This window comes from Corvus moneduloides, chromosome 21, assembly GCF_009650955.1.
Source record: "Corvus moneduloides isolate bCorMon1 chromosome 21, bCorMon1.pri, whole genome shotgun sequence".
NCBI lineage: Eukaryota > Metazoa > Chordata > Aves > Passeriformes > Corvidae > Corvus > Corvus moneduloides.
Genome location: NC_045496.1, coordinates 11,081,746 through 11,152,416, shown reverse-complemented (window position 1 = coordinate 11,152,416; position 70,671 = coordinate 11,081,746). Strand labels below are relative to the sequence as shown.

The 70,671-nt window shown below is 52.2% G+C and overlaps 1 long non-coding RNA gene and 1 pseudogene across 2 annotated transcripts; one reads left to right on the top strand and one right to left on the bottom strand.

Moving 5' to 3' along the window:
* Positions 1–43,155: 43,155 nt before the first annotated feature.
* LOC116454509 lies at positions 43,156–46,657 on the top strand (annotated as a pseudogene).
* Positions 46,658–59,419: 12,762 nt separating this feature from the next.
* LOC116454455 lies at positions 59,420–66,035 on the bottom strand. 2 transcript variants are annotated; one of them, XR_004244103.1, is made up of 4 exons: positions 65,891–66,035; positions 65,013–65,189; positions 62,498–62,632; positions 59,420–62,223 (listed from the first exon to the last, which is right to left on the bottom strand). It is a non-coding gene; the product is annotated as an uncharacterized LOC116454455 (long non-coding RNA). The 2 variants fall into 2 exon arrangements; XR_004244104.1 differs by lacking the exons at positions 59,420–62,223; positions 62,498–62,632 and adding an exon at positions 64,727–64,755 and having other exon boundaries at positions 65,891–66,030.
* Positions 66,036–70,671: the final 4,636 nt, after the last annotated feature.

The window sequence follows — 70,671 nt, the reverse complement described above, 5'->3', positions numbered from 1 at the left end:
TGCTCCATGAGGCCCTACCAAGTCATCATGGAGCCTTGATTCCATGGGGTACCATTGTGTCCCAGTGATCGCCTTGGTTCCATCAGTTTCCTTAGTGGCACAATGCTCTCCATGCTTCCATGATTCCCCACAATGGCACAATGCTCTCCATGCTTCCATGAGGCCCAGCTTTGCCACAATGGTCCCCTTGTTTCCATGAGGCCACGCTGTGACCCAATGGATGGATGGTTCCATGAGGTTCCGTGCTGTCCCCATGGTCTTCTTGAATCCGGTTCCATGATTCCCCACGGTGTCACCATGGAGCCTTGTTTCTAGGAGGTTCTGTACTGTCACAATTGTCTCCTTGATGCCATGAGCCCCTGCAGTGTCACAATGGCTCCTTGCTTCCATGAGGAACACAAAAGCTTTGCATCAACACTGAGCAACAGCTGCTGAACACACCTGGGAGCATCTGCTTGCATCAAAAGAGGGCTTCAAGCTGAGAATGGCAGCAGCAGCTTCCATCTGCAACAGAGAGCCAGGGAAAGGACAGGGACAGAGAATTCCGTGGAAAGACTGCGAGAATTCTGCTCCCAGACATCATTCCTGCTCACAGTATCCCTTGTAGAAAGGGGACATCATTGCAGGCAGCCTGGACTCAGCATGTGGGGTTGGTTGTCTAGGGAACCTGCTCACGCTTTTCCATTCTTTCCTTACAAACAGGAAAACTTCTCTGGGCCTGTGTGCAGCCAGAGCCCTGAGGAGAGCAGCTGGCACATGGTGCTGTGGGCTGGGACAGCCAGCTGCAGAGATCAAGGGAAGAAGCCCCACTGTGTCACAATGGCTCCTTGGCTTCATGTGCATCACCTGTGTCACCATGGTCTCCTTGATTCCATGAGGCCCCACTGGGTCACAATGGCTCCTTGGCTTCATGTGCATCACCTGTGTCACCATGGTCTCCTTGATTCCATGAGGCCCCACTGGGTCACAATGGCTCCTTGGCTTCATGTGCATCACCTGTGTCACCATGGTCTCCTGATTCCATGAGGCCCCACTGGGTCACAATGGCCCCTTGCTTCTATAGGTTTTCGATTGTAACAATGGACTCCTTGGTTCTGTGAGCTACCCTGCTTTTTGCAGACGTGTCTTTGGTTCCAACAAGGCCCTGCTGTGTCTCATCAGGAACACATTTCCATGTGGTTCCATGATTCCCCACGGTGTCACCATGGAGCCTTATTTCTAGGAGGTTCTGTACTGTCACAATTGTCTCCTTGATCCCATGAGCCCCTGCAGTGTCACAATGGCTCCTTGGCTTCATGTGCATCACCTGTGTCACAATGGTCTCCTTGATTCCATGAGGCCCCACTGGGTCACAATGGCTCCTTGGCTTCCATGTGGCCCCACTGTGTCACAATGGCCCCTTGTTCCTATAGGTTTTCGATTGTAACAATGGACTCCTTGGTTCTGTGAGCTACCCTGCTTTTTGCAGAGGTGTCTTTGGTTCCAACAAGGCCCCGCTGTGTCTCAGTGCACCCTGGCTTCCATGTGCATCTGGAGTATCACAAAGGCTCCTTGCTTCCACGAGGCCCTGCTCTGTCACAATGGATCCTGTGCTCCATGAGGCCCTACAAAGTCATCATGGAGCATTGATTTCATGGGGTACCATTGTGTCCCAGTGATCGCCTTGGGTCCATCAGTTTCCTTACTGGCACAATGCTCTCCATGCTTCCATGAATCCCCACAATGGCACAATGCTCTCCATACTTCCATGAGGCCCAGCTTTGCCACAATGGTCCCCTTGTTTCTATGAGGCCACGCTGTGACCCAATGGATGGATGGTTCCATGAGGTTCCGTGCTGTCCCCATGGTCTTCTTGAATCCGCAGTGTAACAATGGACCATTGCTTCCAGGCGGCCTCTCTGTGTCACAAGGGGCTCCTTGATTCCATGATTCCCCACGGTGTCACCATGGAGCCTTGTTTCTAGGAGGTTCTGTACTGTCATAATTGTCTCCTTGATGCCATGAGCCCCTGCAGTGTCACAATGGCTCCTTGCTTCCATGAGGAACACAAAAGCTTTGCATCAACACTGAGCAACAGCTGCTGAACACACCTGGGAGCATTTGCTTGCATCAAAAGAGGGCTTCAAGCTGAGAATGGCACCAGCAGCTTTCCATCTGCAACAGAGAGCCAGGCAAAGGACAGGGACAGAGAATTCCGTGGAAAGACTGCGAGAATTCTGCTCCCAGACATCATTCCTGCTCACAGTATCCCTTGTAGAAAGGGGACATCATTGCAGGCAGCCTGGACTCAGCATGTGGGGTTGGTTGTCTAGGGAACCTGCTCACGCTTTTCCATTCTTTCCTTACAAACAGGAAAACTTCTCTGGGCCTGTGTGCAGGCAGAGCCCTGAGGAGAGCACTTGGCACATGGTGCTGTGGGCTGGGACAGCCAGCTGCAGAGCTCAAGGGAAGAAGCCCCGCTGTGTCACAATGGCTCCTTGGCTTCATGTGCATCACCTGTGTCACCATGGTCTCCTTGATTCCATGAGGCCCCACTGGGTCACAATGGCTCCTTGGCTTCATGAGGTTCCGCAGTGTCACCATGCTCTCCCTTGAACCACATTGTCATAATGGACAATTGGTTCCATGTGGCCCACTGTATCACAATGGCCCCTGGGTTCCATAGGTTTTCTATTGGAACAATGGACTCCTTGCTTCCACGAGGCCCTGCTGTGTCACAATGGATCCTGTGCTCCATAAGGCCCTACAAAGTCAGTGTGGAGCCTTGATTCCATGTGGTTCCATTGTGTCGCAGTGATCGCCTTGGTTCGCTGGCTTCCATGAGCCCCCGCAGTGTCCCAGTGGGCCCATTGCTTTAGGAGTGGGTGGCTGGGAGTTGGTGCCTCACCAGTGGCTGGGGGAGAAGCAGCAGGGACAGCGTGCGGACAGTGCCATGGCCACTTCTGTGGCCACTCGTGTCTCTGTCTCAGGCACAGCCGTGGTGTGGAACACCGGCTCCTTTGGGTGTGCAGGTGGCAGTCAGGGCCTGGAGCATGGCTGCTCCCGGGGGACACCCTGGGGCAGGAGGCTGCTGGAGATTCATCCCCACACGCTGCAGCTCCTTGTCATGAGGTGCTCGGAGTGATTCTAAAGGCTGTTGCCACCAGGCACTTCTCTGGCTTAGAGCTCTTGAGCTGTCAGCAGGAATGCAAAGGCCAAGCTCGGGAGCCTTTTGTCCTGGTGCCTTTCTTGTGTGAGCAGTCCCTGGTGCCGTTGTCTTTGGATCCTGACTCTGGCAGAGGGAAGGCTTAGCATGGTGCCTAGAGCTGAGAAGGAAAGTGCCCAGAGCAGCGTGTGTGCTGCTGGTTTGAGGGCTGCAGTTGAAGTTGGAGGCAGCAAGAGCTTTCTCAGCTGGCCCTTTTGGGAGCTCTGCTTTTGCCAGATGGCTTCAAGTTGGTGGCGGGACTCTGGGAGAGGGAAAAGATTTCTTAGGGCAAAGGAGTTCATCTTGCTCTTGGAGTGTGGGTGCAAAGAAGAGTCTGCACTTGCAAGGGGAAGATTAGGGAAACCTTCTTGTCCTGACACCGTTGATTTGAGAGCAGGGAAGTTTCCAAGTTGCCTCTGCCCTTGGGCTGCTTTCGAGCTGGGCTCCGAGTGATTCCTTCTTCTGCAAGTGGGCAGCGCTATCGTGTGCTTGTTTCGATGAGCGCTGACAGTGCCCAGGAAAAAGCCAAGCGCTTGGCTGGCGCGGCCCCAGTCGTGTGCGAGCAGTCGGTGGAAGAGCTCGGCTGTGCATCCTGCCTCTTGGAGACATAAAGGAATGTGATCCTGCATGTAGCAGGGAAGGAGGAGGAATCGTTTTCGCTGTTAGCTGTGCAGTTTCTAGGCTGCAAAAGAAAAGGCAATCCCAGCACGGCCTCTTTCTTTAGAACCTTTTCTGTGCCATCAGCTGCTCAGCATGGAACTCACACCCTCTGAAATGCATCCAAATCCCTGAAGATACGCTTCTTCTCTCAAGCTCAGTGGACCATCTTACCCTCTCATTTTTGCATATGCCAAACCCCCTTCCAAACATCCAGCAGCTGCTTGTCAAGAAAAAGTCCTAGAACAAAAAGCCAGTGCTGGCTTTCATAGCCCCTTTGCTGTCTAGCAACTAGAGGAAACAAGCTAATGATACGCACTTTCTTCCTCAACTCCATAGAGCGCATCCTTCTCTCCAGGTGGCAGAGTCCTTGGTGGAAGTGAAGCATCTCCAGCTGCAGTTCAGACTGAGACATGTGCCAGGACAGGAGACATTTGCTGACCTTCCCTCTTCCCTGTGCAACATGATTCTCGCAGCCCAGTCACTTTCACACACCTTCGGGATCCCTGAGTCCAAGCACCTAAAGCTCCCACAGACAGACGTGTCAGGAAGGAGCACGTTCCAAGAGCACCCCCTTCTCTTATCAGCATATACGTTGTGCACAACACGCTGCGGCACTGAACCTTCCTTCTCAGATAGACATGCCATCACACTTTTCACTCTTGCAGCTCGGTTGAAAAGGTCCACCAGCTGCTCCCACAATAGCAAAAGGTTCTAGAAGTGAAAGCCACTTCTGGGCTGCACCTTCTCCTTGCCGCATGTAAGCCACACCAAACTCACTGATGCACTCTGTCCTCCCCTTCTCAAACGACTACACGGGGGCCATCAGGACACACCTGTGTCCCAGCAGCTGCGTGCCCAGTTGGGAGCAGGAGCAGGGCTGGGGCTGCTCCCAAAGTTCCCCTGCCCCAGTGACACAGCCGGACATGGGCTGAGGCAGGGCTGGATCAGGCTTGCTTGTCCACCTGCATGCCAGGAGGGAGCACAAAATCTACCTGCATTCTCTGCAGCATGCCATCCTGGAGCAGAGCCATTCCCAAAGGAAGCCGTGAGCCCGTGACAAGCCAGTGCCGCAGTGGGATCCTAGCAGCACCTGTTTTTATAATATAAGTGGTTTGATGTCCCTTTCTTGTTTTAGGAGGGAGAGATCGGGCCAGATTTTTTGGCCAAAATCAAGGTGACCTTTAAATCCCAAGAAGTGCTAGAGTATCTAATTGTGGCTTGCTGCAACATCTCAGGTACAGCTCCTTTCCCCTGCTCCTCTCACCCACAGTGAAGCCATGGTGCAAGCCCGAGCCCGTTGGGCTCCCATGTAACTGCTGGGAAGAGTCTGTGGTTAGCGGGGCAGTGCTGGCACATCCCCACTGTCCCTGCAGCTTCCAGGGAGTCTCCTGTGCAAGGCCAGTGCTCAGAGCACCTGTGTCTGGATTACTGATCCCAGAACAACCCAGGCAGTGCAAGGAGAAGCTTTCATGCCATGGCTTTGCCAGCATTTCCTCAAAGGCCAAAGAGCTACAGAGCAGAAGAGCTTTAGTGAATGAGCACTAAGTCCTTCTGGACCACTGACCTCCAGGATGGGTCCATTTTACATGGATCCATCATCAGGCAGTGGGAGCTGAGTTAGAAATGTGCTCCCTGACCCTGGATCACCTCCCACTGCCCAGACACCACCAGACCAGAGGTGGCTGAGGCCCGCAGAGCCCAGGGTGTTTGTGGAAGGACCACCCTTGGCCAGTACCTGCTTCTCTCCTGTGTGGGAATTGTCACCTTGCAGCTCTCAGTCTGTGGAAATAGAACACAGTGCTGAGTGTCAGAAGTTGAGGGCTTTGGCAACAGAGTCCTGTGCTGCTGGGCCACCTACAAAACCCAATTTGCCAGGTAGCAATTGCCAAACTCCTTATGAGCTTTGTGCCTTCACTGGATGGATTTCAAAGCTCCTCTAAGTGCATGGGAAGGAACCCACAGAATCATGTTAAGTATGTTAAGGATGGAATGGACTTTAAAGATCCCCTAGTCCCAAGCCCCCTGCCAGGGACAGGGCCACCTGCCACTAGACCAGGTAGCTCCAAGCCCCATCCAGCCTGGCTTTGAACACTTTCAGGGCTGGAACCTCCACGAAGTCCCTGGGTAGCCTGTTCTAGTGTCTCACCACCCTCACAGTAAAAAGTTCTTCCTAGTATCTAACCTAAATTTCCTTTCTTTCAGTCTGTACCCATTACTCCTTGTCCTGTCGCTACAGGACATCAGAGATGTTTTAAACTCAGCAAACTGGTGGCTAAATTAGAAACCAGCCCAAGGAATGTGTTAGAAATTGGAAGTCAGCCCTGAGGGATATCTCCTGAGGGAAGAAAAGGGTCCATATCTTCTCTTGGAGCATCAGGAGCTGGTTGCATCCAGCTCAGAGTCAGGGACTACCATTGAGGCAGCCTGGAAAATACAGGATAACAGAGAGAATTATTGTACTGAAATGGACATCCTTCCACAGGCTATGAGACCAGGCTGCCCCTGAAGCTCAGAGGGGAAGGCAAAGGACCCTGGGTTGAAGTCAGCTATCATACACTGAACCTTGGGAACATATATGTCAACACACTCCATGCCTATGAGGTGAGCAGCAGGGTTGGGGTGGATCCTGATGGCTCCTGAGGCAGCAGCGAGCCTGGTGGACCTGTGGAATTCCTGGCAACTTGGGCAGTTGTGAGCAGGGAATATTTGATATACTGCTCAAATCTGGAGGGGTCAGAAAGGCGTGTCTGCTGTTCATGAAACCCCAAGCCCTGCTTTTTGGCAGCCTTCCTTGGCCATCAGCTGGGGCGGCTTCCTGCAAAGCCTTGCCCCATGAAAGCAACACTGGGTCAAAAAGCTGCATGTGCAGAGGCTTTTGTTCCAGTCCCAGGCACAAATCAGCTTTGTGCTCAGGCTGTCCAAAAGCAGCTGGAACAAACTGGCTGCATTTGAGTTCGAGTCCATTGCAAACACTTTTCAGTCCAGTGCCTCCTGCCTATTCCTGGCAGTCGGAGGAAAGCCATCCACCCTCCTGGCTCAGCACTGGTCAAGGGGGCTTGGGAGTTCTTTCCCTTGCTGAGCAGTCCTTCACCACACTTCAGCCTTGGTGCATCTCTGGCTTTAGAAAAAGTGTTCCTGGAAATAAAATAAAGGAATTTTCTACCTATTTGCCTCCACCCCAATACTGTCAAGTTTGCAAAACAAAAAACCAAAAAAACAAAGAGAGCAACTGAAATAGGTAGGAAATGAGGCACTACATCATGCCAGACACTTTCAAAAGCTTGGCTGTGGAAGGGAAAGGTGGTGATGGTCTATACAGTTTCATGCTGGTGCCTCATTGTTTATCAACGAATTGTTTCCGTGATCTGAGAAAAGGCAAATGAGTAGATGGTCCTGTTGGAGCTGTGCTAACCAGGGCAGCAGCAGCAGAAGCTCTGTGGTGATTCACTATGCAGCTGCAATCACCTCACGTTGCTCCCAGGGCCAGGTCTGAATGAGCTTGGTGATGCTGACCAGAGGTGGACTGCTCTGTGTCCATGGGATAACCCCAGGGTGACTCTGGTTATGTGAAGTTACCACTGCTTTGCATGAAAACCCAAAGGCAGAACTTGTCCTGTTGTATTTTTTTGTCTTCTGTCGTTCAGCAGCACAAAGCATCTTCTGCCCTTTCCAGGTGTCAGTTGCTTCATTAGAAAATAACTCCCAAGAAGGGAAGATTCCATATGTATTTCCATTTCGCTTTCTTGCTGCTGCAGGTGGATCTGATTAACAAGGGCCCTATTGATGCTCCCTTCACCTTCATGCCTCCAACTGCACACGTGGCCAACTGCTTCGAGTTTGAGCCCAGGAAGGACATCGTTGTACCAGGCGAGAGACAGACTATTCAGATCTCCTTCAAAGCCACCCTGTTGGGGATGTTTGATGAAGAATTCCAGTTCAGTGTGGCTGGATCTCCTATGCCTGAAGCGCTGAGAATCAAGTAAGGAGTCTGGGAGCTTGGTGGGCACATCTGTAGCTGACTCTGGGACATCCCCCACTTACCTCATTTTGGGGTGGAGCAGAGAAAAAAGGTGTTTCCTGAGGTCATAATCTCTGCTCTGATCCTGACATTGCCTTAGTGTGAGGATGCCTGCTGGCCTGTGTGGGTACCTGGGAGCTGGAGTGACTCCTCCCGGCAGGGATCTCCCTCTGCCTTGAACCATGGCAGGCAGTGGGATGGATCAGCTTTGGGCAGTAGCTGCTCCAGTATGTCCCACCTGAGTAACAGCCAGCAAGGCCTCCAGGGCTTTGGAGATAGGCCAGTGTTGCAGTGGGGATACTGCAACATGCATATATCAAACCAGGAGTCCCATGGAAAGGAAATATATATGGACAGACAGATTCTTGATAGCTGTTTCAGAGAGATGTTTATTTCTCCAGCCGCATGGCCGGAGCTCTGCTGAGGAACTGTTCCAGTCATGGGACCAAGGGTCCTTCTGCCCGCGCAGGGAACACAAACCAACCAATGGGAACGAGGCTGAGCAGGGGCAGGGAAACCCCGTGTCTGTGCCCTCAGGGCCCCTCTCCCAGGGCTACACGGCAGGGGAGGGACCCCAACACCTCACCCGTTTTATTTTAATAAAAGGAGAATGAAAACAACTGGATAAACATAACAAGAACAGTTTCAAGACAAAACAAGCCACCCTCCTGAGTCTTTAAATGTCCAATCAGATTCTGTGGAACATCTTAGGGCTGACAGAAGGGAGACAGAACTCTCTGAGCATGCTTTGTGGGGAAACTGAGGCAGGAGAGGGTTTAACTTCTTCCCTCCCCCTTTTCATCCCCCACTCGGCACTGGAAAGGGATTTTTGGGGAAACAATTAGCAAAAGCATGGTTTTGTGAGGGAAACCATGGTTGAAAAAACGGATTGGGAATACACTGGGGGTAATAGGACATAGGGTAAAAGGGAAAGGTGGGATTAGGAAAGGGAGACTGTAGGGGGGGCTTACAATGGAGATATTGTCTAACATGACTACGATTTTTTGCATATATACTGCCTTTTACAGAAACACCATAAGGCCCAGTGACCTGCAATGCTTGTAACCCTTTTCTACCTTGTATAATTTTGAATTCCACCACCTCTCCATCTCCCAAGCTTGGGATGCATTTTTCAGGGTTATTCTTTTTAATAGCAGTTCTATGCACGAATATGTCTTGCTGGTGGTCACACCTTGTTATAAAACCATAATTTTGCTTAACATTATACCATTTTACTATCCCTAAGATCTTAGGTACTATGATCTTTTCCTTTTTCCGAGTGGCTGCTGTTTTCTGTCTCGCTGCGTCTTTGCTCTCTCCTTCGGTCGCTCCCGTGTTGGAATTGTCGGGGCTGCTGGTGCCTGCGCGCTCTTCCCGGGGTCGCGTTCGGGGCTGCGCGGGCCGGGCCGGGCCACGCCGCGCCGCTCAGTTCTCCGTGCGTCACCTCCTCTGGTCGCAGCTTCGCTGCCGATGCCGGGCGCTGCACCCACATCTTGGCCGGGCCCCCGAGCAACGACCCCCCCTGCGCCCCGCTCCAGCGCACGTTTCGGCTGGGCACGGCTCCGTTCCACCGCCACCGCCGCCCGCGCGCCGCCCCTCTCAGTCGGGCGTTCCCAGGGCTCGCTCCACCACACGCTGCGCGGGGCCGGGCGGGCACCGCCGGGTCCCGCTGCTCCCGCCGCGCCTCGCTCTGCCACCGACACCGCGGCTCGCGTGGCTCCGCCCGTGCTTGGGAACTGTTTTGCTGCTGCTCGGAGAGCACTCGATGCACATGGGCGAGGTCGCACAGTCTCGGAGGCACGCTTCCCTTCGCCAGGACACAGATGACATTGCTCAACAGTCTCGGTAACTAAATAATATTCACAAAAATATTCTTCCATCGGCATATATCTTGACTCCAATATTAACTGTGTCCAAACGGTTTTCCAAAAGCCCTTGGTAAGAATTAAATCCCAAGAAACATAGAAAAAGTTCTTAAACAACCATGCCAGGAAGTGTTTCAGTTCTTTTTGAGCTTGAATCAAGCTAAAATTTACAAATCGTTGTTCAAGAATCATTTTAAGTTTAAGATAAATGTCCATATGCGGCTCTGAGAGCCAAGAGTCTTCCCACGGTTCCTCCATAGTTTAGATATGGAATAGCAAAACAAAACCAAGAAGGGGAATCCAAAGTTTCCAGGGTTTACTCACACAAATCAGTCGCTTAGGGATCGGGGATCGTTCTGCTCACAATTCTCCACCATCATGTTGCAGTGGGGATCCTGCAACACGCATATATCAAACCAGGAGTCCCGTGGAAAGGAAATATATATGGACAGACAGATTCTTGATAGCTGTTTCAGAGAGATGTTTATTTCTCCAGCCGCATGGCCGGGGCTCTGCCGAGGAACTGTTCCAGTCATGGGACCAAGGGTCTTTCTGCCCGCGCAGGGGAACACAAACCAACCAATGGGAACGAGGCTGAGCAGGGGCAGAGAAACCCCATGTCTGTCCCCTCAGGGCCCCTCTCCCAGGGCTACACAGCAGGGGAGGGACCCCAACAGGCCAGCCTGGGCGATTGTGCACCAGAAGCAGAATTTTTAAATCCTCTGATAATAATTGGTCCTAATGGGGCAGCAGCAGCCTCACCTCAGCTCTCATGCTCATGCATGGAGACAGGCTGAGCTCCCAACTCCTGTGCAGAGAGTGCTCTGGTACCTCCTTTCCACAGCCAGGAAAGGGCTGATGTGGGACAGGGAACTCTGCAGCAGGGACTGTCACAAGAACTTGGCCTTCATCCCATGGACTGGTGCCATTGCAAGAGATAATCCTTGCCAGCAAAAGGGAGAAGGGGTGATAATAGGGGAGGCAGAGCTCACTTCTCAGAACCACAGCAGTGTGAGGGCTTGTCCCTGCTAGCCTGAGCCATGTGTTGGTGGGATAATGTAGTGTAAGCAGGAAAGCTGATGCTGGCTGCTCTGGAGCTTTGGAGCTAGGCTGCTGCTGTTGGAGGGCACTGGGAAAAGGCAGTAAAGAAATGAAAGCAATCTGCAGTTGATTATACCTTGTATCGATAAGGGGAAATGGATGAAAAAGAACAAGAAGGTTATTACTAAGAGAGAGGAAAGTGGTAAGTAGGTCTGCCCATAGTAGAAAAACAATTCTGCTGGCTTTGTTTTTGGAGGAAAAGTGCTGGGTTTTTATTTTGGAAATCAAGAGGGAACCTTTTAACATCAAATAATTGATTCTCCTCTGTCCCTCCCCCAAACTGGTCATGGGCTGTTATTGCATAAGCAGCTTTCTCCTTGAGCAAGGCGTCTCTTGTTGACATGTGTAGAGCAGAGCCAATGGCAGTCCTGTGACTACAATAGAAGGCACAGTTCACTAGCGCTTGATTTTTAACCAGAAGCCAGAGTGGGCATTGATTGGCATCAACCATTAAATAAACCTGTGAGTGTTGCTTCAAGTGCTGATTTCAATGGATGTTGGTGACTTTTGGAGCCTGTGTCTGCTGAGTTCAAGGGCAGGTGAGGTGGTGTGGTAGATTGAGGACACCCATGTTTGGTTGTTTAAACCATTGCTCTTGGCTGTGTCAGCTGATGCAGTGGGGACAAGCTGGTCCTTTCCTCTTAAGATTCATCTGTTCACTGTGTAGGATTGCTGCTGCTCTTTTCAGAAGATGTTTGGGGCTCCCCTGGCTTCATGTCTCAAAACTCTGTCTGTAATTACCGTGTGGGTCCTGAGAAAGCTCCATGGAAACACCAGTTACAGCTAAGTAGCAAATCAGGGAAGCTGTGGCTGGAAAGGCTGGTTACAGAAGTCTATCACATTTCAGATGGGGAAACTGGCACAGAGCCATGTCTGGGTGTGTGTTCAGGGTCCTTCATGGGACCAGCAGCAACTCCAGGGCACTTCCTGCCTGCCCTGTGCCCAAAGCCCCATCAGGGGCTGTTGGCTGCTGACCACTTGGCTTTGGCTGCCTCCTGTCCACATGGACACTGTGCTGAGCACATGGTGGTGTGTTGGTTTGAAACCCATGGTGCCCCTGACACCAGGTTTTCTGCCCCTGAGCCACGCCAGGCGGACGCTTTGCAATTCCCTTTAACCAAGCCATTGCCTCCTCTGTCCTTGTCATCGCAGGGGGTGCATCGATGGACCAAATTTACACTTGGACGTCAAAGAGATCGACTTTGGTGACATCGCCTTTGGTGAGTGTTCCCTGGGCTTGGACGCAGCGTGAGGGGTCTGTGCATTCCAAAATTGAGCACGTAAGAGCATCCATCACTCACGTTCTGCCACTGCAGGGTGTGAACTCCAGGGCTGCTGGTGCCTCAGGTAGCATTTTGCCATCGTGAGATCAAATAGAACCAAGGAATAGAATGTCAGTATGTTCTGGTGTGTCTCTGTCCTGGTTTAAGACAGATGTCTGCCAAGAAAGGCAGGAATCTTCATGGAATGGAAGGATGACCCCCTCCCTCCAAATTATTATACCTTTGAAATTACAGGGCTTCCAGGCAAAGATCTGGGAAAAGAAATAACAGGTCTTTACTAGAATAGACCAGGACAGCACAAACAACAACACAATAACAGAAGATTCCAACCCGCCGAGTACTGTGTTTCCCTTTGGGTGTGATTATGATCCCAGGCAGGAGGAGCTGTTGGTTCTGGTAGGGCAGTGATCCTCTCCCAGCTGGCATCAGCAGGGAAGGAAGCAGGGAAATCACTCCTTTTGCAAACTCAGGGGCAGCAGGCAATCTCGGCCCTGCCGAACAGCAGCAGGCAGGAGGGGGGAAGGCAGGCAGGTTCGGTCGTAGTGCCGAGTTGCAGCGTAGCGGAGTCCCGGGGCCGAGCACACAAGCTCCCGCAGCTTCCCGATCCCTGAGAGGAAGGAAGGAAAGGTCCGCTCCCTGCGAAATCTCAGGTCTGAGTTCACAACCGTTCATGGCATCACACCACAATTCCTGAAAAACCCTGAACGCAAAAGCCCACCCCCACAGCCAAAATCCTCCAAAACCTCTATCCCCCTTCCCAGACCAACGGAAAAATTTGCTACGAAGCCTGAACCCATAACAATGAAGTTCATGAACTTTTTAAAGAAAATTCATTGCCTTCGTGAGCTGCTTCTTCCCCTCCCTGCATCAGCACTGAGGCACTTGTTAAGCTGCCTTTTGAATAAATGAAACAAGAAAGGCAGCAGGTAGAAACATGGTTCTGTAACAGGAGATTCATCCTGCTTAATCCAATTTCATTCCTAAGGTCCCTTCAGCTGAAGGCAGCTGTTGTGTCTTTGCTTCTTTTCAACTGTTGACTGTTGTCTGCATGTGGTGACCTCAGTCTCATTTGAGGTTGTGACATCTGTGTTTGTCCTTCTTGTGCCTCTCTGCCTGCGTGCTGGAGTCACTGCTGGAGCCGGCAGTGGTCCCTATTGATGGGCATGGAGGAGCTCTGGGCTGTGCCTGCTGTTGGTTTTTCCCACTCACCTCTGTTCAAATGACTCTTGGTGAGAAGCCTGGGGAGAAGTCTCCTCTCCACAGAGCTGGCCAGCCAAGCCAGATGTCCACTGCAGAGCAGGTTGTGGCTGGTGTTTGCGCTCTGCGGGACACCCCCACCATGCGTGGCTGTATCTCTGGCTTTCCAGTATGGAAAGCAAATCTCAGAGCTGAAGTGGGGTAAACCCTTGCAGGCAGCAATCACAGTGAGCAGCACGGGTGTGATGTCCCCATTTGTTGGGTGAGGTGTGATGTGGTTCCTAATTGCGAATCTTGAAGCAAGGCTCAGGTTTGCCTCCAGTGGAGTGGGCCTGAGCTGTCACGTGCTCAGTCTGTTTGGCCCAAACCAAGAGATGCCTTAAGGATCCTGCAGGAGAAACTGCATTAGTGCTGCTGCCTGCTCTGAGCTTCCCCTCCCCCTCCCAAAGACACATGCTCCTGCCCATGTGCTCCGAGCTCCTTTGTTCTAAGCGGGCAAAACCAAATGTAACCCAGACTCTTTAGCAGTGTCTGATTGGCCGGTCACCCCGGGTCCGCCCCCAGTCCTCCCCTTTTCCCTTCTCCGAATAAAAGATGGTCGAGGGGAGGCTCCGCCCTCTCTCTCAGCTCAGCTACTTTCCTGTGAACATCTCTGGTTGTCTGTCTCATTTGAAAGCTTCTAACTGCAGGGAATTGAGTGAGCAGGGAGCTGTATTTCTCCCTCTTTGCTTCTGTTGATGGTATTTGCTCTGCAGCTGATTCAGGTACCGATTTTAGAGGTACTAAAGTGCTAGATCGCCCGTGCTACCTCTCAAGGCTGCTCGAGGCTTTCTAAGGCATTGAAATACAAGCGCTAGCCAGTATAAAGCTGAAAAGAGTGCTTTGCAACACGTTCTGTTTCCTGATTCCATCCTCACTTTCTTTTGCTCTAGCTTCTTCTCAATGACAGCTCATTGCTGATACATCTTGAAAACAGTGGCAGTGTTGGCAGACTTAGCAGGGAATTTTACAGCTTGAATTTTCAGAGGTAAGTGCTCGGTCTGGGTGCACACTCATCAGTGAGAAATAACTGGTGCTGGTTTGGAGCAGGTGAGGGACCTTCTCCCCATGTGAAAGAGAGAAACTTGTGGTGTTCAGCAGGGCTAAGAGTGGGCATTTTCAAGGCAGCAGTCTGGGATCAGTGTCAAAGGGAACTAAGTGACGATTAATTCCTCATGCAGCTGCTCGGTGAGCTGTAGTTCAGATAACAAAAAGCTAAACTCAATAGCCAGAGATCTGCCAGGATGAACCACATTTCTCACAGAGATATGATGGAACTCCTTTTTTTCTACTGTCAGTCCCATAGTTACACTCTAATTCCTCAAGCATGCATAAGCAAGCTCCATACTATTGGATTACAGCTACTGTTCACGTGGCCTTTAATAGCAAGTGATTGGTTACAGATTAATATGCACGCGACTAACTAAGTCTTCCTCTCTCTGTGGTCAGCATCCCCCTCCGCAACATCCTGTTGGCTTGCCACATCAGCATTGTTCCTTGTTGGGGTCTCCCCCCTTGCCATGGAGCCCTGGGAGATGGGCCCTGGGGGGGAGACATGGGATTTCCCTGCCCCTGGTCAGTCTCATTTCCCATTGGTTGGTTTGTGTTCCGCGGTGTGGCCAAGGTCCCTTGGGTCCCGTGACTGGGGGAGTTCCTGAGAGAGCCCCAGCCATGCGGCTGGAGAAATAAACATCTCTAAACATCTACCACCAATCTGTCCATATATACTTCTTTTCCACGGGACTCCTGGTTTGATATATGTGTGTTACAGTAATCCCCGCTGCAACAACTGGTAGGGAATGCGGGCAAGACACTGATCCCTGAGGAAGATTCGTGAGTAAAATAACCACTCTAGACCTCTCTCTTCTCATCTTGGTTTGGATATTCTCTCTGGACTATGGAAGAATTGTGGGAAATGGGGCTCTCTGAGCCACAGAAAAAAATGTATCTAGAAGTAAAAGGAATCCTTGAACAACAAAACAAAAAAGTAATGCAACCGGGAGATCTAGAACATTTTTTCATCTGGCTTTTCAAAAGGTTCTCCTATATTTCTCGAGACTTACTTTTTGATATCGAACCTCCTGAATCTTGTGAGGGATGTTTCTGGGATGAGATCTGAGATAAAGTAAGAGATCAAAGAGAAGCTTTCCGTGCATACCTTATAATCAGGGAAGCTCTTGAGGAGCATTTGTATCGTCCCATTACCCCTAAAGCAGAAGATCATACTTATCCTGTGGCCGAGGCTGCGCGGCCGCCATCCCGGGAGCACACGACTGCAGCCGTGCCAGCGGAGGTGCCTGCGCTGGATGCGCCCAGCCCCCTCGGGAGCGTGCGCCTTATGGCGGACCCCATCCCTGTCTCGGGGTCCCTGGCCACGCGACCGCGAGTGAGGGAGCAATGCCTCAGGCGCCGCAGGTGCCGTGGGCCATGAGCAGCCAGGAACCGGGCATCCGCGTGGCAGGCCGCTCTGAGCACACGGCTCGGAGAGCCCTGCGGAGGGAGAAGCGGCGGTTTCCACAGCGACACGAGAAGCCGCGCAGTGCAGCACCGAGCCGAAACGAGGCCGCTCTCAAAGCATCGTGGAGTTGGCGGAGCGGAACCGCTCAGAGGATGCGGGGCCAGCAGCGATGGCAACGCGGGGCCGCGCAGAGCCCAGACACGCGCCGGAGCAGTGCCGCTTGGAGAGCGCGGAGCAGCCGCAACGCGGGGGCCCGGCCGAGACGTCGGAGTCAGCGAGGCAGCGGCCACGTGGGACCAGCAGCCATGACGAACACGCAAGCACCTGATAGGAGAAGTTGTAGCCATGAAAATCACAGGAGCTGTGAAATGGTACAATGTAAAAAACAACTATGGATTTATAACACGAGATGATACAGGGGAATATTTATTCATCCATAGAACTGCCATTAAAAGGAATAACCCTAAAAATTACCTGCAAAGTGTAGGAGATGGGGAAGTTGTACAATCTGATATAGTACAAGGAAAGAAGGGTTTACAAGCAGCAAATGTTACTGGGCCTGGAGGTATTCCAGTCAAAGGCAGCCGTTATGCACAAAATTATAAACAATATCCATCCCAGCAATTTCCCTACTCACAGCCTACTTTCCCCTTTTACCCTATACCCAATATGAACCCTTTCCTAAGTTTACCCTATCCCCAGTTTATTCCTAATCCGTTTTTCACCCCATGGCTTCCCTATACAATTCCATTTCCCTACAATTCCTCTCCGATGCCGAGGGGGGGATGAAAAGAGGGAGGGAAGAAATTAAACCCTCTCCTGCCTCAGTTTCTCCACAAAGCATGCTCAGAGAGTTCTGTCTCCCTTCTGTCAGCCCTAAGATGTTCCACAGAATCTGTCTGGACATTTAAAGACTCAGAAGGGTGGCTTGTTTTGTCTTGAAACTGTTCTTGTTATGTTTATCCAGTTGTTTTCATTCTCCTTTTATTAAAATAAAACAGGTGAGATGTTGGGGTCTCCCCCCCTGCCATGGAGCCCCGGGAGATGGGCCCTGGGGGGGAGACATGGGGTTTCCCTGCCCCTGGTCAGCTTCATTCACCATTGGTTGGTTTGTGTTCCCCGGTGTGGCCAAGGTCCCTTGGGTCCCGTGACTGGGGGAGTTCCTGAGAGAGCCCCGGCCATGCGGCTGGAGAAATAAACATCTCTCTGAAACAGCTACCACGAATCTGTCCATATATACTTCTTTTCCACGGGATTCCTGGTTTGATATATGTGTGTTACAGTAATCCCCGCTGCAACAGTTCCTCTCTTTTTTCCCTAGTCAAGGACAGTTCACTCATATAGCTTGGATTGTGCACGTACACATGTCCCTGTTCACTCAGCCATTTCCCTACAATTCCCCCTTTTTCTTCTTGCACAAGCCAAGCTCGATGAACAACTTTCTCAAAAGCTTTCCATATGCACCCAAAACCACAACAAATTATTATTGCCACAATTACTAGTATAGCTAGCAGACATAATCCTTCTTGAACCAGGTTTCCTAACCATCCTGTCAGACTGAGCGAGGACAGCCACTCAGAGAAGCTGTCTGTATGGATCTGTACCTTCTGAAAAGCATCTTGCAGTTCTGAGAGCTGTCGATGGATACTCTGGGAGTGGTCTGATAGGTTCATACAACACATACCTTCAAACTCTTTGCAACCATGGCCGTGAGCTAGCAATAAAAAATCAATCGCAGCTCGATTTTGTAGTACAGCATGGCTAATGCTATCTACATCAGTTAAAAGCTCATTTAATATATGGGAAGTCCTATTAAATTCCTTTTCTGACCAACAGGCCATGAGCTGCAGCACCCCCTGGGTTAAAAATAGCCAATGGTATAAATGCACTCAAACTCATGTTTACCTTATCATTACAATCTTTATCAAATGTGGAAACACTACGCTGGTATCTATTCCGCATCCTACTTTTCCAACTTTTTGATGCCGTAATGTTTTTCCATGCTCGTATAGAAGGGGCAAACATAGTTAGCTTTCCCAGGTAGCAAGGAGCCCCAATCAGACTATGCGGAATCCCATTCCATGCTCTATCTCCGCATATCAAAAACACTCCAGGAGGTAAAATCTTTCCTCTGGTTGTGTCAATAGACTCAGCTCCTCCCAACGTGGCCGGCACGCTCCAGCTTGGATGGAGTGCCCTGATACGTTCTGTTTCCTTGGAAAGGAGCTTATGCCCTGTCATGCCTGGTAGTCCTCCCAAGGATCTCCATAGGAGAAAACCCCAGACCCACTGGCATATTGCATTGGAGGCACCACATTGGAACAGTTGGTCCGTGGTGTTACGTTAACAAGAGTACTGGGAAGAAGGGACCCATAAAGCTGTAGCTCTTGAAGAGGCAAGGTTGCATTTTTTGTTAAATTGGCAATAATATGGGTTTGCTGCAAGGAGTGCCAATAACTAGACCAAAAACCTAAGCACTCGCCCCAGTTTCTTTTGTTTTGCATTTGTTGCTCCACTTCCTCATTGACTTTCCCTATATCTGTCACCCATTTTTGAAATGTGTCCTCGAGTGAGATCCATGGCACGCCAATTAGACATGTGCGAAATGGATCTGCTGCCGACACCATGGCCAGACAGAAGTCTGTCTGGTTCGCCTGGTTCGCCCATGTTACCCACACATTTTCTCTTTCTGACACTGAAGTTATCACAGCTTTACTCAGGGTAAAAGTACTTGAGAGGAGGAGCCACATGTAACCCATGCCTGGGTTACAGTGGTCTTTTTACTCACTTACAGATGTCTGATGGCTTCCTTCCCTGCCCTCACTTCCAAGCTTAGTACAAACTCGTGTGGATCCCTGAATGAGCTAACTCTTATCTGTTGTGGTGGAATTCCAAACACAATAGACGCACACTGCCTAAAACTTCTTGTCTCAGGCACTTGATAACATTCTCGGCATAAACTGCCTCGCTCATCTACATTCCAAGTTCCCCTAGTAAGCTCTTCCCCACAGCCCCCACAGCACAAGCGCAAGCACAAGCTATTATAACAGCATAAACAATTTTTGCAGCGATTAGCATGCACACTTGATGACTGTTCCCAGACTCCGAGTGGTCGTCCAAATGTGAGGTCGTCGGCCACCAAGCAAAGGTTCACTTCCCAAAGGTTGGGAACATCTGCTGTATGTGCCACGTCCTGGCTCAGTCAGTCACGCACTCGCTGGAGCTGCTTTTGTGGACAGCAGGACTGGGAGCAGGCTTGGTCCATCAGCTAGGAACCCATATTGGTCCGGTTTCTGTAGAAACACAGCTATAACCTCGATCGTTAAATAACAATGGAGCTGCCCCCCCCCCCCCATTGTCCCATCCGTGGGTCTTTATAACAAATTTGTACCCCTGGGGTGGCTTGTAACATAATATGGCTGTTATGTGTGACTATGGGGGGCTGTTCGGCATCTCCTGCCAAACTCAACAAATTTAAAGTGAACAGTACCTGTTGCAGCCTAATTACAGGATCCGTTTGCTCAGTACCCTTCTGTTTAGCTAAATACTCCTTGATTGTCCGATGGGCCCGTTCTACAATAGCCTGTCCTGTAGACACATGAGGAATGCCGGTACTATGCTTAACACCCATAGCTGTAAAAACTTCTGCACTCAACCCCCCACATAAGCAGGCCCATGATCAGTTTTTAAGGAGTCTGGTACACCCATGATGGCAAAACATGCAGTTAGGTGGCAAATCACATGGATTGCCTTCTCTCCTGCCTGTGCAGTACCCCATTATCATTTTAGAAAAGGGATCTACAGTGACACGCACGTATTTTAAACGCCCAAATTCAGGCACATGTGTGACATCCATCTGCCACAGTTTGCATGCCTGCAGCCCCCTTGGGTTCACTCCGAGGCCTAAACTTGGGCCGTGCTGGCTGCACTGTGGGCAGGCCCTCACAATCCCATGTACATCAGTGTTGGTAACGCGGAACTGTCTTTTGCAAGGCCTTTGTGGATTGGTGGAACATAGCATGACTGTTATGGGCTGCTGCAAAAGAGTCCTGAGGTGCCTTCAATAGCGGGCTAACCAAGGCATCGGCTCAGGTATTGCCTTCGCCTAATCCTCAGTCAGAGAGGTGACTTCTGATGTGCAGTATACTGCATGGCTCAGTCCGATCATACTTGCTGCACTTCAAAGAACAACTGTCCGAGTCGTGGGTTGCTGGGTGGTTTAATCAAAGCGTCCTTGATTCTCATCACTACACCCACCACGTATAATGAATTGGATACCACATTCAATGGTTCTGTTCTCCACTGTATTAGTGCCCATGCTACTGCAGCTAATTCAGGTGTCTGTAATGAGTCCTGATCAGTTCCATACACCAGGTGATGCTTCCATGTGGTCCCCTCTAGCCATGTGCAGGCAGCTTTTCTACTTTTTTTGCCTGCATCAGTAAATACCGTACGTCCCTCTACAGGACGCTTGGACACCTTTGCAGTCTCAAGCCACAGTTGTTTTCCTAACATTTGGAGTCGTGCATCCTTTGGGCAGTGATCAATAACATCTCTGGGGTAGGCAAGTAACGCCACTTGTAGCGGTTCAGAGTGTTGTAACATCCATTCTTTCGACTCTACTTTCAGAGGTAAAGCTATGAATGCAGGTTCCATAGCACCAGTTTTAAGAGTCCTAGTCCTGGCTTTACGAATCAAGTGGGCAATTGCCGCTGTTCTGGCCCAAATGCTCATTGGAGGTGTGTGCAACGTAAACACCCATTCCAATAGGGCAAATTTGTCATCTGGAGTTTTTGGTCGCTTTGTTGTTGCTTTGTCGGGTGCTTGTGTTTGTTGCTGTTGTCGCTGCAGCCTGGCACTACAGATTGTGTTATCAACAGGGTCATTTCCCCCCTTTTCCTTTTGCCAGGCTGGCCATTGACAGAGCATTGCAAAAGGGGAAGCCTCTTGGTTAAATACAAGCACCCCTATGGGTTCGTCTGGGAAGCAGCGATCAGCAAAGGCACCTGTTATCTTGTTCCCAAGATGCTGCAAACAGCGGCGCTGGTCGTCGCTAAGCTGGACAGGCATTGAGGAGAGGTACCGCGTAATAGGGGCATTAGTGGAGCTATTTCATCATTCTGGAGCCCTGTTATGTTGCGGACCCGTTGTAAGTCACCAATTAAAGTCTGAGCATCGTGTAGGCTGCTGACATCAGTGGCAAGAGTCACTTTTTGAGGGCGTACAGAGCTAGAGGTAAGCACCCATCCAAAATACTTCCAGGGGCTTGATCATTTAACTTTTTCTGGTGCAACTGTAAGATCTCTGTTCTGTAGCAATTGAGTGATGTAAGAAACATCTTCATCAGTAAAGGGTCGTTGCCAACAAAACAGAGTATCGTCCATATAATGGTAGATGATGGTGGCAGAAAAGTGCTCTCGAACTGGTTCCAACGCCCAATGCACGTATAACTGACACATAGTGGGAGAGTTTTTCATGCCTTGAGGCAGGACGATCCATTCATATCTTTCTGTTGGGGCGCTTTTATTGACAGAGGGCACTGTGAAAGCAAAGTGCACAGTATCTTCGGATCGTAAGGGAATAGTGAAAAAATAGTCCTTAAGATCAAGAACCAAAATTTCCCAGTCTCGAGGCAACATAGTAGGAGATGGCATGCCAGGCTGGAGGGTGCCCATAGGCCACATTTGTTCATTTACTGCTCGTAGATCGTGCAAAAGGCGCCACCTTCCGGATTTTTTGGGAATTACAAAGATGGGTGACTGATGGAGGGCTTTATGTGGCCTGCTTGCAATTGTTCATCTATCAGGTGCTTAGCAATCTGGAGCCGCTCTTCATTTAAAGGCCACTGCTCTACCCATACAAATTTATCAGTTTTCCATGGAATTCTTGGGGTAGGCGGCTGTTCTGCAGTGGCTGCACCTAAAAAGGTGTTGGCACATTTAATGTGGCCCCTATCTGGCTGAGGATGTCTCGTCCGATGAGACCTCCCAAGCTCCCTGGAAGGGTCATGACATATGGGCAAAGAGTAATTTCTTGCCCTTCTGGCAACTTTATTTTATTGCTTGCAAACTGCACATGGGGGTGGTTCCTCCCCCTACACCTTGTACTGCATCAATTGCAGGGCACAGAGACCACCGTCGAGGCCACTTGTCTCTGCTGATGATTGTAACATCAGCGCCTGTATCCATCATTGCAGTAATTTGATGTGTCTCGGTGTCATTTAACAGGGTAATAGTGACCATGGGCCGAAGTTTCATTTGCTGTACAAAATTGACGACTGTTTCCCCAGTGGACCCAAAGCCACGGTCTTTGCGATAAGGATGAGTATGAGTTTCTTCTCCTGCGGGCTTGTCTATAAACACGAGCTGAGCAATCCGTTGTCCTGCTTTAATGGTAAGACGGGGAAACAAGGTATAAGCGCAAATTATAATTTCTCCAGTGTAATCAGCATCAATGACCCCTGGTAAGACTATTAGTACAGCAAGTCCTGTTAATGATCTCCCTAATAGCAATGCTCCAAATGAACTGTCCACTTCTACCACGGGGCCAAAAACACCTGTGGGAATTTTGTGGACAGTGCTGTCCTTTAAGGTGATATTCACTGCTGCTGCCAAATCGACTCCCAGGCTTCCCCTGGTGGTGGGGGGGAAGGTCTTGGACACTGATGCCTGGCCGACTACTTGTGTCGGAGCGTGGTAAGGCTTCACACTGGATTTCCCGTTTTTTGACCTCTTGCATACGGTTGTAGAATGGATATCCTTTTGGCATTGGTCACACCATACAGCTACCTTGCAAATGCGACGAAAATGTCCTTTTTGGCCACAGTGAAAGCAAGTTCCTGACTCTCCTCCTTGTGATTTAATGCCCATCTTTGTAAATGCAGTGGCCAGGAGCTTCGTAGCAGGTTTTATGGCCTCTGCTACCATACTGGCCATAACTTGTCCTTGTTGTTGTTGTACTGCTCGATTGGCTAGCTTGAGCATATCACTTACTTCCGCACCCCTTGGAAGGGTGGCGAGGACACGTTTCATATTTGGATTGGCTCCTTCAAAGGCCAACAACTTAAACATACTCTGCTTTGCGTCCTCTGTCATGTCTGATTGGCTGGCCAGAGCTTGCCAAAGCCTATCGATGAAATGCGAGTATCCTTCAGAATGGCCTTGTCAGATGGTGGCGAAGCTGGGTTGAGGCCGGGAATCAGGTACTGCGTTGAAGTCTTGGCCGGCAAGCTACGCTGACAGATGATGTATTGGCAACGGGTATTGAAGCTGCACTTGTAAACGTCCATATACTCCAGACCCGGTCAACATGTCTGGGTTAATACCGTATAGAGGTTCATTCTGCTGTTGCGGACGATTGGCCTCCATCTGTGCTAGTCTTTTCCACTCTCGCTCCCAGTGAAGGAACTGGGAAGGTGTCAACAGAAGCCTTGCCAGGTTAGTGCTGTCTATAGGAGAGTTGGTATCTGCTGTAAAAATCCAATCCAAGGCCATGCGGGTGGCCTCAGATTTTATTCCATGATCTGTTACAGACTTCTTGGCTTGTTGTAAAATTTTCCAGCAATGCTGCTCATATCGTTGTTCACCATTCTGGAATACGATGGGGCAGGCAATTTGCCTTGCCACTTCCCAGTCTCCCTCCAGGATAGCATCTTTTATAATTCCAGACCACCTCTGTCCCAATCGAGAAGTAGTGGGAGCGTCCATGACATAGGGTGGAGGTGGTGTGTTATCAAAGTCGGGAGGTGGAGCGGAGGGCTCTACTTGAGCCCATTCCTGTAGCTGCAGGGCTGTCTGGGCCACACCCTTTCGGGACTCAGTGGGACCCTGTTGTGGCTCGTGCTTCCGATTGAGCTTTTCTTCCATAGAAGACAGAGCACAATCAAAGTGTGGTTTCATTTGATGCATTGCCTCTTCTACTTGATGAGCCCATCTTTCCAATGCTTGTGGGTTCACGCAAGATCCTGGGGGATGAGCAGGTAGCTCATTTGTCGCCTCTGTCATTGGTATGTCATCATCTGGCAGAGGAACAGTCTGTGGCTCTGGCTGAAAAACAGTCTGTGGCAGAGAAGTAGTCTGTGGTCCGGGATGAATCTCTGCTGGCAGCGGAGGTGGAGGGGGTGGGCAAGCAGGGTAGAGGCACGGTTGACAAGAAGGACTGCCCGTTGCTCTGCCCATTGACTGGTCGACTGTAACTTCCGCGTTTGCCTTCAGCTTGCTCTGAGGCGCGGTGGCGGTAACTTCCTCTTTTGGCTCTGATTGCAAGAGCTCTTTCTCCTGCTCCTGCAGGAGCTCACTGACAGTCTCAAAGTGCTTCTCTGCTTTCTGCCCTTTTATCACGCTTGGGCTTTTAAACAGTCCACTCAGCCCCCCGCGCTGTGTAGTTCGGGCAGGAGTGACAACCCCAGCCGGTGTTGCAATTGCCTCCACTGCAGCCACAGCTACTTTTGACTCAGCTTGCATATTTTTCAAGGCATTTATAACAGTTCTCCAGGTGGGCCCTAAGTTTGTCATTTCTTTCCCTTTTCCCTGGATAGTACAGTCCCAGAGGTGATCCCCTACTTCCCTCCACTTGGCTGCATCGAAGAGGAGGGGGGGACTCGCAAATGTCCATGCTCCTGCACCCATAAAACAAGCTTATTTAGATCCTTTTCCTTGGCCTCCTCCCCTCGCTTAGCAAGGATACTGAGGAGTAATTTCTGTGCTGCCGCAAGCTCTAAATCCATGCTAGCAGGGTATCACAGAGGGAAGGTAGCGACCCTTCTTACCGGCCTGACCGACGTCCTTTGACTCGCGGTCGACACTCTCTGCCTGCAGTGTCTCTGTCGCTCGTCATCATCACCCTTCGTTCGGTGATCAGCGAGCATATCTTCCTCTGAGGAATGGTCCCTGGTCGGGTGCCAGAAATAGCCAGAGATCTGCCAGGATGAACCACACTTCTCATAAAGATACGATGGAACTCCGTTTATTCTTTTGTCAGTCCCATAGTTATACCCTAATTCTCCAAGCACGCGTAAGCAAGCTCCATACTATTGGATTACAGCTACTGTTCACACAGCCTTTAATAGCAAGCGATTGGTTACAGATTAATATGCACGCGACTAACTAACATAAGTCTTTCTCTTTCTATGGTCAGCATCCCCCTCCCCAACATCCTGTTGGCTTGCCACATCAGCATTGCTCCTCTCTTTTTTCCCTAGTCAAGGACAGTTCACTAATATAGCTTGGATTGTAAACGTATACATGTCCCTGTTCACTCAGCCATTTCTCTACAAAACTCCAAGCACACTTTCATCCTACCAAGATATTCACACCAGGTGTCATGATGTAATTGGTGCCTGAATGGATATTTGTGTCCTTTTCCTAGGCCTTCCCTACACCAAGAACTTTCGCCTCACTAACACCTCTTCGGCGTCCCTGACATTCAAGCTCTGCATTCCGGACAATGGTTCAGGGCCTGTTGTTACCTGCTATGACCAAGTGCACAACAATACTGACCCATCCTGGAGGAAGGGAATTCATTTTTATGTGGAGCCAAAGGAGTTTACAATGACTCCCAGCCAAGGGACCATCCTCCCCCAGGGACACCAGGATATTGAGGTATGGGAAGAGCCCAGCTGGTGGGGCTGAAACTTCACTGGAGTGTGAGAGTGCTTTAGCTCTGCCAGCTTTGAGCATCGTGTGCGTGAGAGACCTGTGTGGATACAAAAATGCTGCTAGCAAGAATTTTCTTGCTATTTTCTAAGTCTGTGAGAGACTTTTCTCTCTCACAGAAGATAGTAGCAGAGTTCTATAAACAATAAAACACCTGCAACCTTGAGAAGCCTTGTTTATACTATAGTAGAAAAATATTTTGACAATGGATGTTTTAGGATTTTAGCCAATCATCCCCAAAGGGTGGCTGATCCCTTGTCCAATTAGACTATGAAGAAAAAAGTCTATAAAAAGGTTTGTAAAATAATTAAAGAAATCAATCTTGCTGCACAATTCCTGCCTGCTGGATTTTCTCTCCTCCTCCCTACGGCTGCGGGACACGGTAATACTTTACGGCATTAATAGACCTGCACCGATGTGAGGCCTCTGTTAGCTGGGTTACCTGGGATGCTCCTGAAGGAGCTGTTTTGTCTCCAAAATCACAAGCTGAAACCGTGTACCAGATGATAAGTACAGAAGCCGTTCTTGTGCTTTTGAGAGAGATTTCTTTGATTGAAAGTGGGCAGAGGAAGGATGAGGACAGGAGGTGGCTATTAGAGAGATGTCACTGTATAAAGCAGTTTGCTTTTCTTCCTGGTCTCATTTCTCCTCTCCTGGGGAGCAGATGAGTTGTGTTCACTGCAGGGATCTCCAGGGGAGACAGAAAAAACTCTGCAGCCATGAACTGCCCAGCACCTGCTGGGCCACACTTTGCCTTCAATTTCTTGCTGTAAAGCTGGCCTAATTCTGTTCAAGTCAGCAGACTTCCTCTGCATTTATGTGATTGCAGTCAGATGAAAAATTGGCCCCTTAATTTGAATACAGTGGTGCATAGAGCTTTACTCTAATGTTTTAATTTAGCTGACCTATGCCCTTATAGAAGGGTGTGTTTAACAAATCCGGTATTGCCAGAAGGCTTGTGTTACTCCCAGAGACTGTGCTCTACACATGGACCAGCAGAAGAATTAAGGCAAAATCCTCCCCTTCCTTGCCATGAAACAAGAACTGGAGGACACCACACATGGGCAATGATCTTTTGTAAGGAAGAATTTACTGCTCTTCTCTTCCACCAGGTGACCCTGTGTTCCAACACCGTGATGGAATACTACCGGTATATCCTGGTGGTCATGGAGGGTGTTGGTGAGGGAGTGTTGGCACTGAACGTCATGGGCAGCTATCAGCATTTCCCTGGCCTCCCCCAGTGTCTTGGGGTGACCTTATGATGTGTATCCCATATTGCTGCCTATGCCCAGAAATTAATTCCTGTGCCTTTCTATGCCTCTAAACTGAGCCTGAGAGGGGGAAGGAAAAAAACTGAGCAAAACTTTTTCAAAGCAGTTTGCAGCTTGTTCAAGGTCACACACAGATAGCAATTTGTTTCCAGCTGCGGCAGGGGAGGGAGGAAGCACCCGGCTTGCTGCTCCCAGGACAGGTTTTTTTTTGGCCAGTGGTTCAGCTGCTTTGTTCTCCGGAGAGAGACTGAGAGTTGAATTTTTCCTTCCCTGGAATTTCGGATTTTCTCCCTTTTCTACTGGACTGCTTGATTGCTTTAACATCAGAGCACATCGGGAGGACTTTCCACCGGGCACAGAGGGCCTGGCCCTGGCCCAAGCCCCAGCTCCGAGGAGACCAAAGGGAGGACTCTAACACTTTCCCAGGTTTTTCCTCCACAGCGAAAGATTTTATTATTTAGCATTATTTTCCTTTCCCGTGTGTTTGGTAAATAAATAGTTTTACCTCCTTCACTTTCCTTCGAGGAAAATTTATTTTTTCCTGACCCTGGTGGGGGAGGGGTGATTGTGCCTTCTCTCAGAGGATATATTTCTAAATTTGGCCAAACCGGAACACCCAGCACACTGCCATGCACAGGCTTTGCTGGCTGCAGCTCCCAAGGAGAAGTGTTGCTTAATGACCTTGTGTTCTGCCCAGCTGGATATGAGAACAGCAGTACTTGGAAAGCAGCCTGTGGTGAAAAGCACCCCTGCTTCCACCCCAGCATGACCCTGGGCCTTTTTCTAAAAGGAACAGGAATGATATAATTTATTGGCCTGGTTTTTGGTGCTTGAGGTGGAACAAATTTCCCGAGGGCCTCCTCTCCTTTTTCCTGCAAGAGGTGGAGTTGTGCTGTGTTGTGAGCACCCTGCAGCATTGGTTTGGGACACAGGGAGCAGCTTGCCGAGAGTCAGGGTCTGGTTCTGTTAATGAGGGCACTTGCCAGTGGGGAAGTGGCTCACAGCAAGAGTGGTGAGGGCAAGATCTTATGAAGGGAAAACAGCCCTTAATGTGGCAGGTCAGCTCTAGTTTTTCTCCTTCCCTCTGCTTCCCATTTTGAGCTTTAATGTTCTCAGGCTTAATCCAGAAGTTGTTCTTGCTGCAGCCAAATTCCATCCTGCTATGCTGCTGTGGACATCAGTTTAACGACAAGAGGGATGCAGCTCCCTCTCCCAGGCAGAGCCGTCCGGTCAGTGCCTGGGCAGCAGTTTTGTCAAGCAAGTGCAAATGGGAACAGTCAGTGTAGAGACCCGTGGGGTGAAGGACCAAGGGAGCTGTAGGAGGTGGGAGAGGGTGTTCACCCACTCCGTAGGGCAGGTGGTGGCTTGTGCCCTCCAAGGCTGGGGCAAGCCAGCTGACTTCTCAGGCCAGGGCAACAGCACCATGGGAGAGAAGGGAGTCATTTTTACTGAGACACTGTAGTCTTGTATTCTTTGAGCCTTGGTGAGCACTGGTCCTTGTTGGCAAGGCTCCCCCAGAGCTCATGGATCACTGGGACTGTTACAGGAGTCCTTTCAAGCCTTCTTGGGTAAAGGAGGGGCTGAGGCAGCTGTGGGACAAGTGCTCTGCCTGGGGCACTTGGCAGCCTCTGGGTGCTGCCTCTCAGGGTTTGCCCCTCCTTGACAAGACATGTTTGAGTGGGAAGACTTTGAAGGCAATTTATCACTGTAGGGCTGTTAAATGTCGATTTGACAGTGACAGATGTGTTACACTCCATTTCACAACCTTCAGGGGTAAACGTTCTCCATTCTCAGTATCTCTGATTCCCTTGGGGTCATCTCTTTCCCCAGATGCATCGTTCCTAAGCTGAGAGCGTACCCCTACATCCTGTGCTACAATGAGTGCCATCTGAAGGAGCCGTGCAAGAAGAAGTTCCTCATTGTGAATAACAGCCACATTCCTGGCTGCTACGAGCTTATTGCCCAGGTTTGGCATCGCATCCACCTCCTCCTCTCCAATATTATTGAGGAGATTATTAGGGGAAAAAAAGGGTTTGGTTTGCTGGTTTCTATTCAGTCTTAAAGATCTGCTGAGAACAAGATCCTACCTGAATGTAAACTTTAAGGTGCAGTTTAACTCCTGAGAAAGCAGTTCATGTTCTAGTCTTCAGGGTGTGGGAGATCTTAGAGGGTTGTGAAAAGCTGCTGCATCCACAGACACCAACGCCTGTGCTGGCAGCCTCCTTGCAGGATCCCTTGAGAATGCTAAACCTACAATTCTTGCACCTTGTTTGTGCCTTTCACCTTTGTCCTGGGGATTTTTAGAAGTGTGTGTGAGTTACCATTGTGGTGGATGTTAAGGAGTTTAAAGTTTCTTCAGAGGTCCCTCTGAAGTTGCATTTGATTCTGTCCCTTCTAGAAACGCAAGGAAGATACTCCTGTGTTCTACTCCAGCTCCGAGCCCTGTGGGATTGTCCAGCCTTTCAGCGTAGCAGAGATTCCAGTTACAATCGAAGCCCAAAAATTGGGCGAGTATGACACCAGTGTCCTTATTGGAGTGTTCGAGGATGAAGGAAACCCGCTGGTGAGTGCAAGGGGAGACGTGTGCCTTTGTGCAACTCATCCTGGCAGGGTGCAAAGCGTACAGGGATTCTTCCAGAGAAAACAGACACAGGCTGGTGTGGAGAAGAACAGAAGGGATTGGTGGCATACACAGCTCATGCCTTATAGGTGGTAATCTCAGTGTCTGACACAGCATATCGTTCATCTAAGCTGGAATCAAGGATAATTTTAGTTAATTAATCTTTAAAATGCCATTAACTTTGGAAACATCTGTTTAAAAATGTCATGTCATCTCTCTCAGCACAAAAGAGAATGTCAGAAGATTTCTGGAAACCTTGAGCTTTCTGTAAAAGAAAGGAAAGCTGGCATTTGGAAAGTAGTTGCAAAGATCCAAACAGGTTAAGACATACGGAAATGATGATGCCAAATCCCCTGGATGGCACCATCACACTGGGCCAGTGTGGCACTGCATGTAAGTCAGTCAACAGGAGGGCCAGGCAGTGCAGGCTGTGGCAGGGAGCCTGAAGTTTGACTAAACAGTTGCTTTTAACTATCACGCTCCTTACTTTAAAGAGGAGGGTTTCTCCCCACTAGAATAACCAGTTGTTTAACTGTCAGCCTGGTCTTAACTACAGATTTCTTGAAAAGCTTTTACCTTTGGGCCAATAATTTGTAGTTTGAAATTTTCTCTTACCTTAATCCTTTTTAATTCAGAGGTGAATGTAGAGGGATTCCTTGTGGAACAGGGGCATATGATAGCCCAGGAGAGTTTGGGCAACCCAGGGCTGCTGCAGAAGCACCCCTGAAGGGGCCTCAGGCTGCAGATAGGCCAGAAAGACACCTGGCAACAGGCAGCCTTGAACAGCCTTGGGAAAAGTTACACGCTGGTCAGCTCCCCTGCTGCTTAGAGGCTGTCCTGTGGGAATAGGGCATGAAGCTTTGCAAAGTAGATATAAGTGAGTGTAAGTAAACAATAAAGGAAGCATGATGCTCAAATCGTATCGGTGTTCGTATCGTGACTTTGGCCGGCTCCCCTGCGCTCAGAACCCTCCCCCCCCCCGCTAAAGGTGAATGTGTCTTTTTTTTTCCCCCCCAAAAGCCCAGAATTTCAGCTGGAGAGTGGTAGTTGTCCCTAAAGAAATAACTTGAGCAGGATTGAGCTGTTTAAGCTTTTTTAGCTTTCCCTGTTGTGGTTTGGTTTGGTTTTTTTTTCAAGTCTTTCTTGCCTGCTTTCTGGAACAGAGACAGGTTTTATGAAGCACTGGAACGTGGGCGGATATCTACCCAAGTCCAAGACTGATAGAATTTGTCATGATCCCAGCGCTACATTGTAATACACAAACCTTTCACCTCATCAATGAGGGTTTTGTCACTGCAGACTTCAGGATGGAGGTCGTACACCCCCTACAGGGTCCCCAAGTGCAGGATCTCAAAGATTGAGTAATAGTTTTGGGCGCAGCTTAATACAAAACACAGTAACAGGATGAATCACCCCAGAACAAACATTTTGGAGGAAAACACCAGGTCCTGTCAGCATCTCCTGGAAAATGCTACACTGCCGTTATACTGCAATACACTGCTTCCACTGAATCATAGAATCCCTTGAGCAGGCAGTTCAGATGTAATTAGAAGCTTTTCAGCTCTCCCTGATTCTGCCTGGCTTCTGCTCAATGCCACACACACTGAATTATCACATACTATAGCACAGCACCTGTTTGGTATCAGTACATCCAGAACTAGTTTCCCAAACTCTCTGGTTTCTTTAAACCATGCAGGAAGCCCAGCACAATGCATAGACAGGAAAGAAGAGCCTAGGCTGATCAGAGCTTTGAAGCCACAGACACCTTGTCCCTGTAGCAAGGGCAGCAGGACACATGTTGCAGATGAACTGCTTTCATGAGGCTGCTAGAGCCAATAAGGTTGTAAGAAATGAATATACGTGAGTGAAGATCATCTAGTGCTGTTCTGCTCAATAGAGAGACAAAACTAGAGACAAATGCTCTGGATTCACTTTCTGCTTTAGATCTTGTTCAAGCAGCTGCCTCCTGTCAGGGGCCTATTCCCTCATCTGTACGTGGGAGTGTTTCCCTGTCCTCCAGAGGATGCTGTGGTTTCTAAACATGAAAAGCATCTGCTATAAAGAAAAATCTCCTGGAAGGGTAGAAGCAAATAGAAAGGGTAATAGAGATGGATGCACCTCTAGGGCTGAAAAGTGTGAAATGCAGCAGAAGCAGGAGGAGGTCTGTGGCCACTTGAGGTTATTTTTCCTTGTCTCCCTCCCTTGCTGGACAGGAGGTGCTAAGAGCATTCAGTGATCCTTTGTTGGCATAGCAAAGTCTCCAGAAGGGAGCTGGGGAGAGATACCACTCCTTCCACCCAGTGTTCTGAAGCTCTGGGCTACACGGTGCAACAAAGTTATCAAGAATCGCTCCGTTACATAACACAACTCCCGAATGTGAGATGGGGTTAGAGGCTGGTAACACCAGGGGGGTTCCCTTGGAGTCCCTAGGGATCACTTTCTCTGCCGCTCCTTCCTCTGCCACGGGGGTCTCCTCACGCTCTTTCCCTGCCCCAGCGTGGGAGGCTGAGCCTGCTGGAGCGTGTCCATCTGTCCCAGAGTCTCTTTCAGCACCTGCGCATCCCTGCACAGCTCCTGTAGATGCTGCTATCCCCTGAATCCAGGCAGACCGGGCTGCATTTGCCTGCTGCCAGTGTGAGGGGAAGAAAGAGCAAGAGTTCGTTAGGGCTTGACCTGAAATGACGTTTTGGCACTTCTGCTTCTTCTCACAGCTTTGGCAGCTGAGCAGCATCTCTGTCCCTGCCATTCGCTGGCCCTTGGAATGCACACATGAGCCCATGTATCACTTCTGGTGAACCCAAGTGGCCGCGTCAGTTTGAAAGGGCAGCTGTTGTTTCACTGTTACCTTTCTTGGCTGGTTACAGCCCCTCCTGCCTGTATTACAGCCTGTGCTTGAAGACACAGAACTACCGTCCTGGAGAAAAGGCATCAAAAGCTTGACAAAGGCTGAAGGGAACACTCTGATTACCCCTTTTCCCAAGAGGGTTCTTTAGCTGAAGTTGCTAAACAGGACCAGACTTGACACCCCGGCATGGGTTTGTGGTTGTTTTATTTCTCGGGTCCTCAGTCCTGCATAGGACTCGGTAACCGGGTGCTGCAGAGGCTCCGGCAAGGCATCAAAGACGCCTGCCCCGCACCCAAGGGTGGCGTAAGATCTCCTCCAGCGCTGGCCTGTCCGCGGGGTGCTTGGACAAACACCAGCGGATCAGATGTTGGCACTCTGGGGAGAGAAGCCAGAAAGCGACGGTCACTTGCAGAAGGCTCCTGCCCAGCTGCTCCCGGCACCCGCAGGGCCCAGGCCGTGCTGCGTGTGCTCAGAGCTGTGCCAGCCTCCCGGCTGACTCTGCCCTTTGAGGACAGTGGCACAGCAGGACATGGGCCACCTCCTTCAGCCAAGCGGGCCACACTGACCATGTCGTCATGGGCCGCCTCCTGCGGCCAGCCCTTGAAGGCAGATGGGCCTCCCGCGCAGCTGCGTGAGAGCCACGCTGGGCTGCGTGGTGCCATCTGCCAAAGCCTGCCTTCTTGAGGCCGGACACCAACCTGGAGAGACCTGCTGCCAGAAGAAGAGCTGCCCCGACACGATGTCACGGTCCTGCAGGAAGGGCATGTTCCCACAGACCATGATGTACAGCAGCACGCCCAGGGACCAGATGGTCGCCGAATGGCCGTGGTAGCAGCCAAGGCAGATCCACTCGGGTGGGCTGTACATGTGTGTTCCTAGGGGACACAGGCGGCGCTGTCCAGGCACAGGCTGCTGGCTTCCAGAGCCTGGTGCCAGCCTCCTGGTGGAAGCAGGGGCTGCACCGGTTGCCACAACTTCCCCCTGAGGCCACCGGGCGTCCCCCAGCCAATTGGCCAAAGCCAGGAAACCATTCTGCAAGGCAAACAAGGCCAGTGGAGCAGCCCAAGCCCTTGCAGGCCTGCCAAGCCGAGCAGCTGGGGCCTGGCTTCGGCAGCCCCCCTCTGTGGGCAGGGCCGGCAGTCGGCTCCTTGAGCACAGCATCTGCCCCGTGCCAAAGGGCAGCCGGCAGCCAGCTGAATGCCGCACCCCACAGCCCAGGAGGGAATGGGGCCGTGCAGTGCCTGGCACTGGGAGCAGGGCCCGGCCTGTGGGCTCACCGGCAAATCGCGTGAAGGCCTGCTCCTGGAGGAAGGTGCCGCAACCGAAGTCAATGAGCTTCAGGTCGCCACTCTCCGGGTCCACGAGGAGATTCTCCGGCTTGATGTCCCGGTGCAGGACGCCGCAGGCGGTGCAGTGCCGCACGGCCTCCAGCACCTGGCAGAAAAGCCAGCGCGCCATCTCCTCGCACAGGAACCCCTGCTCCAGCAGGAAGGCCAGGAGATCCTGCGATGGCTCCGGACGCTCCATCACCAGCAGGAAGCTGTCAGGCAGCTCAAACCAGTCGAGGAGCTGGATGATGTTGTGGCAGCCAGAGCCCACCTTCTCCATGAGCACGATCTCCATGGGAACACGGGTGCCGTCGGGCTGTGAGGAGGAGACAGTGCCTCCAGCAGGCCTGATGCTGCCCTGTGGCTCCCCTGCCCCGTGCCTGGGATGCCCCAGTGCCGCCTTGGGCAGCCTCCCTGGTGCTTGGGCTTCCTCCCGCCCAGGTTTGCTTGGGGGGTGCCCCCCTGCCCGGCCCCACCACCGGTGTTCGGCATCCCCGGGCCCGCCATGCTCCGGCTCGCACGCTGAGCCCACGCCCGCTCCCCCCGCCCTGCGCCGCCTCCCGCCCTCGGGGCCCGGCCTTATCCCTGCCCGCCGCGCCCCGCTCTGTCGCGGTGGCCCCGCTCACTCACCAGCTCGTACCACTGCAGGACGCTCTCCCGGGCCACGCGTTTGATGGCCACCTGCAAGCCCACGAGAGACGGGGCTGAGCTCAAGCCCTGTCTCGCCCCGCCCCTGGCCCTCCTCCCGTGCCCCGCCGTCCCGGCCACTTACCGGGCTCCCGTCCGAGAGGCGGATGCCCGAGAAAACGGTGCCGAAGCCACCGCTGCCCAGCTGCGGGCCCAGCTGGTACAGCTCCTGCAGCTTCTTCTTTTGCCCTGCGACCGAGACCGAGCCATCAGCCTTGCGCCCAGGGCCCCCCCGGCCAAGTGCCCGCGAGTGAAGCGGGCCGAGCCACCGCGGGCCACGTTTGCTCTGACCTGCTTCCTGCTGCGCGCCGGGCAGCGGCCACCGCCTTGCAGCCGTCGGGCTGGCGAGCGGCAGAGCTGGAGCAGGGGAACGCGCAGAGGCGGCTGCAGGAGCCGGAGGGCAGCGGGGCAGGGCGGCACCGTCGCTGTCCCCGGCGTCGTGGGCTGGACTCTGCTGTTGAGGACGGCCGGGGCTACAGCCCGAGGACTTGCACAGGGGGGTGTCAGGAGCAGCTGCAAACCAGAGAGGGGTTTTTTGAAGCCGTGGCATCAGAAGCACTGGAAACAGCCAGAGACTCTGCTGCTCTCAAGGGCCCTGGCCTGGCCTGTGGATGCCCCTCAAGAGCCCCGAGGGAGCCTCAGACAGCTCCTCAGAAGATCTCACCTGCTACCAGAAAGGCCTTCCTGGTAGTCGGTGGCCGTCTCGGAGCAGCTTCCTGGAGATGGAGGAACCTCCTGGGTCTCTTGAGGGTCGTCTCCGCCACCAGGCACGGGCTGTTGCCAGCTGGCACAGCCGGCACAGCGTCCTGGGAGCTGTGGGCCGCCAACTGCTGGCTCCAGCTCACTTGCTGCTCCGCCACCTGCTCCTGAGAAGGCTCCCCTGGATCGGGCTGGGCTCCCACTTGGACTTCTGGTCTTTCCCTGGCCACATCAGTTGTCAGGGTTGCGCCCGTATTGTTGAAGTCCCTGAGTCCAAGGGAGCTGGGAGACCTGTGCACAGGCTCTGCACCTTCTGCAGGCTGACAGGTCTCACTGAGCGTCTGCGGGAGATGGAGGCTGTCAGAGATAGTGGAGGCTCCTGGCAGGATGGAGGATCTCTGACAGCCTGAGCTTCTTGCCTGGATGGTGGGTCCCTCATGGTGTGCCATCCTTGCAAGGGTTGAGGCTCTCCCAGGGATGGAGAATCTTGCTGGGAGCAGCCTCTTGAAGGGATGGAGGCTCCTGGAGGAGCTGGACGAGCCACAGCAGGGCAGGTGGCCTTGCTTCACCAGCTCCTCCAGTTCTTTCCACAACGCCTGCCACATCCCAGAGTAGAGCGGCACCCACGTCCCATTGTGAGCCCAGAGCAGCAGCATCAGTTCCTGCAGCTCCTGGGCCACTGCCACGCAGGGGCCGCAGCTGCAGGGGCTGTCCAGGGGGCTCGCGGGAGCACGTGGCCGCTTGCGAGGGGTCGCCCGAGGCCTGGAGGACCTGGGAGCCACAGGGGCTCCTCGCTTCCTCCGTGAGCCTCTGGGCTGCACCCCGGGGCGCTTGCGCCTCTTTGATGTCCGTGCCTGCCGCCTCCGTGGTTGCCAGTGGCCAACGGCCCACCAGACAGCCACAGTGGCCAGCAGCAGGACAAGCACAATCACCAGGACGCCACCGTCACACATGGCTCCGGCACGTCCCATCGCGACTGCACTGGCAGCTGCAGGTGCTGGCCTGTGTTACGTAGCGACTGCGCGGTGATGTCACAGTGCCGTGGGCCAGGACAGCCGTGTGACATCCCAGCCCTGCCTCTCACCAGCGCTCAGCCCCTTTGTGCCGTCACAGCCCTGCCTCACCCCAGCGCTCTCCAGTGCCACAGGAGGAAGAAAGGGGCTCCCTGTGGGCACTTGAGGGCCCTCTGGAGCAGAGTGGGTGGAAGATTCTTGTCTAAGTAGGACACAGGGATGAGGAGGGGAACAATGATGGTGTCACGTCCTTGCTGGCAGAGCATGGGACATGGATTGTCCAAAGGGACACTGTAAAGTCCTTGGGGAGGGCAAGCCCTGCTCAGCAACATCCAAACCATCCACGTGCTATCCACTGCATTCCCATCCTGAATCCAAATCCAACTCTGTCCCAGTTCCTGGGAAGAAAATGGATCCTATCCCATTGAAAACCAGTACATCAGCCAGTTCTTCACCCAGCACACCCTGTCCCTGCTCATCTCACATCTGGACACCTGCTCCAGAAGGATTCTGTGAGGGACAGGATCAAAACTCCTCTTAAAATCCTGAAATACAACCTGCAATGCCTTCCCATCACCCATGAGACAGGTGACCTTATGGCAGCAGGATAATCAATCAGTTAGACTGGAATTTCCCTCTGTTATCTCACGCTGCCCACGGCTGACGCTGGCATTGTCCTTCCATCACTTCCCAGTAGTGCCAAGTATGACCTTCTCCACCATTTTTCCTGCTATCAAGATTAGATTAAGAGGGCTGGAATTTCCTGGAAAGTCCAAGCCCTTGCTGTCAAGTCGCATACAGCTGGAGAGCATTGAGCTCCTTGGGCTTTCAGGAGCTTGGGTAGATGATTTAGGGGGTTCCTGCTGGGACATACTGGGATGCATCCCATCCAATGCCACAGCCTCATGGATATTGTTCTGGTCCAAGCTGTCCCCAGCAATCCCAAATGGAAGATCACTGTCCCTCGCACCACTGTGCCTGCCCCGTTGGACACCCTCCAGCACCCAGAGAAGCCAGTGGTACTTGGCAGAGCCAGGGTCTGTGGGACAAGGACACTGGCAACAGCTAAAAGCAGAGAGGATGCCCAGAGAGCCCAATTCCCACAGGATTCTGCCATCCTGAGTGGGTCAGCCTGTCCTGAGAGGATGCTTGCCATGGCTTTGGGCATCGCAGTCCTGCTGACCCTGGTGGCTGCACAGCCACGGAGGGCTGAGCTGAGTGTCAGCCTCCCACGGAAAGCTGGGAGAAAGACTGCAGACAGGACATGGGATCCCAGTGCAAACACGGTGGCCACACCTGTCCTTCCAGTGGCCCCGCAACAACTGGTCTTCCAGTTGCTTCAGTGCCTGGAGGGACCCCTCAATCCCAACAAGGTGCCAAACCCCAGCGTCCTGCCATGGACCTGTCCAGGAGTAGCCACCGAGAGTCCATCCATAAGCGGCTGCTCCAGAAGGTCAAAGAGGAGGCAGTGAGGAGAGCCCAGCAAGGCAGGGAGGGGAGGAGATGAGGGGCTGGGAAGGGAAAGGGAGGACCACGCACTTGGTCTTGGAGGACCAGGCACTGCAGTCTCGGCACTGCTGGCTCTCAGAGTGCCCTGGATGGGCAAGGTGGTGCCAGGTGCCATCCCACCATGTGCCCCAGCTGTCCTCTTGTCCCCACAGCCATGACCTTGGGACAGATGGCTCTGCACGTCCTTGCCCTCCTCTTCTGCCAACACAGTTCAGGGAAAATACTTGCACTACTCCACCTCAGAAAGGGCCCCAGGTGGCTCCATGCTGCTCAGGGTGCTGGAGGTGGTGGCAGAGGAGAACTCTGAAACCTTTAGGTGAGAGCCAGAGGGGCTGTGGCAGTGGGGTTGGGCATCCCACCACCCAGCCCGAAGCCCTCTTCCTCGCGACTTCCAGACATCCTGGGGCCCCATGGTGGTCTCCATCCACGAGCTGGCTTCCAGCATGGATGACAGGACATACTGGCAGTGCCACAGTGCTGGGGACACCCTCAATAAAGATGGTTGGCCCAGGGTGGGGGAGCACCTACAGACCACCAGCTGGGGAGCACATCCAGGCCATCTTCAGCTCCTACTGATGCCACTGAAAGACACTGGGAGCCGCCATGGAGCAAGGAAGTGTCATTCCAGCATGTCCCTGGGTATCTCTGTGTGGCCCTGGGAGTGGCAGACAGTGCCACAAAGTAGGAGGTCCCTTGTATCTCCAGCTTCCAGGGCAGGGAAAACAAGGAGGTATTGTTCCTACAGTCCCACCCTGGCATAACTGGAGGGGAACCCAGTACAAGACACGAAGAGCCCCTAGGACACAGGTGGCAGGGATCCAGCAGATGACCCTGCACCAGATTGGCTTGTGGGGCCAGGGTGGAGGATTTGGGTGATAAACCTCAGGGATCAAGGGGACCCCCAGGATCCAGGGGATGGGGTGGGCAGCACAGAGCAGAGCCGATTGAAACCGTGATGGCGAAGGGATCAGTGCCATCTGCAGGGCAGAAGGACACTGGATGCGGGAGTGACCGCAGAGCCACCGTTTGATGGAAATGGATTGTTAGGGGTGTCAGGGGCTGCCATCGTACCAGGGACTCACCACACTGGGGCCCTTGCTAACAGGCAGGGTGGGTGCGGACAGTGAGCAAGTCAGTTCCCTGGAACACACGGGACCTCTCGATCCACTCGCAACTTTAGGCCTAAGGGGGGAAACTGTCAAGAAGTTCTTTGATTATTCAGGGACCAATTGGGATAGACGAGCAGGTGCATTTTATTCAACCACTATTGGTAAATGTGGGGGATAGGTTTGAAATGCATGAATTTCTGTTTGTTCCTGATTGTGATTGTAATTTACTGGGAAGGGATTTGATAGCTAAACTGGGAATGTAAATTAATATTGTGAAAGGTGATAAGGAAGCTACCACTGCTCTAACTGTCTGTCAAATGCCGGAGAAGGCCTATGCTGAAGTAAACCCAGAAGTGTGGGTAGTGCCAGGGAAAATGTGGAAAATTAGATATGGAACCTCTCCAAATCACTTTGAAGCCACCAGGACAAGTGGTGTTTAAAAAGCAATACCCTCCTTTCGGGAGGGAAGGAAGGGGTTACAGCCTGTTACTGAGTCCCTGCTAAAGGCAGGTCTTTGGAGCCACGGATGTCCTCCCTATAACACTGCTATCCTTCAAGGTGAGAACCTGGCAGAATTTTAAAGTGTTAAAAAGCAGATGAACTGAGGCTCCTGCCCTAGCCCTTCCAGACAGGGAAAAAGTATTTGCATTTTATGTGGATGTTGAACAGGACCATGCCAGAGGAGTTCTAGTGCAAGAACACCACGGGGCAGTACTTGAAGACCGATGGTCCATTCTTCTGAAATGTTAGACCCCTCGGCAAGGGGTGGCCCCATTGTTTGCAAAATTGTGCAGCCACGGCTTTCATGGTAACTGAGGAGGGCAGGAGGCTCTCTAACCCTTAAGCTTCACATCAAGTTAAGGCTTTGTTGACCAAAAGAGCCTCTCATGGAACAGGAGGATTTAGAATTAAGTAGGGGGGAAGAGTTTAACCCCACCTCCTGTTTAACTGGTCCCGAGGGAAGAGACCTGAAGGAAACTCATGACTGGATTCAGGTAATAGATCTCCAGATGCCGAGGAGATATTCAATTATCCCCCTTGGAATTAATGTTTGGGATTTTTCTTTTTCTGGAGCAGTAAATCAGGATGTTGATGGAGGCCTCTGGTTCTGTTCCCAACAGGGCAGCCATTTGGCGCAGCCCATGAACATGGCGTCGGAGTCCATGGAGGTGTAGGACAGATCTTTCCTCTCCACTCCCCACTGCCACCAGCTCCCCCTGGGCAAGGAGGGGGCTCCTGGCTGAGCGAGGGCAGCGCGAACGTGCAGCAGCTCAAGGATCCGCTCCCTGCGCGCTTCCCGGGACAGGGCTGCCCTGGGCCTTGGCATGGACAGAAGGTCCCCCTTCTCTGCTTGGCGTGACCCTCCTGCCCCAGCCTCGCTCAGTTCGATTCATGTGCCTCCCGTGAGGGACACCCTCCACACAGATCCTGCTTCTGATTCCTTGGATCCACAGCACTGTTTTTCCTGGATTTTGGCCACGGCTTCCCCTGTGTAAAGGATAGGAATACATAGGAGGAGTGTTGTGGGCTCCCCTCCACCACTGTTAGTGGTTTCAGGCCCCCAAGAGCTCTTGTGTCTCCCTTTTTCCCAAGCAACTATCCCTCTGTCCCCTCCTTCCCGACGCTTCCCCTCAGCAGCACCGAGCCTTTTCCCTGCCCTTTTCCCCTCAGCTCTGGCCCCGCCCCCGCTCAGACCACGCCCCCTCGGCGCCGCTGAGGCCCTGGCCACGCCCCCTCCCCGCCCTCCCCTCCCTAATTAGCGCCCTTAGTTCGTCCCTCGTTAATACGTCACTAATTAGGCCCCTGGCGGCCAAGAGCAGGGGTTTGGAGGAGCTCTGTGGGTCACCCTGGCTGCGTGGGGCAGGCCAGAGACGCCCGGTGTTGTCCCTCCACTCAGGGCAGGGATCCGGGGCACCGCGGCCACCCGGGGAAGATGCTCCGTTCCCAGCCCCCACCTCCACGAAAGGGAGAGGAGGAAAGCAGGGTGCCAGAGACACAGAACCCCTCAAGACTTCCCCAGCTGAGTCTTCTCTGCCCCGCCCCCCCTCCAGCTCCATGCCGTGTTTATAGGAGCTCAGAAAGACGGAAAAAAAAAGAGAAACGAGCTCCACAGTGAATTCCTGAAAGAAAAATCCATCAATGGCCAGGAGGCTCCCGTGGCTCCTTCCTGAAAATCAGGGCTGTGGGGAACAGGACGCAGGGTGTCCCAGGACACAGAGCTGGACACTGATCCCTCCTGGATCTCCTTGGCACCCCTGTCCCAGGAAAGAATGGTCCTGAATATCCTCCTGGAGCTGTCCCAGGAAGGTCCCTGCTCCCTGGTGCGGGGATGGGAGGGGTAGAGGTGGTCCTCTCACACTCAGTCCCACTCATTCCCCCCTGCGCTGGCTTTGCCCCATGGGTGTTGACCCCCCTTTTTAGGGTGTCCAGCCCTGTTCCCATGGGGAACCTTGGCAGCACCCATGGGTATAACCAACCTTTGTGGGAGGCTGGGAGCACTGGTGAGGGAGGGGGCTGTTCCTGGTGACCTGGAACTTGGCTCCTGCTGTGAGCCAGCGGCTTTCTGCCTGCTGGGCTGGGGGAACACCCTCTCTGAGCTCTGTGACAGCCCCAGCCCCACAGCCACTCCTTGCCACAGCTCCTCCCAGACAGCATCCGCTACGGACATGTCCCCCGCTACCATGCCTTGGCCAGGGGCCTTGTGGCTCATGCCAGACCCTTCTTCCTCCCCAGGGAGCCTCCTCCCAGGTAAGGGGGGAGGCCCCCACAGCCCAGGACTCTCCAGCTCAGCCCCTCTGGAGCCAGGCCGCCGTCTGAGTCCCACGTGCCCTGAGCCAAGTGGGGACTGGCGGCCGTCTTGGCCACAGCAACCACAGATAAATCGAGTTTCCAACCTCTGACAAGAGGAAAAGGGCCAGCAAAACCTCAGCTCGGGGCATGAGGAGAGCAGACTTCAGACTGCTTGGGGAACTGGTAAGCAGGGTCTCCAGGGACAATGTTTTTTCAGGTGCTGGGGTCCATCAGTGCTGGTCAATTTTGAAACATCACCTCCTAAGGGCACAGGAGCAGGCGATTCCCAAATGTCGGAAGCCAAGCAGATGAGGCAGAAGGCATCTTCTCTGGGAAAGAGGATGGAAAAGAAAGCTGTGTGCCCAGTGGAAGCAAGGTCAGCAGAAGAATACAGATGTCAGGAAAATTAATCCACAAAAACCACAGGTTTATGTCCAAACAAGAGACAGAGCAGTCCTGTTACTTTATTCGAATAAAGGTAGAGGTCATGGGCATTTCCCATGGGATCTCTCAAATTGTTAGAGGACGCAGCTTCCTTTTTCTCCTAATTTCCCAGCTGCATTTCCCTCTCTCCTTCCCCACTGGCTGAGGTACTTGAGAGGTACAGACTTCCCGAATGGCTTAATACAAACCTCCTTTCTAATGTGTACCCCCCACCCTCATTCTTTTCCTCGTGTCTCTGTTCTTTTGCTCTAAATCCAGGGATTAGCAGAGTCTTGAGTGAGTAACAGTCTGTGTCAATTAGTGGAATTCCTACGGAATTTATGGTTCCTCCCTTTGCTTCTTTCACCTATCAGTATCTGGCTTTATCTACCATCAGGCCCACAGATAGTTTGGAAAGACACCTCCTTCTCATTCTTTCCACAGAGATGTCTATTGCCACTGTAGGGAGAACTTTGGTGCAGTGAAAGCTCAGCTGGAGAGGAAGGTGGCCAGAAATGTGGGGCACAATAAAAAGAGTGTTTTAAAATATATTAATGGAAAATAACATTGTAGAAATAACATTGTCTCCTTCCAGGATGTGGATGGTCACCTCACAAACAGGAACAGGGACACAGCACAGGTGTTTAATGCATTCTTTGCCTGTGTCTTCAACACTCCTTCCTCCCTTCCCAGTGGAAAACATGCACTATACCAAGGGACACTGCAAAGTCCTTGAAGACGGCAAGCCCTGCTCAGCAGAAACCAAACCACCCCTGTTTGATCCACAGCATTCCCATCGTGAATCTGAACCCAGCGTGTGCCAGCAATTGGGAAAAAAGGAACCCTATGCCCGTCAAAACCAGAGCAGTGGGAGCACCATGAGCGCTCCTTGGGAAATCCTGACTTATTTAGAAAAGAGGCAATGCAGAAGTTGGTGAGCTGTTACAAAAAAACTCTTCCTGCCCTCAACAGCCAGTTCAGGAGAGCTCCCCAGAGACACAGGAACTTCAACTCCCTTTGTCTCTGGAAGATCTTCTCAGGCACAGAGTAGTGGGTATTTCCAGTTGGTACCGCTGCAGTGTCCTGGGAGCCATGGGCTTGACACTGGTGGCAGCAGCACTCTTCCTGATGTGCCACTTGCTGCAGGGAATGATTCACTGCAGCAGGCTGAGCTCCTGTTCTTACTGCCAGGTTTTTCTGGCCATGTGCATCTCCAGAGATGAGCTGGTTCTGCCTGATCCCTGAGGTAGGGCACAGGGCTGTGACGGCACAAAGGGGCTGAGCGCTGGCTGAGAGGCAGGGCTGGGATGTCACACGGCTGTCCTGGCCCACAGGCACTGTGACATCACCGCGCAGTCGCTACGTAACACAGGCCAGCACCTGCAGCTGCCAGTGCAGTCGCGATGGGACGTGCCGGAGCCATGTGTGACGGTGGCGTCCTGGTGATTGTGCTTGTCCTGCTGCTGGCCACTGTGGCTGTCTGGTGGGCAGTTGGCCACTGGCAACCACGGAGGCGGCAGGCACGGACATCAAAAGAGGCGCAAGCGCCCCGGGGTGCAGCCCAGAGGCTCACGGAGGAAGCGAGGAGCCCCTGTGGCTCCCAGGTCCTCCAGGCCTCGGGCGACCCCTCGCAAGCGGCCACGTGCTCCCGCGAGCCCCCTGGACAGCCCCTGCAGCTGCGGCCCCTGCGTGGCAGTGGCCCAGGAGCTGCAGGAACTGATGCTGCTGCTCTGGGCTCACAATGGGACGTGGGTGCCGCTCTACTCTGGGATGTGGCAGGCGTTGTGGAAAGAACTGGAGGAGCTGGCTGAAGCGAGGCCACCTGCCCTGCTGTGGCTCGTCCAGCTCCTCCAGGAGCCTCCATCCCTTCAAGAGGCTGCTCCCAGCAAGATTCTCCATCCCTGGGAGAGCCTCAACCCTTGCAAGGATGGCACACCATGAGGGACCCGCCATCCAGGCAAGAAGCTCAGGCTGTCAGAGATCCTCCATCCTGCCAGGAGCCTCCAGCTATCTCTGACAGCCTCCATCTCCCCGCAGACGCTCAGTGAGACCTGTCAGCCTGCAGAAGGTGCAGAGCCTGTGGCACAGGTCTCCCAGCTCCCTTGGACTCACGGACTTCAACAATACGGGCGCAACCCTGACAACTGATGTGGCCAGGGAAAGACCAGAAGTCCAAGTGGGAGCCCAGCCCGATCCAGGGGAGCCTTCTCAGGAGCAGGTGGCGGAGCAGCAAGTGAGCTGGAGCCAGCAGTTGCCGGCCCACAGCTCCCAGGACGCTGTGCCGGCTGTGCCAGCTGGCAACAGCCCGTGCCTGGTGGCGGAGACGACCCTCAAGAGACCCAGGAGGTTCCTCCATCTCCAGGAAGCTGCTCCGAGACGGCCACCGACTACCAGGAAGGCCTTTCTGGTAGCAGGTGAGATCTTCTGAGGAGCTGTCTGAGGCTCCCTCGGGGCTCTTGAGGGGCATCCACAGGCCCAGGCCAGGGCCCTTGAGAGCAGCAGAGTCTCTGGCTGTTTCCAGTGCTTCTGATGCCACGGCTTCAAAAAACCCCTCTCTGGTTTGCAGCTGCTCCTGACACCCCCCTGTGCAAGTCCTCGGGCTGTAGCCCCGGCCGTCCTCAACAGCAGAGTCCAGCCCACGACGCCGGGGACAGCGACGGTGCCGCCCTGCCCCGCTGCCCTCCGGCTCCTGCAGCCGCCTCTGCGCGTTCCCCTGCTCCAGCTCTGCCGCTCGCCAGCCCGACGGCTGCAAGGCGGTGGCCGCTGCCCGGCGCGCAGCAGGAAGCAGGTCAGAGCAACGTGGCCCGCGGTGGCTCGGCCCGCTTCACTCGCGAGGCACTTGGCCGGGGGGCCCTGGGCGCAAGGCTGATGGCTCGGTCTCGGTCGCAGGGCAAAAGAAGAAGCTGCAGGAGCTGTACCAGCTGGGCCCGCAGCTGGGCAGCGGTGGCTTCGGCACCGTTTTCTCGGGCATCCGCCTCTCGGACGGGAGCCCGGTAAGTGGCCGGGACGGCGGGGCACGGGAGGAGGGCCAGGGGCGGGGCGAGACAGGGCTTGAGCTCAGCCCCGTCTCTCGTGGGCTTGCAGGTGGCCATCAAACGCGTGGCCCGGGAGAGCGTCCTGCAGTGGTACGAGCTGGTGAGTGAGCGGGGCCACCGCGACAGAGCGGGGCGCGGCGGGCAGGGATAAGGCCGGGCCCCGAGGCGGGAGGCGGCGCAGGGCGGGGGGAGCGGGCGTGGGCTCAGCGTGCGAGCCGGAGCATGGCGGGCCCGGGGATGCCGAAACACCGGTGGTGGGGCCGGGCAGGGGGGCACCCCCCAAGCATCCCCTGGGCGGGAGGAAGCCCAAGCACCAGGGAGGCTGCCCAAGGCGGCACTGGGGCATCCCAGGCACGGGGCAGGGGAGCCACAGGGCAGCATCAGGCCTGCTGGAGGCACTGTCTCCTCCTCACAGCCCGACGGCACCGTGTTCCCATGGAGATCGTGCTCATGGAGAAGGTGGGCTCTGGCTGCCACAACATCATCCAGCTCCTCGACTGGTTTGAGCTGCCTGACAGCTTCCTGCTGGTGATGGAGCGTCCGGAGCCATCGCAGGATCTCCTGGCCTTCCTGCTGGAGCAGGGTTCCTGTGCGAGGAGATGGCGCGCTGGCTTTTCTGGCCAGGTGCTGGAGGCCGTGCGGCACTGCACCGCCTGCGGCGTCACTGCACCGGGACATCAAGCCGGAGAATCTCCTCGTGGACCCGGAGAGTGGCGACCTGAAGCTCATTGACTTCGGTTGCGGCACCTTCCTCCAGGAGCAGGCCTTCACGCGATTTGCCGGTGAGCCCACAGGCCGGGCCCTGCTCCCAGTGCCAGGCACTGCACGGCCCCATTCCCTCCTGGGCTGTGGGGTGCGGCATTCAGCTGGCTGCCGGCTGCCCTTTGGCACGGGGCAGATGCTGTAGCTCAAGGAGCCGACTGCCGGCCCTGCCACAGAGGGGGGCTGCCGAAGCCAGGCCCAGCTGCTCGGCTTGGCAGGCCTGCAAGGGCTTGGGCTGCTCCACTGGCCTTGTTTGCCTTGCAGAATGTTTCCTGGCTTTGGCCAATTGGCTGGGGGACGCCCGGTGGCCTCAGGGGGAAGTTGTGGCAACCGGTGCAGCCCCTGCTTCCACCAGGAGGCTGGCACCAGGCTCTGGAAGCCAGCAGCCTGTGCCTGGACAGCGCCGCCTGTGTCCCCTAGGAACACACATGTACAGCCCACCCGAGTGGATCTGCCTTGGCTGCTACCACGGCCATTCGGCGACCATCTGGTCCCTGGGCGTGCTGCTGTACATCATGGTCTGTGGGAACATGCCCTTCCTGCAGGACCGTGACATCGTGTCGGGGCAGCTCTTCTTCTGGCAGCAGGTCTCTCCAGGTTGGTGTCCGGCCTCAAGAAGGCAGGCTTTGGCAGATGGCACCACGCAGCCCAGCGTGGCTCTCACGCAGCTGCGCGGGAGGCCCATCTGCCTTCAAGGGCTGGCCGCAGGAGGCGGCCCATGACGACATGGTCAGTGTGGCCCGCTTGGCTGAAGGAGGTGGCCCATGTCCTGCTGTGCCACTGTCCTCAAAGGGCAGAGTCAGCCGGGAGGCTGGCACAGCTCTGAGCACACGCAGCACGGCCTGGGCCCTGCGGGTGCCGGGAGCAGCTGGGCAGGAGCCTTCTGCAAGTGACCGTCGCTTTCTGGCTTCTCTCCCCAGAGTGCCAACATCTGATCCGCTGGTGTTTGTCCAAGCACCCCGCGGACAGGCCAGCGCTGGAGGAGATCTTACGCCACCCTTGGGTGCGGGGCAGGCGTCTTTGATGCCTTGCCGGAGCCTCTGCAGCACCCGGTTACCGAGTCCTATGCAGGACTGAGGACCCGAGAAATAAAACAACCACAAACCCATGCCGGGGTGTCAAGTCTGGTCCTGTTTAGCAACTTCAGCTAAAGAACCCTCTTGGGAAAAGGGGTAATCAGAGTGTTCCCTTCAGCCTTTGTCAAGCTTTTGATGCCTTTTCTCCAGGACGGTAGTTCTGTGTCTTCAAGCACAGGCTGTAATACAGGCAGGAGGGGCTGTAACCAGCCAAGAAAGGTAACAGTGAAACAACAGCTGCCCTTTCAAACTGACGCGGCCACTTGGGTTCACCAGAAGTGATACATGGGCTCATGTGTGCATTCCAAGGGCCAGCGAATGGCAGGGACAGAGATGCTGCTCAGCTGCCAAAGCTGTGAGAAGAAGCAGAAGTGCCAAAACGTCATTTCAGGTCAAGCCCTAACGAACTCTTGCTCTTTCTTCCCCTCACACTGGCAGCAGGCAAATGCAGCCCGGTCTGCCTGGATTCAGGGGATAGCAGCATCTACAGGAGCTGTGCAGGGATGCGCAGGTGCTGAAAGAGACTCTGGGACAGATGGACACGCTCCAGCAGGCTCAGCCTCCCACGCTGGGGCAGGGAAAGAGCGTGAGGAGACCCCCGTGGCAGAGGAAGGAGCGGCAGAGAAAGTGATCCCTAGGGACTCCAAGGGAACCCCCCTGGTGTTACCAGCCTCTAACCCCATCTCACATTCGGGAGTTGTGTTATGTAACGGAGCGATTCTTGATAACTTTGTTGCACCGTGTAGCCCAGAGCTTCAGAACACTGGGTGGAAGGAGTGGTATCTCTCCCCAGCTCCCTTCTGAAGACTTTGCTGCGCCAACAAAGGATCACTGAATGCTCGTAGCACTTCCTGTCCAGCAAGGGAGGGTTCTCCCTGCACTTGTGCACCCCAATACAGTATATTTTTGTCAGCTCTGAATTTTCCCTTCTCCACCTTCAGGATGAGAAAAAAGCCTGACTTTGTCTCTTAGCTTTCCTGCTCATTCACAACTGAAAGCTGTTGACATCCTGGACCTGCTCCCATGGTGTTGGGCCCATTGTGCCCCTCCCAAATATCTTCCTCTACCCTAAAAACAACTGATGGAGATGGAAAGTGCAGTAACCAGTCTAGTTACAGGAACAGGCCAGGGTACCAGCTACAAATCTGTGCTACCTTCTGTCTACTGCCGTGACCTACCGAAACAGGGGTTGGTAAAAAAAAGGGTTTTTCATAAATGCGCCTGCTCTTTCATTTTTCTTTTCTTTTCTGAGGGCTGCCAACCCTCTTGTGCCCTGAATGGCTCTCCAAGTCTCTACCCAAAGTCCTGACCCGAGCTGTGAAGCTTCCAGCCAGGATCCCACCGTGAGGGGATGGAGAGAGTCCTGTCAGCCCTGGTCTGGAGGCTGAGCTGGGGGTGACAATTATCCCTTTTCCGATGGCCTGTGAGCAGTGACTGCCAATTCTCCAAGGGCCGTGGCACGTTTCCTCCGGGAGCGGGAGGTCCATTGTTACAAAGCTTCCATTTTTACGGAGGAAACATCTTCAGTTTCATTTTCTCCCTGTAGTGGAAGAAGAAACATCACTTACAGCTACTATTGTAAATAAACCAAAAGCATTTCAGACAGATTTGTTAAGTAGAAGCTTCTACTCCTCAAGGCACAGCCCCACTCTTTTTACAAGGTTTCCATTGAATGCAGTGTGGAATCTGCTCAAGTAGGAACTGCTGGGTGATGCTTATTGAGATGTATTTTTTCTTTAGGAAGCGACTGTCTCCAAACTGGAGGATATTTAACAAACGGTAAGTAAATGGGTGTTGTCTCATTTAAGGTATGGAATGGCACAGCAATGCAAAGAACTGGTAGAAGCAGGATATGATGTTCACCAACCAGAAAATGTGACTCTTCTTCACTGGGCAGCAACAAACAACAGACAGGAGCTGGTGAATTAAGCCGGGAGTCCCTGTGACAGTAACACAGCGTATTCTGCCACTGTTACCTATAATCGCTTTGTTGCTTTTGTACTTGAAGACAGAGAAATGCACTGCCTGAGAAGAAAAGGGCAGACAGCCCAGTTTCTTTAGACGTGAAATCATGTAGTACGTGAAATCATGAAATGTTCCCGGGTTTGGGTTTTTTTAACAAAGTGTCCTGTTTTAAAAGTTAAATATCTGCTAAGGAAGTGGGAACCTTCCTGGAATGGCAAGAAGACCGCTCTGTCCAAATCATTATAACTTCGAAAATTATGGGGCTGAAAAAATGCAGGAAAGGAGTAGCAGTTCTGTGAGAAATGAGACAACTCTTAAATAAAAAATTAATTTATTGAAAACAGAAAAATTGAAAAATTACAGAAATTAGAAAAATATAAAAATTTGGGATCCTATGGCTCGGTAGATGCTATGCCCCAGGAGCGCAGGGATCTGAGATCTTCTGGCTGAGACAGCACTGGACCTCAGGTAGAGAAAAAGAACTTGCAGTGCTGGGCTGGCTTTTGGCTGGTCCAAAAGTAAAAAAAATTACTAAAGGCTCCTTAATAGGAGTCAGGCTTTTAATGCCCAGCGCCGACACCCACCGCAGCTAGCCTGCAGAGAGAGAGAGAGGCCGCCTCTCTGTCTCGTTGTTTTACAGTGCCTTTGCTCCGCCCCAGTCTGCCCACAGCCCACCCACAACCCGCCCCTTCGGTTTAAAGTGATTGGTGCTTTCCCTTTGATAGATCATCTCCGTCCACCAATGGCTCATCGTTGTCAGAGGGGTGGTATTAGTTGAGATAAGGGTGCTAAAATGTCTTCATTAAAATTCAGGTTGCCATGGAGCTTGCCTACAGAGTAATGGTTGTGGGGCTAAAAATAGCTGCTGGCTGTTAGAACTGGGGTTTTTGGCCTTGGAACCAAAGTGCAAGTAAAAACACCTTAAAAAAGTATTAAAATACTTCCAACACATCTTAAAACACTTGTAAAAGTATACAGTAAACACAGGAAAGATAACTCTTATGGTGTACAGGTGGTTTGAAGTTTGAAAAGGGGAGCATAAGTTGGGATTTTTAACTGGGGAATTTTTAACTGGGAAGGGTGCAACTCTCTTAATAAACTACTTTGAACAATTGAAAACACTGATAATGGAACTTGATTTTTGTACCTGGGCTGATGGGTTAATTTTAACATTCAATTTAAAAATATTTAACTCAAAATTAATTAATTAAAGCACTTAATACGCAAAGATCAAGCACAAATAGGGATTTCATGTATGACAGTTCTTTAGTACAGAATATGCACAGAACAAACCCCAGCACACGCACAGGAGGTTCCCCCGGCGAGGGCCGTGTTTGCCCTTTGCTGCAGTTACGGCCACGCCCGGCAGGGGCCGCTGGCGGCTGCGGCGGGCGCGGGGCGGGGCCGGGATCCCGCGCGGCCGGCGGGGGGCGGGGCTGAGGCTGCTGCGGCCGGCAGGGGGCGGGGCCGGGGGCACTCGCGGCCGGCAGGGGGCGCTCCGCTGCACGCTTGGCCCCTCAGCGGGGCGGGGGCAGCGGCGGCTCGGACACAACGGAGCGAACGGAGCGATTCCCCGGGCACTCAGGGGACGGCGGACACAGCCCCGGCTCCAGGCGGCACACCGTGCACCGTCTGTGCATTCCCGAGCGGCAGGGAGGCAGGGAAAGCAGGCACATTCGATCACATTGCCGAATTGCAGCCTAGCAAAGTCCCGAAGCCGAATGCACAAAAGCTCCTGCAGCAACCACGCAAGCGACTGCCCCGATCCGCCGGCGGAAGGGAAGCAGGCAGTTTTACACCGCAGTCACTGAATTCCAGTGTGAAAAACAAGGTTCACTCTTCATAAAATTTCCCGAGAAGTTTAATAAAAGGGGAGAATTGGGAGACAATAGCAAAAAGGGTATTACGGCCGGGTGCTTTGGCAGAGCCAAAGGCACACTTCTACATCTAAAAGATCGTCTTTAAAAGTACAACTCTTATTGCATATTCAGCACAATCATGCATGATTCATAAATTCTTTGGAGTTTCTATGTATCATCCCATCAGCCTTATCTTCCTCCTTGGCTCCATTCTGTCTCTGCTCCCTCCATAAATTCTTCTCTCTCTGGTTTCTGGTTTTCTTCTTCTCCGATAAGATACTCCAGGAAGGTGAAGACTTTCTCTGCCTATCTTTTCTAAATTGACTGCCTAAACAGTAGACATTCTATATCATGTAGGTAAAGTTTTTCTAACATTAAGTAACATGCAAAAGCCAACATCACAATACATTTATAACAATACCTCACTTTTTTTTACAGATCATTTGGCTTGAGCTGTATCCCTTGTTTTCTAGCCTTTATTATTTGCTCATTTTTTTCACAAATCAATCTTGCTTCTTCAAAGGGGTTTTTGATATAATTTTACTTCTTCAACACCATGATCTTTTGTGCCGTTCCAGATGTAGCCAATTTTGATTCCACAGGCATTGGTACTATTTGCATGCCTTGGACCACGGTAGATATTAATCGAATAAAACAGGGGATCAGGCAAGGGAGAAATATCAAGCCTGCGGTGGCACATAAAAGGAAGAAGCCTTGTAGAGAAATGGCTGAGTGAACAGGGACGTGTACGTTCACAATCCAAGCTATATTAGTGAACTGTCCTTGACTAGGGAAAAAAGAGAGGAGCAATGCTGATGTGGCAAGCAACAGGATGTTGGGGAGGGGGATGCTGACCATAGAAAGAGAAAGACTTATGTTAGTTAGTTGCGTGCATATTAATCTGTAACCAATCGCTTGGTATTAAAGGCCATGTGACCAGTGGCTGTAACCCAATAGTATGGAGCTTGCTTACATGTGCTTGAGGAATTAGAGTATAACTATGGGTCTGACAATAGAATAAATGGAGTTCCATCATATCTCTATGAGAAGCGTGGTTCATCCCGGCAGATCTCTGGCTATTAAGCCTAGCTTCTTCCACCATTCTATTCCCAATACATTATCCCACCAGCTAAGTTTTAGTGTGGATTCCCACTTTTGGACCGGTACATGGGCTATTTTTCTGATATTTTTGGCTATATCTAGGACGGCATCCCCATGGTCATCTATCTTCAAACAACAGTCTGATGTATTAAATTTTCTACAAACACCTCCTTCTTCAGCCAATAGATAGTCTAAAGCCAACCTATTCTGATACACCACAGCTCTTGTTTGGCTCTGTTGGCTAGCTAGTAATTCCAATGCCTAACCAGTTTGGTTTGTTATTATTTCTACAACTGCTTGGAGTCTTATAATCCAATTCAGCATGTAAATTGGGGTTCGATACCCCCAACTCCCATCTTGTGCCCAGGTAGCTGGCCCATAGGTTTCAATTATGCGCTCAGCGGGCCATTCCTTATCTCTCCATTTTTGAGATCCTCCAATCAATTCTCTTTTATTCCTTTTCAGATCCTCCTACACTGGTATTCCTAGTTGATCTCTATTACCGCAGGCCTGGTTCCTACGGTATATCACCGTGTCCCGCAGCCATAGGGAGGAGGAGGAGAGAAGATCCAGCAGGCAGGAATTGTGCAGCAAGATTGATTTATTTAATTATTTTACAAACTCTTTTATAGACTTTTTTCTTCATAGTCCAATTGGACAAAGGACCAGCCACCCCTTGGGGGTGATTGGCTAAAATCCTAAAACATCCATTGTCAAAATATTTTTCTATATACTATACCATAAACAAGACTTTTCAAGGTTGCAGGTGGCTTGGTTGTTTACATTCCCTGCTACCTCTTCTGTGAGAGAGAAAAGTCTCTCACGGACTTAGAAAATAGCAAGAAAATCCTTGCTAGCAGCATTTTTGTATCTACAATTTCCCCTTTTTGTTTGATAAGATAACAACTCTACTATTAATCCTAAATAGAAATCTACATCAGTTATTAATTCTAAATATGTCCTTAAGGCTTTAACTATCTGACTCCATAACAAGAAATTTAAAGTTCAGTCTCTGCTTGTGGAAGGACCATCCTAGTCTCTGCTTGTAGAAGGACCATCTGCCTGATGGTCGACATCCTGGTCATCATCAGAAGAGTCATTAGGCTGATGATCTACATTCTGGTCGCCATTTGGATGGTTGGCGTTCTGGTCATCATTTGGAGGTTGCCTGTTCTGCCTCTGGTGCCGTAGGTCAGGGCGAACACATTTTGCAGGTAGTCACCGTACCCCAGTATCTGTGGAAATGCAAGCATACCCACGACCCCAAACGATAAGCTCATGCAGGCCTTCCCACTGGTTAGTGAGTAAATTTCACACCCAGACTTTTGCCCGGGGAAGTTGTCTCTTGCCTGCAGACTGCAATGAGAGAAAATGATTCAGAATAACAGGATTATTTGAATTTTGTGGTACTGTAAGGTGATTAATTGTATACAAAGCTTTTGCTAGTCAGCTTCAGTAACCAAATTCAAAGGTTCCTGTGAGAATCATTGAAAAACCATGATAACAGCCCTTAATTCAACTAACTGAGCAGACTCTGACTCGGATTGGTGTGTTAATCAACCACTGCAAAGGCAGTGTAGGATACCCTTGCGCACAGTGACCCCTGCTAAAAATTTGTCCCAATCTGTACGCCCCAAGCTGCCAACACGTCCCGTCCCCAAAGGTTAAGGGAAGTGGTAGCAACATAAGGCCTAATTGTAGCTGTGTGCCCCTCTGAGTCCTTCACCACCACAGGCTGTTCGCTTCAATAGCTCTGTGTGGTTCCTCCTAATCCTGCGATGGCCGATCCCACCGGGGGTAAAGGCCATGAGGGAGGCCACGCAGAGAAGGAGATGATAGTTACATCAGCACCCGTATCAATCAAACCTCGAAGCTGAGTCCGGGGTGGACGGGCATTCGGCAGGATCAGGGTACATGTCATCTGTGGCCTTTGGTCAGAGATGTCTGCAGTCCAGAAGGCCTGCGGAAGTCCCGTAGATCCACTGTCGTTATCTTTGTGAGTTTGTTGTTCTATCCTGGGGACACAAGACTTAAAAGGCATTAATTTAGCAAGGCAGGTTTTCTCAGGAATAGTTACAGGGGGTTTTTGCGTGGAGACCATAGCACAAATCTGACCTTTAAAGTCAGCGTCTGTAACTCCTGAGTGCACTAAGATTCCTTGATGGGCAACGTCAAGTTTTCCTACCAGCATCGCACTGGATCCCTGGGCTAAGGGTCTATATGCATCCAAGGGAACTTTATAAATACCGCTAGAGTCTAAGACGACTGCGGCTGAGGTATGGAGGTCAAAACCGTCTGATCCGTGGGTGCTGTCTCTAGGGTGGCTGGGTAGGCCTGTGCCTGTACCTGTGCCACTCTCTGGGGGAGTGACTGCATCGGAGAGCAATTCCCCCTCCTTGCACCCCAGCGGAAGTTTCCCGACAAAGGCCGACCATCGGCATGAGTCAGGGATCTACAGTAGCCCGTGCAATGCCCTGGCCTGCCACACCTTTTGCACTGGGGGATCGGTGTGTTCTCTTTTTGGCTCGGCTTAGGCCGCTTCCGTTTTTTCACCTGTTTTGGTTGCTTTGGTTCACGACCAGAAGATGAGTGAACAGGCTGCAGGAACGCAGCCAAAGCAGACCTTTTCTGGTTCCCAGATCCCACCTTAACGCAGGCTTCGACCATGTCTGTTACCTCAGGATCCCCTGGTAAGGCATCTATGATTTTTCTGCACTCCTCGTTGGCGTTCTCTCTCACTAACTGCCTTAACAACAACTGTCTTAACCCGTCATCCTCAATCTGCTTCTCGAGAGAAGCAGTGACTTTCTCTACAAAAGAGAGGAATGACTCTGATTTTCCTTGAACTATTTCAGTATATCGCTTTCTAGGCGCAGACAACTCTATGGTTTTCAACAGGGCAGCCATGCCGACCTGTTGAGCTTGCTGCAGGATGCTAGAGGACAAATTACCCTGTAGGCTGGGATCAGAGAAGGGACCAGTCCCCATCAAAGCATCCATTCCCGCTGTCCATCTAGGATCGGCAGCAGGGAGCTGCATATTCCCTAATGCAGCCTTGTCAGCCAGCTTTCTCCAGGTTTTCTCAAAAACTGTAAATTGTACAGGTTGAAATAGAATTTGACCTTAAGTGTCCTGATATCAAATGGAGCAAGTAAATCTGTATTTATCACCTTATTATCTGCATAACTTCAGCAGAACCTAGCCCATATTGTGCCACCTTGGATTGAGGTCCTGGGCAACCTTCCAGCAATTACCTCAGCTTATCACGCCTCCGCCTGAATTTGGGAGAGCCTTATACACTGGGAAAGCTTGGATCTCCCTTTTGGGGAGTCAGTTACCATCCTGAACTTCTGGCACAGCCTGTGGATGGAGTGTAAACAGCTTCTTGATTACCCCCAGAATCCTCAAATCTATTTGGCGTTCCAAGTGTTTCCAATAACCTCCAGTCACCCCTCCTCCAATGCTTGCATTTTAACTGACTATAAGAAAGCGACCTGTAGTGGGTTGGATGCACTATTTACTCGTGGCAGTCCTGAAAGGTCCAGGGGCGAGACCGGCACAGCCTTTTCCTCTTCCACCCGGCTACAGTCGCCTTACGACCCTGGGGCCAGAACCTCATCTGCCTCAACTTCCCGACGAGGAATCATCAGGCAAAGGCAACTCTGAGGCTTGCTGGGAGCGAACAGAGGTGGACAGAGAGGGGCACTTTGGCTAAGTTCGCTAGAGCAGAACAGACAGCACAGACAACCAGCTGGCTGAGCTGCAGTTTTTTACAGCAGGCTTCTTTACAGGAGTGCCATCTCAGGCCAGTACCCAACTGACCCGGTATTTGCAGTAGCTGCTTGCCCAAGCAATCTCGGGGCTGCAGTCGCACCCCGGGTGCTGCGCTTGTCTCTTGTTCCGCGGGCAGCATTCAGCGCCGGCGCTGGCCCCTGCGCTGCAGCCATTTGCCCGGCGCCCGCGCTGTCTCTTGCATCGGTGCACCGGCGCTCGGCAACCACTGCTGAAACCGCGGCTGTTTCTCCGCTCCCCTGCCGCATTCGGTGCCACTGCCCCCGGCCGCCGCTCCATAAGCCGCGGCTGCTTCCAGGTTTTCACGTGTGCAGCGCCACTTCTGGGTTCGCCACTGGCCATGCACTTCCTGGTTTGGAGCCATGGGCTCCCGTGGGCGCACAGGCCCGGCTGGCGTCTGTGGCAGCTGCTTTTGCAGGCTTGAGCAATTCTCCCAGCTGCCGGGATATGTTTGGTAACTCTGTCAGCAAAGGCAGATGCTGTATTAAAAGGTCGATGGCTCGGTTCTGCAGCGGTTGCAGGAATAGTCCCAGCACCAAGGAGGGCCAGCAGACCACACCCAGGCAGTCTTGGTGCAATCACCGCCTGGTGCTATGGCCGGCTAAGAAGTTAGATCCAGGCGATTTTGCTCTGTTGGTGCCTAGGCAAGGGGGCTAGGAGCTGCCACGGGGGTCCAAGTTGCTAAGCCGCTAATTCGCAGCCCTGGATAAGCTGTGGCCGCCCGCCGAGCTGAGTGCAAGACATACTGCGTGCCTTTCTGCTGCTCTGACATCCCCACCTCTGCCGGCGCAGGGTCCCTGGGGGCCGCAGAGTCCTGCGATTGTGCAGGGTGAGGTGGCGCAGGCTCTGCCTGTGGAGCTGGGGGGGGTTTTCCGGATCCACCATCATTTGCCCCGGAAGCCTGGTCAGCAGGGTCCCCCTCAGACATTCGTTCCGTCACTCATCACCGAAATAGGCGAGCCAGCTCTACTGACACAGTCGAGGTCGGTCAGCAGAATAAATAACGTCAGGTCTGGTATAATTCTGACACTGCTGGGTCCCCAAACAGGAGTTCGTGCTGGACAGCACAAGCCAAGTTCCTGCCATAAGGCAAAGTCCAGGGCAGTATCTCTGTCCATGGAAATCCCTTTTAAGGTTAGCCCAACTAATAATTCCCAAACTGCGTTTTCAGAAATTGAGGTTTCCAATATGCTAAACACACATTTCCAGACCAGTACCACAGGGTCGGTTTGTGAGCCGCTGTTCGCCATTCCTCAGTCATGTCGGACCTCCTGGTCCCAGGGGGGAAGGGAACAGTGTACCTCTAGAAAAATCCGGCTTGGCTCACAGCAGCAGGACACATCAGAGAGTGCAGATCACGTCGGCAGCACCAAATATTACCGCAGGCCTGGGCCCTAGGGTATATCACTGTGTCCCTCAGCCATAGGGAGGAAGAGGAGAGAAGATCCAGCAGGCAGGAATTGTGCAGCAAGATTGATTTATTTAATTAATTTTACAAACTCTTTTATAGACTTTTTCTTCATAGTCCAATTGGACAAAGGACCAGCCACCCCTTGGGGGTGATTGGCTAAAATCCTAAAAACATCCATTGTCAAAATATTTTTCTACTATACCATAAACAAGACTTTTCAAGGTTGCAGGTGGCTTGGTTGTTTACATAACTCTGCTCCCTCTTCTGTGAGAGAGAAAAGTCTCTCATGGACTTAGAAAATAGCAAGAAAATCCTTGCTAGCAGCATTTTTGTATCTACAAGCCAATACATTTTCCCTGCCCCTGTGCCAGGGCAATTGCCCTGGGCACTTCTTCTGTGAAATCCCATACATCCTCAAACTCTCCTACTCACTCTCCTACCTCTGGGAACTTGGGATTATTGTGCTGAGTGCTTTTCTGTATTTTGGCTATTTTGTGTTCATTGTTTTCTCCTATGTGCAGATCTTCAGGGCTATGCTAAGGATCCCCTCTGAGCAGGGCCGGCACAAAGCCTTTTCCACGTGCCTCCCTCACCTGGCCGTGCTCTCTCTGTTCCTCAGCACTGGCTTTTTTGCCTACCTGAAGCCCCTGTCCATCTCCTCCCCATCTCTGGATCTGGCCCTGTCAGTTCTGTACTCGGTGGTGCCTCCAGCCCTGAACCCCCTCATCTACAGCCTGAGGAACCAGGAGCTCAAGGATGCCCTGACGAAAATGATGACTGTATCTTTTCAGAAGCAATAAACCCTTTTTTTTTCTGTGGCAGAGCCTCCAGATCATAACTCCTTAAAATTTCAGATTTTCTTTCCCTATTTCTGCATTTTTTCATAGGTACCATTTCTTATTCTTGTTCTCGTGTTACAATGTTTTTTACAAAATAGTGTAGTATTACTCTTAGCAATTCTACATGAACATCTACCTTTCTTTAGAAACACAGAGACTTTCAGGAGGCCTGCCCCCTGTGCATTTGTGACTGCCCTGACTTGTGTGTCCCAGATGCTTCCTGAGCCATTCTCTGGCTCTGCAGGGGCAGTGCCTGTGAGCAGAGCTGCAGGGAACAGACTCCCAGCACAGCAGCACGGCCAGGGACAATGGCCCTGGCTCTCCCCACATCTGCTGTTCCCAACTCCACCCTCCCCTTCCCTGCTCTTCCGTGGCTGTAAAGCCGGAGTGCTCTGGCAGCTCGGTCACTGTCCTGCTGCGTGTCCGTGCTGTGACCACAGGCAGAGACAGGCTGTGTGCACTGCTGGGACACAGCCGGGCTCCAGCACAGCAGCTCCATCAGCAAAGGACATCTCCTGAGGGCAGGGCAGGAAGGCTTTGCTCTCCTCCAGAGTCACTCTCAGGAACAGGCCCGTGTGTGTGCACAGGAGCCCTGGCAAGAGGCTGCCCTGTGCCTGGGCCAGCAGGAGCTGCCTGAGGAGCCCTGGGGCCAATTCTCTGCTGCTGTGCTAGCCAGCGGGGCTGGCCCTGAGGATGCAGGAGCTGCCCGAGCTGAGGATCTCCTGAGCATTCCAGACACAGAGTTGCTGTCCCTGACCTCCAGTGCCTCCAGTTCCTGCTGCAGGCCCAGACAGGACTGGGCTGCTCTGCAGGGCTGGGGCAGGGGCAGGGAGAGGAAAACAATGGACCCTCGATTGTAAGAGTCCCCGCAGTGTCCCAGTGATCTCCATGGTTCCATGAGGCCTTTCAGTGTCAGAATGGCCCCTTGGTTCCATGTGGCCCAGCAGTGTCACTGTGGTGCCCTTGGTTACACGAGGCCCCGCAGTGTCCCAAGGCACGTTTGGTTCTCTGGGGGCCGCAGTGCAGATCTGTCTTGCTGGTGGGCAGGGCCAGCACCAAAGACACAGACACCAAGTTCAGGAATAGTGTGATTCGTTATAATGCAAAATTGCAAAGAATCATAAAAAGAGAAGTGCAGCAATGCACCCAATCATCACTACTAAAGATTGCCTGTGGTGATTAAGAAAGATCCATCCCCAGTTACCCTCAACCTTTACCATCACCCAGACCCACCCATCAGCTGGGGGAAGCTGTCCCAGCCAAGGACTGGAGAGCCACTCGCGGACACTGGGAATTCCTGCAGCTGCCTCCAGCCACAGCTGAGGCTCCAACCCCGCTGGGAGAGGGCCCAGCTTTGACAGTGCTGGAGAAACAAACTGACAGCACTTCTAGTGCGGGAACATCTGCTTTCATCCTCCTCTTGGCTTCCTCCTAAGCCTGGCCAGGGCTCAAGGAGGAGCCAAGGGAGCTGACTTTGATCATACAGCCCCAAACAAGGCCAGATGTCGGATTTCATGGCCTTGTCCAGCTTCTAAACACAGAAAGGTCAATACATGTTTCACTAATGAGTGGATACATCTATCACAGCACTAATGACCATGCATATTTCGTTAATGAGCAGATACATAGATAACCTTTGGTTGCAAGGTTCATCCAGAGGTCACCTTTGGCTCAGGGCCTGTTATCCAGGCCTTGGTACTTTGGGGACATGGTTTAGTGCTGGGCTTGACAGTGCTGGGTGAACGGCTGGACTTGATGTGCTCAGAGGTCTTTTCCAACAGAAAGGATTCTATAATTTCATTATTCCATCTGCTGGATTCAGCTAGGTCCATGTTAGCAGCATTATTTTGCTCAAAAAGTTTCCTCTTGCTCAGCTCTTGTGGCCTAAGGCTTCAGCTCCTTCAGCTCCTGGTGCTGAGCTGCTCATGCTGAATGAGACAACTCGGAGAGAAGAATACAGTTCATCCAATTCCTTCTGGCACACAGAGAGGGGAGGCTGTGAAAACAGGAGCATTGTTTGCTGTGGCCTCCTCTGTGCCCTTCACGCCTTTCAGCGCTTTGAAACAGCCAAGAGCTTTCTCCAAGAGTGCAATGAAGCAGCTGTTCCTGCTCCCAGCTCTCACCCTTCCCAGCTCTGCACTTGACTGCTTTTGTCCCTCTTGCTATGCCCAAATTCTGCGGAGGAATAACAGAGTTGTTCTCGTGCACTGGTGTGTCAGCACTGCTCTGCCTGCAAACACATGGTTCTAGAACTGCAAAGGAATTCTGCCACTCTTGACTGGATTAGGATGTCACCAGTGCTAAACTCCAGTTTAGTCCAAAGCAACCAGTTTACACTTGTGCTGATGTCTGCCAAGATTTTTTTTCTTTAGGGTATCCCAAACAAAAGTAAACAGATGAGGAGCCTATATTTCTGTTGTTTATCAGAAATATATCTCATTTTCCTGTACATTCCTTTTTTAGGATGTGTTTATCTGTTTCAAAAAAAGAAAAAAGAAAAGAACAAAACAAAACCCAAGAAACAACTGTGTAGTGAAAAATCTCCTATAACTTTGGATCAAGAGGTAACCAATCTTTTTAAGAAGAGAACTTGGTTATCTATTCACTATGTGTGCTGATGGCATGGATCCATCTTACTGACCTCAGCAGCCGTTTTTTAAAGATTTTGGGGTTTGTTTCCAATACTTTTAATTTAAATTGTGGTTGAAGCAATGGAAAATTGAGAGATGAATTGTGCATGACTGTGTCTTGGGTGTAAAAATATTGCAGTGTGAAACATGGACCTCAAGTATTGCAAACAGAAATTATAAATCCCAGTGGATTGTGTGACAGCAGCATTTCCTAGAGGATATGCAGCATCAGAAAGACTTCATCAGTGTGGCTGGGGATGCTTTTAGCTTTGTCCTGTGCCACTCTGGGATGTCATGAAACAGGACTTCACCTGCCACCAGCCCAGGCCAGGACGCCCTCTGTCACCACAGCTCCTTGGACCTTGTGTGCGCACAAGCAGACACAAAGTGTTTCTGCTGCTCGCCCTTTTGCACAAATCCACAGAGAGCTGGGATTTTTCCAAGTCTTGTGTCTCCCTTGTGCCATATTCCTAAAGAACCAGCAGTCCCTCCCGCTGAACACGGCGAGTTTCACAGATGGCTGTCAGCTCCACTTCCTGCCTAGAAATCTTGAAACTGCTTCTAAATGCTGCTCCCTTCTGCCCTTGGACACCTATTCACACACAGCTGGGAGAAAAATCCCCTGGCAACTGGCTTACAAGGTGAGTTATGGCAAAGTTAGAGCTCTGTGGGAAATCTCTACCCATGCCTATCCTTTTAATCTATCTATCCATGGGGTGTGCATGGATGTGTGCTGTGCATAAAGGAAGGAGTGTGCAAGCACCATGACTGACACTTTCCCTCTCCGTGTGCGTTCCACAGCCACGGGTACACAGACGTGATGGAAACCCTCGCACAGCCAGAGCCTTCTGTCCCTGTAGAACGGAGCGCAGTGGGTGGGGGCGGTTGGTGGGCAGCGAGTCCCGGACAGCAGGCGAGACCCCACTGCCCACCTGCCAGACCCTGCCAATGCCAGCTCCTCTGCAACAGGAAAGACCTTCAGCCTTGTCCCTGCCCAGAGGGGCGGCACTGGCCTGGCCACACAGCTCGTTTTGCCCAGGAGCTGCAGGAGATGAGATCACAATGCTTGCAAACACCGACTGTGAGCCACAGCTCTGGGTGCTCACCATGAACCTCAGCTCTGCGAGCGCTGCCTGCCCCAGGCTCCAGGGGATGCAGTGGGAGCCCGGCTGGGCTCTGCCCTGGGACCATCTTCCAGGGACAGCTGCAAACAGGGAGCATTTGGTTGCCACAAAGAGCCAAGCCATGGGTGGAGGGGAGCTGCTCCAGCCCGGACTGCCCTGCTGTGTGCTGTGCTCTGGGGCTGCTGCTCCCCACAGAGGGGACTGCACTGGCGTGCCAGAGGAGATAAAGAAGCTTCAGCTTGAGCCCAACTGAGGTGGGTGGCTGGGCTGGGAAGAGTGGGGAGGGTCAAGGGGATTCACAGAGCTCATCCTGCTCTGTGAAGAACGAGGAAAAGGGAGTGGGAACCCAGCAGTGAGCAGAGCTGAGGCCTGGAGAGCAGCTCTGAATGACACCCAGATCTCACCAGACCTCTGAGACATTGCTGTTCTTCAGCCAGCAATGAACACAAAGAGTGAACCTGGGGCTCACTCTTCCTCGTGGCCAGGGGCATCAAGGAAGGCTACAGTGCAATGGGGACTGCGGTGAGCTGGGAACTCACTGGGGGAAAGAGGGAGCACTTGTGGAGCAAAAGGCAGGTGGGGGAGAGAACTGTTCAGAGAGGGGCTGAGCTTCAGCTTGAGCAAGCTGAAAAATGTCATTGGGGGTCATCCCAGACTGATTTCATTTCAGAAGTTACTGAACAATTTTATTTTTTGGGGGTGTCATGTTTTCCCTTGGAGGTGTACACGCTGCAAACTTGAGCTGCACTGCTGAGCTGCTCAAGCACGTCTCTGCTGCAGGTCACGGCGTTTCTTCTTTGGCTTCTTCCAGCCCGGGGCTGAGCCCCAGCAGAGCCCTGGTGGAGCCCAGAGCAGCCTCAGCATCCACAGAGCCCGGCTGCAAGGAGACAAAGCAGAAAGCGCCCGTCAGCTGAAGGCTCCTGTCCCCCTTGTCCCAGCCGCCCGCGGTGCCCAGGCCGTGCTGGCCGTGCTCAGAGCGCTGCCCAAAGCTGCCTCTGGCAGGAGAGCAGGAGGGCAGGACACGTGCCCAGCCTGCAGCCGGCCGTGGCACAGCCACCTCCTCAGCAGCTGCCCAGAGCGGGATGCTGCTGCGCTCGCTGCCGTCTCCCAAAAGCCCTTATCCCAGCCGTGCCAAGAGGACGGGCACCCACCTCACGCCTCCCGCCGCCAGAAGAAAAGCTGCTCCCAAACACTGTCCTCAGCCTTCTCCAAGGGCACGTCCCACCCACGCCGCAGCTGCTCCCAAGCACTTCCCCATCCAGACCGGACACCACCTAGAATGCTTCCTTTGGAAAAACAAACAACAAATTACTGAAAATAGTTTACAGACAAAAAGGGGAAACAAGAAAAAAGGTAAAAAATCTTATCTCTGTCAAGGGCTTGAGGAAGGCCCAAGCCCTACATTGTCCGTTTCCCGCGCTTCACGTGTCGGAGGAAAATAACTTTAAGGGATGGGACTATGCAATTACGCGAATTTATTGTTTAAAATAATAAACTCATCAGTCGAGGCATGAGATTTTACAACACCTCCGAGTAATGGCGACTAGTCACAAGATTTAGGGTTACATCGTAATTTATAACTCTCTAATCCAATAGATACTTAAAATGACACTTTGTTTTAGATTAATGACCTATCACCTGTGGCACTTCTCACTGCAATGCAGCTATGTCTTGACCAATAACTTCTCATGTCACGTACACACAGTTGTCTCTCTTATACCATCTACATTCTTAACTTAAACTATATAAAATCACACTATTATATTTTAAAACCCTTCACCAAAACACCCAGTGTACAATTTTACTTATAATGATAGGAACACAAGTTTGTAATCCTTTTGCTTAAAGTCCACAAATCTCTCTCAATTAAGCCAGACCTAGTCTCTTCCAGGGTTGTAAATCAAAGCCTCCTTTAATTGCAGGAGTTTCTACTCCTCTGTCTTCCACACTACATGCCAGGAAAAACCCACCCACAGGCGAGGGAAGCCTGTTGGAGAATGGTTAGAGGATCAGGGACATGGATTATTGATAAAGGGTACAAATCAATAACAGAACTGTACAAGCAAAAGCCTGCAAGCAAAGGCCTGCATGAGAAAAAGCCTCCATGAGAAAATGCCTGCATGAGAAACAGGCCTGAGAACCAAAAGGGAGTTTTTAGGAGGTACAGTGCTGTTCTGATAAAGATGTGCTGACCATGAGAAGGGAGGAAGATCTTTGATCTCTCAAGTCAAAACATAAATAATAGAAGCTTGCCAAATGTAGTCTTTTATCTAACCCAATTATGTAGAAGTAAGAATGCGCTTTCTTAAGTTTAAACTAATTAAAGAACTGATAAGCTTGTACTTTCATACTATATAAGTGCCTCTGTATTGCTAATAAATGAAGCTTGCTTTATCAATCACATTGATTGTCTGCATGTCTTCCCCCGCCAAAAGTCAGCAGAAGCCCACGCTTTCTCCCTTCCCCCTGCACTGCCCTCCAAAAGTCACAGTGATCCCAAAGCAAACAAGGGCAGTGGAGCAGCCCAAGCCCTTCCTTGCCTGCAAAGCAAAGCAGACCGTGCACAGCTTCTGGAGTCCCACTTCTACTCCTGCCACGGGGGTTTGTTTGTGTCAGGCTGGCTGTCCCAGCCCCAGCCCCAGCCCAGGGTACGGTGGGTGCTGGGGGCTGTTGGCAGGGCCAGGAGCAGACTCCCATTTTGAAACCAGCCCAGCCTATCCCCCTAGCCCTGCCAAAAAGCAGCTTGGCAACCACTGAAGAATTGGTTGCATCCGCCCCAGCAAAGGGGGAACCTTTGGTGCCCGGCCAGGCTGTGCAATGCACAAATCTGGGAGCAGCCCCCTGCGTGTGGACTCATCTGCAAATTCGCTGTGGAGCCTGGCTTTGAAGAAGGTGCCCAAATCAAAGCCCATCATCTTCAGCTTGCCAGTGGCCAGGGCGAGGAAGAGCTTGTCATCCTGAATGTCATCCTCCATGTCTCCAGCAGCAGCAGCCCCACCTGGCACAGCTTCTCCAGGGGCTCCTTCTCCTTCCCTGGGGCTGGGAGCAGGCTGTCAGTGTTCTGCCCAGGGCCCTAGCTGTCAGTGAAGCAGGACAAGCAAAGCCAGCTTGGATGGCGGCCACCAGCGCTGGGAAGAGCAGCTCAGCTCCAGCACAAGGGCTGCCTGTTCCCATCTGATGACCCCTGTTAAGGGCTACAGGCAGGACAAAAAAGTCTGGGTTTCTCTGCTTCCTATTGCCAAGGCACGTGTGGAGCTGTAACTTAGCAGGTCCCTGGATCAAAGTGTGCATGTGGCTCTCTCCTATGGCAGATGAATATCCTGCATCCAAGGATCACAGAACAGGTCTTCTAATGAGGGCCTGTCCAAGGAGTGCATGGATAAACACCACCTTATCAGATCCTGGCACTCTGGGCAGAGAAACCAGAAACCACCAGTCACTCAGAGAAGGCTCCTGTCCGCTTTGTCCCACTATTCCCACGCCCAGGCCATGCTGTGTATGCTCAGAGCTGGGCCTAAACTTTCCCACCAATTCTTTGTTTTGGAGGAGAGCAGGAGAGCAGGACATGTGCCACCTCCTCAGCAGCTGCCAGTGTGGGATGCTCCTGAGCCCGCTGCTGGCTCCCAGCACTGCTATTCCCCCCGTGCTGCAGAGACGAGGATCCACCTGGAGAGAGCCGTCGTGGGAGCGAGAGCCGGCCCCAGGTGCTGTTCCAGCCCCTCCTGAAAGGGTGCTCCCCGCAGACCATCTGGTGCAGCACGATGCCCAGGGACCAGACGGTCGCTGCCTCACCGTGGTACCAGCCGAGGTGCGTCCATTCCGGGGGGCTGTAGGACGGTGTTCCTAAGGAATACAGATGGAGTTCATCAGGGGATGCTGCTACTCCCAGAGCCTTGTCCCACATCCCTGGGCACGTGGGGCTGCACCAGTGGCACATGGTGTGACCTGCTGCCCTCTCGCCAGCACCTGGGACTTCTGTACAAACTTGGGTTTGGAAAAGAAGCCACTGGTGCAGGAAGAGAACAGTGGAAGCCCTGGCAAGGCCCGACTATGACACGCAAAGGAAAAACTCACTCCGTGCTGGGGGAAAACCATGCCTTCATCCTCCCTTCCTGCACTGCCCCAAAAAACATTCTTAAGCCAAGGCAAACAAGGCGAGCAGAGCAGTCCAAGCCCTTTCTCACCTGCACGCCAAACCGGCTGGTGCACAGGTTCTGGCCCCCCACCCTCTGCTACCCCCACCCAGGGGTGTTTTTGTCAGGCTGGCTGCCCCAGCCCCAGCCCCCGTCCTGGGCAGAGTGGCTGGCAAAGGCTGCCAGCAGGGCTGGAAGCTGGCCCCCCACCCACCCCCGCTGAAAAGCAACTCGGTTGGGGAGGGGAGGCAAGGGGAGGGGGTGGCTCCGCCCGGGCCGGAGGCATGGCCCGGCCCAGCAGGGGGAGAGGGAGACCGAGGAAGGGAGGGTTAGAGCACGAAAGGGAGAGCGGGAGACGGTGCGGGACACTGGGAGAGGGAGAGGAGAAGCAAGAGTCGATAATCGAGTCACTTCTTTCGCTGCTTTCGCTGCTGCTGCCGCTGCTGTGCTGCAACTGAAGCGCCAGGGCTGTTTGTGTGTCTGTGTGTCTGTGTGTCCGTTTGTCTGTGTCCGTGTGTCTGTCCGTTGCCCGCTCTCCCCCTCGCCGAGCCCCACGCTCCCTGGGAGCAGCCCCTGAGTCTGTCCAAACACGGGAACTTTGCCGTGTTGAGCCAAGATCCAGAGTCTTGGCTCCTGTACAATGGCAGAGGAATCCCCTTGGCTGCTGCTGTGCATTGCTCCTGCTGAGGGTCAAACGCTATCGGAGCACATTCCCTGAATTTAGAGTGTCTAAAACTTGCTAAGTCATAGATATTAGAGGTGAGATCTATTTGGAATTAATGGGATGGTGTCATAGGTTAGCAAGCATAGTCCCGGAAGGGACGTCCTTGCTAAGGGGTGCTTACAGTTTCCTCTGGGAACTGATAGAACCTATCAGCTGGCCAGTTTGAATATGGACAATTCTCTAAGCCACTTAAAGTTGTGATCACCTCTGTGATCCACATTTAAGAATAGGCAAACTCCCCCTCCGAGCGCTCTCTCGTTTCCAGTGCTGGGACAGGTGGCTGTGGGCCCCATGTGGGGGCCAGCGGGCCCGGCCAGGCCCTGCTTGGGCCGGGCTGGGCCGGGCCACGGCCATCCTGGAGCCGATGGACCTGTTCCAGCCATGGAACCCCCCCCCACTGCCTTGCCGTGGGCAGCCGGAGCGGCTCGGCTCTTCCCCCTCTCCACTGTGATAAGAAAAAATTCAACATTCCAGCTGCAAAGCTGCAAGGCCGAGGTGAGATTAACCCTTTTATTGCTGTGAAGAGCTGAAAACCTGAGGGAAGAGAGAGAGGAGATGCTTAAAGCTGAAATTCTGTTGTGAAGCTATGATATATCAGAGTATCCCGTTGTAATTTCATGAAGATACGGGGGGTGGAGTGTTCAACTCGTAAGCAAAAGCACCTGCACTGAGATAGGCAGATGCTGACGCAGCTGTAATTTCATGAGAAGTTTGGACAGGGAGAGATGAACCAGATGAGGACTTTTTTGCTCCAAACGGGAAAGGAGAAGACCTCAGTCCCTAGAGATGCTCCCAGAGATAGTCCTAACGATGAAGATGAGGAAGACCCTTTGCTCCCAGGGAAGGAGAAGGGCCTCTGTTTTTGTTTCTGAACGGCTCAACCTTAAAATTGTACCCCAAAAAACTTCAAGAGTGGACCCTCGAAAGCAGTTGCGAGAAAAGCTGCAAGTCGGGGGAAAGGACTCACACGCAGGCAGAGAGACTCCTCTTCCTAAATGGACTGAACAGTATTTGGAAGTGGGCAGCTGTCTCGTTGTGATAATGTTTTCATAGCACGAGCAAGAAGAGACTTCTCTTTATAATGGACTGAACAAGGTTATTATGGAAGTGGTAAACAGACTGAACATCTTAAGGGTTGTCTTTTTACATTGTCAGTGGGAGAAGGGAGGAAGGTGGGGGGAGGAGGAGAGTTCTGAAGGTGGTATAATTTTTTTTTTTTCTTTTTTCCCTCTTTTAGGTCTGTTAATAAACTTCTTTATATTCTTTCAAGTTTGGTGCCTGCTTTGCATTTCTCCTAATTCTTATCTCACAGCAGATAAACAGTAATGAGTATTTTGGACCCAAACCACTACAGATGGAGAAGTATTGCAACATGGCAAAGGGAAGCATAGAAATAAAAATAGAGGAAAACATCTTGGATTGTTTCTTTCCATTTTCATTTCACTTCTGGAAAGCTGTTTCAGTTTTCCCAGAATTTTCTCCACAGTCCTGTCTGCTCTTTTCAAGAACCTTTCCTGAAGAACGAGGTCAAGCTGCTGTCACAAGATGTGCCACCAGTTGCAGCTTCTCTTGGCTTTCCACACTGTGCATGCAGCACGACTCTTGCAGGAAACCAGGGCAGAGGTTTTGAGGAACTTGGCAACTTGTCCTTGTTGTCCTTGTGGGCTGGGCAGTTGTGCCCTGGGTAAGGTTTTCACTGTGACTGTTCCAACCTAGGAAAACAGGAGCTGGTACCGGAATTGTTAGGGAATGCAACCCTGACTGAATGCAGAGAAAGAATCTCCAGAGCCTGCAGCCAGAAATGAAGAGTTGTGTGATAATCATTCACACATCCCCATGGACATCTTGAAAGTGATCTAGAACATGAAAATGGGCTGACAGAGGCAGTTTGTTTCTGTGTTCAGTGTAGATGATTCTACATCTCTTGCACTGGTATAAATCAAGAGTACAATCAGTTCATTGGAAGCACCAGAACAAGCTGGACCTCTCAGAGTAGATGACTGAAAGAATCTGAAAAGGAAAAATGCCAGGAATGACTTGGTGAACTTTGTCTGTAAGAAGGGTAATTTTTTCTAATAATTACTAATCCATTCCCTCTGCTTTTTGTCGTTCTGAAAAAGGCCATTTGCATGCCAGATTCCTCGGGAAATGAGAACCCTGATCTTCTGGAACTGCCTGAAAGATGCCCTGTTCCTCTGCAGGGATACTCAGGCTGAAACAGGAGCAGGGCGCCAGAGCCCTCTCTTGGAAGCCTCTTCCGAGCTGGAATTTGTGCCATGCTGGGAGAGCAGGAGGGGGAGAGCGATGGGCGCTGTGTGGGAGGAGCAGGAGGTTTGGGCCGCAGGACGTTCCCTCTGCGCCGCTGTCCCGCAATCGGCGGCCGTGCCCAGGGCTCCGGGCCTGGCCCCGCGTGCGCTGAGCTCCTGACACTGCGGGAGCGTCCCGGGCTGGGCTCAGGTTCTGCTGTGACTGCGGCAGGCTGGGCTCCAGCTGGGATCAGCAGCAGCTGCAAACATCTCTGGGCATCTCCCATTTCTGCTGCTGGGAAGAAGCCATGAAGTGAGTCAAGAAGTTCTGGTTTTTCTTTCTCCTGGTGGGTTTTTTCATTTTATTTGACACTCCAGAAGCAATTTCTCTGATGGCCTCTGTAAGTGGATTCTATTTCAGCAGCACCAGCAACAGGGCTGTTTGAGCACTGCAAATGTGGCCTGTGTGGCTTTAATTCTCCTTGGCTTTGTGCTCAGGGACTTGTGAACATTTCAAGATCTGCTAATCATGGTGCCTGCAACAAAAAGCCTGAGTTCCCTGTCACAAAAGCACTGTGGGTAGCACTGATGGAAAGGGGCAATTGCAGTTTTATGGATAAATTCTGTGAAAAACAAGGTTCACTCTCCTGTGAGAATTTAAAGAGTTTAATATAAAGACAATAAGAGACACATAAAATAAAGCAAAGGGGTAACGGCCGGGTGCCTTGGCACTCTGCCAGGAGCACACCTGATGCCCGAGGTGAGTCCTTTTTATACCATTTTTACTGTCTGTTCTCTATTCATATTAAAACTTTTCCAGGAATTGATCTGCATGGCCACTCCTTGGTTCAGCCTTTTTAGAGCATGCATAGTCTTCTGCCTTGTGGTTTTATTTCTTTTGATTCTTGGGGTTGGGCCCACTAGGTAAGAGTCGATGGATCTCTTAATTCTCCAGACAGTCAGGGCTGATTGCAGCTTTGGGCCTCTTTGCCCCCCGGGCAGAGCGGTGATAGCGGCTCTTGGACTCTCCTGGACGCCCGTTCTCCGTTCTCCGGGCGGAGCAGCCGTTGGGCCCTTTTGTTCCCTGGACAAAGTGTTGATCAGCAGCTTCTCGGGCCTCATCCTCTGTTCGCTTGGAGGTTCTCTTACTTGCTCACACTTGCTAACATTCTTGCTAAAACGAGAAAAAACTACATCCACACAGCAAAAAAGCATTTCTAACATTATATAATATCTACCTTTATACTTTGCGAGAAGCCAATATTATAATATATGTTTATAACAATTCCAAGTGGCAACCAGAAGAGGGGCAAAGTAGCAGTGATCTACAATTCCCAAGGCAAAGGCAACAAAAGTCTCCTGCTGTCACCTCAGGGTGAGTAAAACAGTGCTGAAATCAGTGCTGGAACCTGATCCTTTCTTTCTCTGAAGGCTGGCTCAGGGCAGTACAGCCAGGCCCTGAGGAATCAGGGCTGTTTGGGGGTGATTGTTGCTCTACTCCAGAAATTCACCTGGAAAAAGCCCTTGGGAAGTTAAGGTGGGAGCAGGTGGGAAGGGCTGGTGCTGCTGCTGCTGCTCCTGCCTGGGAGCCATGGCTGGGCTGGGCTGGGCTGCCGCCCTCTGTGCTGCGGCTCCTGCTCCTGCCAGAGCCAGGCAGGACTTGGGGACAGGGAATGGACACAGGGGGACAGCAAAGGCCTTGGGGACTGCAGTGATGCTCGCACTTGGGCCAGCGCCAGCACAGAGCCTCGGCCTCGACATTAACCCCGAGGGAAACACTGGGGAAAGGCTCCATTTCAGCCTTTCTTTGCTCGTCGCTGTGAAGTGACCGAAATAAAAGGAGAACAAGCAGGACCCAACCCTCTCTCCTTCAGGAGGAGCCCTGTGCCTGGGGCTGTGAGGGGCCATGAGGCGCTGTGAAGGGCCATGAGGGGCTGTGAAGGGCCATGAGGGTTTGTTAGGGGCTGTGAAGGGTCATGGGGGGCCATGAACTGTGAGGGGCCATGAGGGCCTGTGAGGGGCCATGAGGGGCTGTGGGAGGCCGGGCACCTTATGGAACCAAGGGTCAGTTATGACACTGTGGAACCAAGGAGATCATTGTTGACAGTCTGGAACCTCATGGAACGAAGGGGCCATTGTGGCACAGCAAGGCCTTGTGGAACCAAAGAAACCATGGTGACACTACGGAACCTTCTGAAACCATGGGTCCATTTTTACACAGC